This window comes from Salvelinus namaycush, chromosome 5 (assembly GCF_016432855.1).
Source record: "Salvelinus namaycush isolate Seneca chromosome 5, SaNama_1.0, whole genome shotgun sequence".
Taxonomy (NCBI): Eukaryota; Metazoa; Chordata; class Actinopteri; order Salmoniformes; family Salmonidae; genus Salvelinus; species Salvelinus namaycush.
This window is the reverse complement of record NC_052311.1, coordinates 26,258,656-26,328,559: the sequence shown is the minus strand read 5'-3', so window position 1 is coordinate 26,328,559 and position 69,904 is coordinate 26,258,656. Positions and strand designations below refer to the sequence as shown.

Here is a 69,904-nt window from a genome sequence, read left to right as displayed (position 1 = left end):
TGAACTCACTCATAAAAACAGCATCTCTTTGCTCTATTTGTTGACAGTCTCTCTCTAGTCTTGGTTTTAAACGTTTTGAAATCTCACAGTATCAACTTTGCTGTAGCTTTCTTTTATGCCTGCTTCGTTACTGCAGACAGACATAGTCATCTGAGCCATCCGATTGGCCAGAGGTACAGTGCCTTGCAAAAGTAGTCATCCCCTTTGCCGTTTTTCCTATTTTGTTGCATTCACCCTGTAATTTAAATAGATTTTTATTTGGAATTCATATAATGGACATACACAAAATAGTCCAAATTGGTGAAGTGAAATGAAAAAAATAACTTGTTAAAAAAAAAAAAAGGTATTCACCCACTTTGCTATGAAGCCCCTAAATAAGATCTGGTGCAACCAATTACCTTCAGAAGTCACATAATTAGTTAAATAAAGTCCACCTGTGTGCAATCTAAGTGTCACATGATCTCAGTACATATACACCTGTTCTGAAAGGCCCTAGAGTCTGCAACACCACTAAGCAAGGGGCACCACCAAGCAAGCGGCACCATGAAGACCAAGGAGCTCTCCAAGTCAGGGACAAAGTTGTGTTGAAGTACAGATCAGGGTTGGGTTATAAAAAAATATCAGAAACTTTGAACATCCCACAGAGCACCATTAAAACCATTATTAAAAAATGGAAAGAATATGGTACCACAACAAACCTGCCAAGAGAGGGCCGCCCACCAAAACCAGGCAAGGAGGGCATTAATCAGAGAGGCAACAAAGAGACCAAAGATAACCCTGAAGGAGCTGCAAAGCTCCACAGCGGAGATTGGAGTATCTGTCCATAAGACCACTTTAAGCCGTACACTCCACCGAGCTGGGTTTTGGCCAGAGAAAAGCCATTGCTTAAAGAAAAAAATAAGCAAACACATTTGGTGTTCGCCAAAAGGCATGTGGAAGACTCCCCAAATATATGGAAGAAGGTACGCTGGTCAGATGAGACTAAAATTGAGCTCTTTGGCCATCAAGGAAAATGCTATGTCTGGAGCAAACCCAACACCTCTCATCAACCCGAGAACCTTATCCCTGTGGGGATGTTTTTCATCAGCATGGACTGGGAAACTGGTCAGAATTGAAGGAATGATGGATGGCGCTAAATACAGGGAAATTCTTGAGGAAAACCTGCTTCAGTCTTCCAAAGATTTGAGACTGGGATGGAGGTTCACCTTCCATCAGAACAATAACCCTAAGCATACTGCTAAAGCAACACTCAAGTGGTTTAAGGGGAAACATTTAAATGTCTTGGAATGGCCTAGTCAAAGACCAGACCTCAATCCAGTTGAGAATCTGTGGTATGACTTAAAGAGTGCTGTACACCAGCGGAACCCATCCAACTTGAAGGAGCTGGAGCAGTTTTGCCTTGAAGAATGGGCAAAAATCCCAGTGGCTGGATTTGCCAAGCTAATAAAGACATACCCCAAGAGACTTGCAGCTGTAAATGCAGCAAACGGTGTCTCTACAAAGTATTGACTTTTGGGGGGGTGAATAGTAATGCACGCTCAATTTTTCATTTTTTTTGTCTTATTTCTTGTTTGTTTCACAATAAAAAATATTTTTCATCTTCAAAGTGTTGTGTTGTTGTGGAAATCAAATGATACAACCCCCCCCCCCCCCCCCAAAAATGATTTTAATTCCAGGTTGTAAGGCAACAAAATAGGAAAAATGCCAAGGGGGTGAATACTTTTGCAAGCCACTCTAACTCAATAGTGCACTTGATTTGCTCTCTGGGCCCACCGGGAAGGCAGAGTTCAGACACATGAAATAGTTCAAAATGGAAACAGTTTGCCTACCTGGTGCGCAGGGCAGCTAAATCGGGTGCACCTATCACCAACAGCCCGAGACGAATAAAAACAAAATAAGAACATAAGGCTTTATCGTTGGGTTTTTTACAGAATTGTTTGGCGATCGACCGGTTGGTGACCACTGCTCTTTAAAGTTGAGTGAAGTTCAATCTCGTGCTTCTCTCTGTGGGCTGATAGTCCCGGGGGAGCTGTGCAGCAACCTCTGGGCTACTGCAAGCATGCGCAGTTTAGAGGGAACATTTATTATAACATGGTGTAACGTGTGTTTTTCCTCTCCAGAGCTCAGTGAGAGACAGACTGGTGGGTGGCCAGTCTCCTCAATACAAAGGATCTTATGGAGGCTTCATAGTGATTGGTACATGAGTTTCAATATTCTATATCATTACTAGGACAGGAGTTTTTACTGAACATATGACATGACCAGGAAAAACTATTTAGGGCCCAGAGTAAGGGGAGAAACTCCCATCTCATATTATTACCCAAACACTTGTCAGAGGCAGACACAGCTCCATCAAAGTGTTGTTCTGTGTATCAGGATGATTCTGAATCATAGAAATACAATGACTAGAATGATCACTCCCCTTCAAGTCAAGGTACCATGATGTGTGGATCAGCAGCCATAATGAGTATACCAATGGGCTATGTCCCACTGTGGGCTGTTTTGTACATGACTGGTTGTACTGTTATAATATACTGTATATTCTGCCAGGTGTTCAGAATAATGCTACATTCAGGTAACTGATATGTTTTAAATGTTTGAGTCATGTTTGTAGGTTGCTTTGTGGATGGAGTGGCTGAGGGACAGATAGACGCACAGATGCAGCCCATCTCTGCATTACGTCTACTGGTACATAGCGACTCTGACATGTGGGTTCTGCTCAGCGAGGTGAGCTCTGTGTGTGTGTGTGTGGTGTGTATGAGGAAGTGACAGGAAATAGTTGTTTTATTAGTCAGTCTCAATGATTGAATAGATTTAAAGGTGTTTTGAAACCGCTTCTAGGTGCTCCACTGAAAGAGGAAGAGGACTTGTTTCACCAGAAAAACATGTCACATTCCTACCTAGTTCCCTCTCTAAACTTAGAGGGAACTTTGAACTTATTCACAATAACAATAAGTGTCCTTGGTACCTTCAGTAGCTCTGACGTCAACCTCTATCAACAGATATGAGAACAAACCATAACATTCAGTAACTAGTCTAGTGACAACCCGTACACAAATGAGTATCACAAGTAGAGCATGGGAAATCCTGTGTATTACAGAATGGGAAAACATAAATATGTTAAGCATTCATTATGTTAATTAGTAATAACTGTGGGGGGGGGGGGGGGGGGGGGGGGGGGGGGGGGGTTAGGGATGCGTACAAGAGTGTGTCTGTGTACTTATGTAATGAGTGATGACAGTTTGAATTGAACATACTGCAGGATTACATCAGCTAAGGTTTGGTTAACGCTCATGCTTCTCTCTGTCTGTCAGATATTTATTCAACTTTAATGGGAAGAGATAGGAGAAACCTTGGAGGGCATGCGCTGCTGGCCTGTAACTCCACACCTGGATAAACAGTGACCTCTATTGGACATAGACAGTCAACGCAGTTCCTCCAAGCGACTCACCTGCTACTGTATGGAAGCACATACACACACACACACACTCTGTGGATGTTCTCTTTATGCACAACGGAGAATTCTTCAACCTTTGACTATAATGTGAATCTGGAGGAGAAAGTGTGTTTTTCTGTTCCTAAATAAGTTTGTCAATCAACTTGAGCACTTCTACATTTGTGGAAGACTTTATACTGGGCACCAGCTTTCAGCTGTGGCTTTAGTCTTAGTTCTCTAGAGAAAAAACATGATTAACATGTACAGGGCTATCTATGATAGGTTCAGTGAGAGGTGAATGGATTGATACCCTCGGTGAGTAATGGATGCAATGTACTGTGTTGTGTGTGAGAAAAAATATACACTGGTGCAATTGTTTGTATTAGTGTATTATTGACACTGTTTACACAAGTGTGTGTGAGTTCATGTCTCTGGCCAAAATGCTGTAGATCAGGTTCAATTCCTCAAGGAGCTTTTTTGCCATAGGTGGATTTCTATGTAAATCTTCTGTTGTTTCTGGTACTGAACTGCTAGTTTCAATGGGGATCACTGGAGAGCAGCCACTCCACATGTATATACAGTACATATGTGTTACTATGTGCTGTAAATAAAGAACAAACATGAAAGCATTCTTGAATGTGTATAACAATTTAACTGCTTGGCAAATTCTATTTTTTTCCCAAAACACAGGTTACCTCTACTCTCTACAAACAAGAACATTGTCTGACATTACAGTACTTACTTATATTCACAGATGTGACCAAGTTGATGAGTAGCATTTGCTCAGTCAGGTCACAGCTAATGTTCCCCAGCAGGGGGCACAAGTATAGCAGCTGGGTCAACTCAACAATCACTTCTATGGAGAATATATGGGGAGATTCTTAATTGGTAATCCTCTCCTCCGGATTTGAAAACACTTCCTCGTTAGCCGGTGGGAGAATACATCCGTGTATCATCGGCTGGAGGAGGCAATCAAGGAGAAGGGCAAACTCCTCTTTTCGCCTTATAACGAAGACACTCCTACATACGGCGACCACTAATCAGTTTCCAGCTCACGGAGGACTGATGATTCGAGGAGAGGACAGACTTTTTCCATATTGAGAATCTCCCAGAGAAATTCCGCTTATCCAATTCAATGGATTGACTTTAAAAAGGGAATGACCTTCAATCTAGGGATTTGTTTGTCAACTGAATATCAGGCTACAACAGGCCCCAGCAGTGTGCCAGAATTTGAAATATAATGTTAACTATAAGAACATGTTCCAGATTGTTGTGAGATACTGAGTCTTGTTAGCTGCTGACATACAATACCTTTCAATTTCAACAGATACATTTACAGCATGACCTCACAATGAGATGCAGAATGTCAAAACTCAAAAGGTGTCTGTGCCTCATTTGTCCTTCCGGGCACCCTTAGAGCCCCTGTGGAAGGGTGGAAGATGGAGATATAGTTTAGTGAGAGAGGACTATGAAGAGACTACACCAGGGGAGAGGAATACCAACACAGACACTCAATCAAAAAGGTAAATAAAACTGTTTTATTAAAACAAATGTATTTGAAAAAAGCAACATAACGATCAAATGTACACACCGGCGACGCAGTGCATACACAGCAGGTTTAGGGTGACTTCCTCGATCACAAATGCAATGAATTAACTTTATCCACCAGTGATGCATATTAGCAAGCCACAAATGATTAATTAAATGACAATACAAGGGCTGAGCTCTGCTTTAACAAATTGTTTGAGGAAAACTTTGGCATTGGAGAGAAGTAATCATCATTGCAATTGAGCCTAGATCTAAAACCATAGTCTAATAATATTGATGACTAACAATATTAAAACATGACACTCTAAATTAAGTGATTTAACCTTAGAGTTGCAACATTTCAGTAACTTTCCCCAAATTCCCTGGTTTTCCAGAAAAAGATTAAGCAGGAAATCCAGAATTTTGCAACCCAAACTACAAGGCAATCTGAAATGACACAGTTCCCTTGTCTCTTCCTCCAGGTGAGGTTATGTGTAGTAACAGATAATAAATGTATACACCACAAAATAACATAATGTCGGATACAACAACTGTGCAACAATGACAGCAATACTGTAACAAATACAAAAGGGAAAAAATAACCCAACGTAAAAATGGAAAATTGAGCTTCACTAAAAAAATCTTACAGGTGGTGAAGTAAGGGAAGGGTCTAGGGTTGTCATGATGACAAAGGCATAAACTCTACCAGCTGTAGTTCGGGGGCAGTTATGGAGTGGTATATGGGTTAAGAGGGATTTGGTTGAAGGTAGAGGGGGCCAGGGGGCCAGGGGAGGTGGGTTGGTTAAGGGGCGGGGGGTTCCTGGCTGGTCGCTTACTTTCGTTTGCTCTTGGTGTCAGTGGTCTGGAACACGCTGGAGGCAGACATGAGGTTCTCGATATACTGACCCAGAACCTGGTTCTCAGACTTCAACTTCAGGTTCTCCTCCTTCACTGCGTCCACACGCGACGACAGGTCTGACAATGACAACAATGATTTTCAAGGAACTGCAATAACTAACAATTTACTGCTGCTTTCGCCTCTCTGTCTGCACACATCCAGCTGTCTCACCTTCTAGAGTGTGCTGAAGTTCCAACACCTGGTTTATAAGCCTCGTCTTTTCTTCCAGCTCAGCCTGATTCTCCATGTCACCTACAAACACACACAGTGAATTTATTTGCAAACACGTCCACAGGAATCACATGCTGCTGGCATTGCACATTTCCCAGAAGTGTTTGTCTCTTACCGTCCCCATCGGAGCTCATGGCGAAGTACTCGTCTTCCTTTTTGGAATGCAGGGCTGCGACTTACAAGGACACTGGAAGTGGATAACAAAAAATGTGAAGAAATGGGACGCAAGGCAAGGGTCAATGACCCCATGACTGACCTCTTCAACTCTATTATGTAGTTCAGAAAAGTAGAGGTTTGTGACAACATGGCGCCTGCATGTGTGGATTGATTAATAACAGTTTTAGGGTTGATTGACTTGCTGTAAATGATTCAATACAATCAATGCAACGGTCTCTACTGGTAGGCCTACATTTGATGGCACTGTTCCCCCACTGCTCCGTTCAGTTTGCCAGCCAACTGGTACACTTCCACTTGTGATTAAGTTAGTTGTAGGCAACATTTCAACATTTCCCTTCAGCTGCTTTAAAGTAGCAATCCCAAGATTGCCCCATCAATTGTTGGATTTTAAAATGTAATGATATAGCTATATCCTTTAATTATTGGACGGTCGGTCCTTGCATTAAATTTACATTTTAGTAATTTAATTTATGCTCTTATCCAGAGTGAGTGCATACATTGATACTTGTTTCGTACTGGTCCCCATGAGAATCAAACCCTCAACCCCGGTGTTGCAAGAGCCATGCTCTACCAACTGTGCCAAGGATATCATGGATGGTCAGTCCTTGCATAGCTCCGTCTCTGAATATGAGAGTGGTTACATTTATCCAGCCCCATCCCTCAGCTGTTTGCCAAAATAGTGGCGGGGATTCGATTTGTTGTTGTTTGAACTGCAGATGTCCCCTTTAATTTCTTTACATAATATACACTTGCTGCCTACAAGACTATTAACGTTACCCTATTATTACCCTAACCCTAGCTTTGAACAGAGCGATAACGTTATCTAGGTAACGTTAACTTAGCGAGTATAGTAGCTAGCTAGCGTTAGCTAAATAATGGTTTTCGTCTGCCCGCAATCACAAAAAGCTCATTTAGAAACACTTGTCCACCCAAATGTGTTATGCTACTGGTAATGTTATAAATCATGTTTCTCTACCGGCGTCCAGGCTAAGCACCAAAGTTAGCCACGTTAGCAGGCTAGCTAGCCGGTTAGCTAATCTTGCTAGCTACGCCGACAGGGGCCAGCTGGCGAAACAATAACAAACCATGACAGACCTCTCTTATTTGCTACCCAGAACAATAGTTTCTACAAAACCATTAAAACAGCACAAGTCGACATTGACAGAAAATATGTAACTTACTTACCCTCAAAGACCAAGAAAATGATTGAATGTTGTGCTGAAATGGAAAATTACAAGAAAAATACAACAATCCTGTTCAATGTGTCTAGCGCCTCATTCGTGTGATGACGTGCCACGTGTGTCGGCTGGGGGATGACGTAAGACTGATTGTTAAAACCAGAGCATAATTGAGCTACCGTAGCTACTAATGTATTTGCATTTTGTTGTTACAAAGTTACGCTTCGAACACACCGACAGTGTTTTTGCGCACAATAGTATGCAGCATCATCTGGATGTGTATGCAACAAAAGTTCAATATTCACCTTCTGCTACCATTCTGTCAAGCGGTCTACGCATACAGTTTGAGCATACTTCGTTAGCATGTGGAACATTCAGGGCCTAAACTCATCAACCTTTGGACTGAAGAGTTTAGCACTGAGTTCAACAAAAATCTTAAAGATGTTGACGTCATCATTCTGGTAGCCCCCCCCCCCCCCCCCCCCCCCCCCCCCCCCCCCCCCCCCCCCCCCCCCCCCCCCCCAGAATCACCATATTACTCAGAGGAGATCTTCCCCACCTTTGAGGAAGAGACCTGCCATTTCCAGGCCCAGGGAAATGTGCTCATCTGTGGGGACACACATGCGCGCACAGGAACACTACCTGATCTAACGAGCACACGAGGGGACAGCTTAATTACAGGTCATACTGTTTCTAACTGTCTTAATCTCCCCATAGAAACAACAGTGACAGCACCGTCAACAAAAACGGAAGGGATCTGTTGCAGCTCTGTAGAAGCCTGGGTCTGTACTTTGTCAATGGTAGGTTACGGGGGACTCTTTGGGGAGATTCACCTACTGCTCACCTCTTGGCCACAGTACAGTAGACTGACTATATGATCACAGACATTGACCCCTTCTCTCTCAGCTCATTCACTGTCAAGCCACTAACACCTCTGTCTGATCACAGCCAAATTACGTTGTTCCTCAAAAGAACAGACTTGGAAACAACCAGACATTCACAGCCCAGTAAGCTGTACAACATCAGAAATTCATACAGATGGGCCCAAAACAGCACAGAAGAATACCAGAAAGCAACCTGGAACCAAAATATCCAAACACTCTTAGATAACTTTCTGGATACCACATTCACTCACAGTAAAGAAGGCATCAATCTAGCAGTACAAAACATAAACTATATATTCAGGCAAATGGCAAAAGAAGCACAATTTAAATTGATAAAAAACAAAACAAAAAAGATCACAGATGACAACTGGTTTGATGCAGATTGTAAAATTATTAGGAAAAAACTTAGAACACTATCCAACCAAAAGCACAGAGACCCAAATAATGGTGAATTACACCTTCATTACTGTGAGACTTTAAAACTCTATAAACGTACACTCAGAACCAAAAAAGAAGAGTTCAACAGCAAGCAGCTGACACTATAATTGAGGAGTCCATAAACACAAACAAATTCTGGCATAATTGGAAAAAACAAAAAAAATCTAAACAAGAGGAATTAGCGATACAAAATGGTGACATATGGACAACCCATTTTAAAAACACTCTTCAACACCGTTCAAATTGACACAAACGCAGAACAACACCAAATTCATGAAGTTGAATGGATTAGAAAAAGCTATAAAGGACAATCACAATCCATTGGACTCCCCAATTACTGACCAGGAGCTCTATAAGAAACTTCAGGCTCTCAAATTTAAAAAAGCATGCGGACCTGATGGCATCCTAAATGAGATGCTCAAACTCACTAGTGCAACATTTCAATTGGCTATATTAAAACTGTTTAATTTGATCCTGAGTGTAGGTTATTTCCCTGACATCTGGAATCAAGGACTCATAACCCCAATCTTTAAAAACGGAGACAAATTTGACCCTAACAATTAGAGGCATTTGTGTTTAGGTTTAAGTGAACAGTAACCTGGGGAATGTTTTCTGTAGTATTATAAATGTAAGAGTTCTAAACTTCCTTAATAAGCACAATGTCTTGAGTAAAAACCAAATTGGATTTATACCAAAACATCTCACAACTGATCATATTTACACCCTACACACCCTGATAGATAAACATGTCCACCAAAATAATACCAAAATATACGCTTGCTTTATCGACTTCCAAAAAGCATTTGATTCTATTTGGCATACAGGACTGTTCTACAAAGTTATTGAAAGTGGTGTAGGGGGTAAAACGTATGACATAATTAAATCAATGTATACTGGCAATACGTGCAGCATTAAAATTGGCAAGAAAATAACAGAATTCTTTAACCAGGGGCGGGGCCTTCGTCAGGGTTGCAATCTGAGCCCTGCACTCTTCAATATTTACATCAACAAATTGGCCACTATTCTAGAAAATCCTCAGCCCCTGGTGTTAGTCTCCACAATTCAGAAGTTAAATGCCTACTCTTCGCAGATGACCTATGCCTGCTGTTACCCACAGCACATGGCCTACAGCAGAGCCTGGACCTGCAAGAGCAGTACTGCCAGACCTGGGCCCTGGCAGTAAACCCCAAAAAGACTCAAATAATGATTTTCCAGAGAAGACCCAGATCTCAGGGAATTAGACCAAAGTTCTCAATTGGTACAAAATATATAGTACTGCACACACTACAATTACTTAGGTTTAAACATAAGCTCAACTGGACACCTTAATGAGGCAGTGAATGAACTGAGAGAGAAATCACACAGGGCATTCTACGCCATTAAAAAGCAAATTCAAATTGAAATGCCTAGTAAAATTTGGCTAAAACTAATTGAATATGTCATTGAACCAATTGCACTTTATGGCAGCGAGGTGTGGGGTCCACTTGCAAAACAAGATTTCATCAAATGGGACAAACACCCCATTAACCCTGCATGCAGAGTTCTGTAAGATTATCCTACATGTCCAGAGGAAAACTACAAACAATGCATGCAGGGAAGAATTAGGCCAATATCCACTAATAATAAAAACTCAAAGAGCAATTAAGTTTTTGAAACATCTAAAATACAGTGACCCCCCTCTCATATCACTACCAAGCCCTGCAATGCCAAGAGCCGAGCAAAGAAAAGAGTCCCCTCATCCAGCTGGTCTTGGTCCTGGGGCCTCAGGACCAGAACATCCAATCAATCAGGATAAACCAAATTACAACACAGTCAAAACAAAACTATATTGCTTATTGGGAAACACAAGCACAAACACAAAGCAAAATGCAGTGCTATCTGGCCCTAAATTGACAGTACACTGTGGCTAAATATTTGACCATGGTTACTGATCAAAACCTTAGAAAAACCTTGACAAAGTACAGGCTCAGTGAGCACAGCCTTGCCATTGAGAAGGGTAGACACAGGAAAACCTGGCTCCCTGTAGAGGAAAGGCTGTGCAACCACTGCAGAACCTGAGACGGAGCTGCATTTCCTGACAAAATGTCAAAAATATAAAACAATTAGTGTAATTTCCCCAAATTTGAAACCCTTATTCAAAGTTTCAAAGATCTCTCTGATGAGAGTAGGCTACCCGTCCTGTTGGGGGAGGACGCAGAGAGTTGTGGGTTGGCAGTGCACTACATTGCTGCCTGCCATAAGTTGAGGGACAGTGTCTGACAGACCAATCAACCTGCACATGTACTCTACTGTATGCTTATTGTTATTGTTGAATGTATGGTTATTTTGACACTTGCTCATTGTTGTTACTGTTTGTCTCGTTGACAATTTTGATTCTCATTTTTATATTGTAAATATCCAAAATAAGCTTTGGTAATATGTACATTGTTACGTCATGCCAATAAAGCAAATTGAATTGAAATTGAATTGAATTAAATCCAATGTATGCACCACACCGAATGCACTAAAACTGCCTCTGCAATGCAATGCTGCAAGGCAAACGCAGCGTTTCATTGGAAATTAATGTAATTCTGGTGTACCAAAATGACTCTGTCGGTGTGTTCGAAGCGTTACAATATTTGCTATTGCTTTGCTTTGACTAGAGTTTGACACAGACTGGAAAAAGCATGGTCAAACACTTAAAAACATTTTTTTATATTTTATTTAGTAGTTTCACAATTGTATAGCACAAAACAGAAATGTCACTACCATGGCATTTTCCCCATCCATTTGTTAATATTCATTGCTAATGTGTCACCATCATAGAAACTATTTTGTAAAAGTATTCAAGGAGAATGCCATGAAGAATACCAATGGTGCTCAGCACAGACAAGCAGAATAAGGCACCCAAAGTCAGGTAAAACCCAGGCAACCTAGAAATACAAAGAAAGCTGCATTAGAGTCCAGTTCACATATTCATTAACAGGGGAAGGCATGATTACAGATTAAGCCATGTTCACTTTTTCAAACAATCCTACCTTTTTTTAGTGGACATGACGTATCCATTGAAATACATGTGTCGAGCCACCATATACACAACACCTCCAAGAACAGCAAGCACTAGGAAGACACAAATGTACAGTATGTAAGGGTATTTTATGCAAAATGTAAGGAATGCTCTAAAACATTCTCAGACATGCAGAATTACCTTCACTGAAGAGCAGTCCAGAAGTCCACAGCACCACTAGGAAGACTGGGTACAACTCAACATTGTTCTGACTAGGGATGCAATAGGACACACACACATCAGCATTGAGTTATGCAGACACAACATTTCATCTAAAATCAATGAAGTTTAGAAATCTTACTGTGCCCGGAATGTTCTCTCAAACTCCGGTGGTCCAGTGACAGTGGGCGGTATGACCTTGTGTGTCATTCTCGCCAGCCCCACCCGTCTCGCCAGGTACCCTGAAGAAGATGCCCCAACAACACTTCAATCTTACAAACTCAAAATTATATTTACACAATGTAGGCCTTCATGGTTCTGTTCCCATAAGCAGGGTCATAGATATCTGTATAGTCAACCATATTACAATGGAAGGCCTGAAAGTTTAGTTTGCTTACCCATTTGAAGGGCAGAAAACAGAGACACGGCAGCCAGCAGAACGGGTATTTCTGTAGTCATGATTTTAGTATAGTTTTAGCCAAAGAGAGATACGGTTTGCCCACTGTTATAACTCCAGGTTGGTTTGCGTAACTTCCTTAGGGGAAGTCAAGTCACACCCATTGTCAACAAGTATGTTCTTGTATTATGAATGCCCCAGAGCTACATTTCTATAACCCGCCCATAATATTGAGGAGAGGTTGTTTTAGGAAGCTGGGTGAAAACAGGTGGAAGTCTACTTCTGATAGAAAAAATAAAAAAATAGTCAGGGCATTCATACTTCTTGCGCTTTGCAGAGCAGTGCAGAGCTGTGTGATGGAAGTTGTCAAGGAAGTGAGTTTGTGTTTATACAGGACCTCCCGCCCCCACCTACCATCAACCAATCATGTCAATGCCGCACTATAAAGCAGACCTCCGCATTGTTACAACATTTGAGAGGCGCACGGCGGTGCGGTACAGAGCTCAATTTGGCCTCTATGTGCATCAGGAGGCTCCACAATTGCATAACACCATCCATATGGCACCTCCGACCACATTTTCGGATAAAGCATAAATTAGCTCTTAGCTGATGAAAAGAGAGCTGGTTTTTGGGCGGGGAAACGGCGTAAGTGGATGTTCTGTTTGAATTGGATGACGTGTCGAGTGGAGATGAGAGTGAGAAGAATTTGATTACAGGGGCGAATGCAAAAAGAAAGAGGTAAAGTGGTACTAAATCCAAATCTAGTTCTGAGTCTATTGGTTGGAATAACGGTTTTGGATCAATTGTGTTACCTTGGAGATCCGTTTGAAGTCTCTATTCAAATTTTGGATGAGGTGGCGTCGATGACAATAACGAGACATGGGCTTTTTTTGTGTGTTTCTATGGAACAGAACGAGCGTGTTTTGCGCCTCAAGAAGATGTCAGATTGGAATGTGTAGTGTGTGGATCTTCGAAGCAGGGCGCCTATAAAGGGTGTTATCTCTGGGGTGGCGCTAGAAGAATGGCGCCGACAGATGGTCGCCTCGCTTCGCGTTCTTAGGAAACTATGCAGTATTTAGTTTTTTTTATGTATTATTTCTTACACTGTTACCCCAGGAAATCTTAAGTCTTATTACATACAGCCGGGAAGAACTATTGGATATAAGAGCAACGACAACTTACCAACATTACGACCAGGAATATGACTTTCCCAAAGCGGATCCTCTGTTTGGACCACCACCCAGGACAATGGATCGGATCACAGTAGGCGACCCAAAACAACGGCGCCGCAGAAGGGGCAAATGGAGTGGTCTTCTGGTCAGGCTCCGTAGACGGGCACATCGCTCACTGCTCCCGAGTATACTACTCGCTAATGTCCAGTCTCTTGACAACAAGGTAGATGAAATTCGAGCAAGGGTTGCCTTCCAAAGAGACATCAGAGATTGTAACATTCTCTGTTTCACTCTCTGTTTCACGGAAACATGGCTCACTCGGGATATGTTATCAGAGTCGGTACAGCCACCCGGTTTCTTCACGCATCGCGCTGACAGAAACAAATCTCTCTGGTAAGAAGAAGGGCTGGGGTGTATGCCTTATGATTAACGAGTTGTGGTGTGATCATAACAACATGCAGGAACTCAAGTCCTTTTGGTCATCTGACCTAGAATTCCTTACAATCAAATGTCGACCGCATTATCTACCAAGAGAATTCTCTTCGATTATAATCACAGCCGTGTATACCCCCCAAGCAGACACCTCGACGGCCCTGAAAGAACTTCATTGGACTCTATGTAAACTGGAAACCAGATATCCTGAGGCTGAATTTATTGTAGCTGGGGATTTTAACAAAGCTAATCTGAAAACAAGGCTCCCTAAATTTTATCAGCATATCGAATGCGTGACCCGGGCTGGAAGCATTCTGGATCAATCATTGCTACTCTAACTTCCGCGACGCATACAAAGCCCTCCCTCGCCCTCCTTTCGGCAAATCTGACCACGACTCCATTTTGTTGCTTCCAGCCTATAGACAGAAACTGAAACAGGAAACGCCCGTGCTCAGGTCTCTTCAACGCTGGTCCGACCAATCTGATTCCACGCTTCAAGATTGCGTCGATCACTTGGACTGGGATATGTTCCAGATAGCCTCAGACAACAACATTGATTTATACGCTGATTCGGTGAGTGATTTTATTAGCAAGTGCATCGGTGATGTTGTACCCACGGTGACTATTAAAACCTTCCCCAACCAGAAACTGTGGATTGATGGCAGCATTCACGCAAAACTGAAAGCGCTAACCACTGCTTTTAATCATGGCAAGGCGACCGGAAACATGACCAAATACAAACAGTGTAGCTATTCCCTCCGTAAGGCAATCAAACAAGCTAAGCGTCAGTACAGAGACAAAGGAGTCGCAATTCAACTGACCTCAGACACGAGACGTATGTGGCAGGGTCTACAGTCAATCACGGATTACAAAAAGAAAATCAGCCCCGTCGCGGACACCGACTTCTTTCGCCCAGACAAACTAAACAACTTATTTTCTCGCTTTAAGGACAATAGTGCCACTGACATGGCCCGCTACCAAAACCTGCGGGCTCTCCTTGATGAAGGTAGGAAAAAACACCTCCACTTCGCTGATACTCAACAATGGGGATGCATGCTCAGCCCTTCCTGTACTCCCTGTTTAGCCATGACTACGTGGCCTCGAAAGCCTCCAACTCAATCATTAAGTTTGCAGATGACACAACAGTAGTAGGCCTGATTACCAACAATGATGAGACAGCCTACAGGGAGGAGGTGAGGGCTCTGGGAGTGTGGTGCCAGGAAAATAACCTCTCACTCAACATCAACAAAACAAAGGAGTTGATCATGGACTTCAGGAAAAAGTAGCGGGAGCACCCCCCTATCCACATCGACAGGACCGTAGTGGAGAAGGTGGAAAGCTTCAAGTTCCTCGGCGTACATATCACTGACAAACTGAAATGATCCACCCACACAGATAGTGTGGTGAAGAAGGTGCAACAGTGCCTCTTCAATCTCAAGAGGCTGAATAAATTTGGCTTGGCACCTAAAACCCTCAAACTTTTACAGATTCACAATTGAGAGTATCCTGTCGGGCTGTATCACTGCCTGATATGGAAACTCCACAACCGCAGGGCTCTCCAGAGGGTGGTGCGGTCTGCCCAACGCATCACCGGTGGCAAACTACCTGCCTTCCAGGACACCTACAGCACCCGATGTCACAGGAAGGCCAAAAATATCAAGGACAACAACCACCCGAGCCACTGCCTGTTCACCCCGTTATCATCCAGAAGGCGAGGTCAGTACAGGTGCATCAAAGCTGGGACCGAGAGACTGAAAAACAGCTTCTATCTCAAGGCCATCAAATCAAATCAAGTTTATTTTATATAGCCCTTCGTACATCAGCTAATATCTCGAAGTGCTGTACAGAAACCCAGCCTAAAATCCCAAACAGCAAGCAATGCAGGTGTAGAAGCACGGTGGCTAGGAAAAACTCCCTAGAAAGGCCAAAACCTAGGAAGAAACCTAGAGAGGAACCAGGCTATGAGGGGTAGCCAGTCCTCTTCTGGCTGTGCCGGGTGGAGATTATAACAGAACTATGCCAAGATGTTCAAAATGTTCATAAGTGACAAGCATGGTCAAATAATAATCATGAATAATTTTCAGTTGGCTTTTCATAGACGATCATTAAGAGTTGAAAACAGCAGGTCTGGGACAGGTGGCGGTTCCATAACCGCAGGCAGAACAGTTGAAACTGGAATAGCAGCAAGGCCAGGTGGACTGGGGACAGCAAGGAGTCATCATGCCCGGTAGTCCTGACGTATGGTCCTAGGGCTCAGGTCCTCCGAGAGAGAGAAAGAAAGAGAGAAGGAGAGAATTAGAGAGAGCCAAGATTTTCAAAATGTTCATAAATGACAAGCATGGTCAAATAATAATCAGGAATAAATGTCAGTTGGCTTTTCATAGCCGATCATTAAGAGTTGAAAACAGCAGGTCTGGGACAGGTAGGGGTTCCGTAAATGCAGGCAGAACAGTTGAAACTGGAATAGCAGCAAGGCCAGGCGGACTGGGGACAGCAAGGAGTCATCATGCCCGGTAGTCCTGACGTATGGTCCTAGGGCTCAGGTCCTCCGAGAGAGAGAAAAAGAGAGAAGGAGAGAATTAGAGAGAGCCAAGATTTTCAAAATGTTCATAAATGACAAGCATGGTCAAATAATAATCAGGAATAAAAGTCAGTTGGCTTTTCATAGCCGATCATTAAGAGTTGAAAGCAGCAGGTCTGGGACAGGTAGGGGTTCCATAACCGCAGGCAGAGCAGTTGAAACTGGAACAGCAGCAAGGCCAGGTGGACTGGGGACAGCAAGGAGTCATCATGCCCGGTTTGCCGTGACGTATGGTCCTAGGGCTTAGGTTCTCAGAGAGAGAGAAAGAAAGAGAGAAGGAGAGAATTAGAGAGAGCATACTTAAATTCACACAGGACACTGAATAAGACAGGATAAGTACTCCAGGTATAACCAACTGACCCTAGCCCCTCGACGCATAAATACTGGAGGCTGAGACAGGAGGGGTCAGGAGACACTGTGGCCCCATCCGAAGATACCCCCGGACAGGGCCAAACAGGAAGGATATAACCCCACCCACTTTGCCAAAGCACAGCCCCCGCACCACTAGAGGGATAACTTCAACCACCAACTTACAATCCTGAGACAAGGCCGAGTATAGCCCACAAAGATCTCCACCACAGCACAAACCAAGGGGGGGCGCCAACCCAGACAGGAAGATCACGTCAGTAACTCAACCCACTCAAGTGACGCACCCCTCCTAGGGACGGCATGAAAGACTGTTAAATTATTTTTAATAGCCATTGCTAGCAGATTAGAGGCTGCTGCCCTATATACATAGACTTGGAATCACTGGCCACTTAAATAATGGAACACTAGTCACTTTAATAATGTTTACATGTTTTGCATTACTCATCTCATATGTATACACTGTCGTCTATCCTATTCTACTGTATCTAAGTCTATGCTGCTCTGACGTTGCTCGCCCAATATTTATATATTCTTAATTCCATTCCTTTACTTTAGATTTTTGTGTATTGTTGTGAAATTGTTAGATATCTGTTAGATATTACTGCACTGTTAGAGCTAGAAACACAAGCATTTCAAAACACCCGTAATAACTACTAACACGTATGTGACAAATACATTTTTATTTGGGTTTGATTTGAGTCTGAATACTAATGTAAATGTAATATTTCAGTTTTTGTATTTTTTTTATACATTTGCAAAAATGTCTAAACCTGTTTTTGCTTTGTCATTATGGGGTATTGTGTGTGTATATTGAGGGGGGGAAACGATGTCATCTATTTTAGAATAAGGCTGTAACAAAATGTGGAAAAAGTCAAGGGGTCAGAGGACAGTTGTGGCCAAAAGTTTTGAGAATGACACAAATATAAATTTTCAAAGTCTGCTGCCTCAGTTTGTATATACTCCAGAATGTTATGAAGAGTGATCAGATGAATTGCAATTAATTGCAAAGTCCCTCTTTGCCATGCAAATGAACTAAATCTCCAAAAAACATTTCCACTGCATTTCAGCCCTGCCACAAAAGGACCAGCTGACATGTCAGTGATTCTCTCGTTAATACAGGTGTAAGTGTTGACGAGGACAAGGCTGGAGATCACTCTGTGATGCTGATTGAGTTCGAATAACAGACTGGAAGCTTCAAAAGGAGGGTGGTGCTTGGAATCATTGTTCTTCCTCTGTCAACAATGGTTACCTGCAAGGAAACACGTGCCGTCATCATTGCTTTGCATAAAAAGGGCTTCACAGGCAAGGATATTGCTGCCAGTAAGATTGCACCTAAATCAACCATTTATCGGATCATCAAGAACTTCAAGGATAGCGGTTCAATTGTTGTGAAGAAGGCTTCAGAGCGCCCAAGAAAGTCCAGCAAGCGCCAGGACCGTCTCCTAAAGTTGATTCAGCTGTGGGATCGGGGCACCACCAGTACAGAGCTTGGTCAGGAATGGCAGCAGGCAGGTGTGAGTGCATCTGCACGCACAGTGAGGCGAAGACTTTTGGAGAGTGGAAGAAAGGCATGAAGTTGAAGAAGTAATGGTAGTAGGAGTAGAGACAAGATGATGTTCCTTGTCAACAGAGGGATCCTGACATGTTCCATGTTAAGAAGGTGAACTTTGTAGCGTTTTCTTTGGTTATCAACTGCACAGAGCAAATGGAGACAATCGGAGGAAATTGGCATGATTGTGAGTGCAATTGAGTGTTTTTTGGGACTTGGGAACTTTTCTGCAGAGGCATTACAAGGAATCTTGTTGATGAATGCTTCGCCCCCTCCCCCCAATGTAATATACACTGCTCAAAAAAATAAAGGGAACACTTAAACAACACAATGTAACTCCAAGTCAATCACACTTCTGTGAAATCAAACTGTCCACTTAGGAAGCAACACTGATTGACAATAAATTTCACATGCTGTTGTGCAAATGGAATAGACAAAAGGTGGAAATTATAGGCAATTAGCAAGACACCCCCAATAAAGGAGTGGTTCTGCAGGTGGTGACCACAGACCACTTCTCAGTTCCTATGCTTCCTGGCTGATGTTTTGGTCACTTTTGAATGCTGGCGGTGCTTTCACTCTAGTGGTAGCATGAGACGGAGTCTACAACCCACACAAGTGGCTCAGGTAGTGCAGCTCATCCAGGATGGCACATCAATGCGAGCTGTGGCAAGAAGGTTTGCTGTGTCTGTCAGCGTAGTGTCCAGAGCATGGAGGCGCTACCAGGAGACAGGCCAGTACATCAGGAGACGTGGAGGAGGCCGTAGGAGGGCAACAACCCAGCAGCAGGACCGCTACCTCCGCCTTTGTGCAAGGAGGAGCACTGCCAGAGCCCTGCAAAATGACCTCCAGCAGGCCACAAATGTGCATGTGTCAGCATATGGTCTCACAAGGGGTCTGAGGATCTCATCTCGGTACCTAATGGCAGTCAGGCTACCTCTGGCGAGCACATGGAGGGCTGTGCGGCCCCACAAAGAAATGCCACCCCACACCATGACTGACCCACCGCCAAACCGGTCATGCTGGAGGATGTTGCAGGCAGCAGAACGTTCTCCACGGCGTCTCCAGACTCTGTCACGTCTGTCACATGTGCTCATGTGCTCAGTGTGAACCTGCTTTCATCTGTGAAGAGCACAGGGCGCCAGTGGCGAATTTGCCAATCTTGGTGTTCTCTGGCAAATGCCAAACGTCCTGCACGGTGTTGGGCTGTAAGCACAACCCCCACCTGTGGACGTTGGGCCCTCATACCACCCTCATGGAGTCTGTTTCTGACCGTTTGAGCAGACACATTTGTGGCCTGCTGGAGGTCATTTTGCAGGGCTCTGGCAGTGCTCCTCCTTGCACAAAGGCGGAGGTAGCGGTCCTGCTGCTGGGTTGTTGCCCTCCTACGGCCTCCTCCACGTCTCCTGATGTACTGGCCTGTCTCCTGGTAGCGCCTCCATGCTCTGGACACTACGCTGACAGACACAGCAAACCTTCTTGCCACAGCTCGCATTGATGTGCCATCCTGGATGAGCTGCACTACCTGAGTCACTTGTGTGGGTTGTAGACTTCGTCTCATGCTACCACTAGAGTGAAAGCACCGCCAGCATTCAAAAGTGACCAAAACATCAGCCAGGAAGCATAGGAACTGAGAAGTGGTCTGTGGTCACCACCTGCAGAACCACTCTTTTATTGGGGGTGTCTTGCTAATTGCCTATAATTTCCACCTTTTGTCTATTCCATTTGCACAACAGCATGTGACATTTATTGTCAATCAGTGTTGCTTCCTAAGTGGACAGTTTGATTTCACAGAAGTGTGATTGACTTGGAGTTACATTGTGTTGTTTAAGTGTTCCCTTTATTTTTTTGAGCAGTGTATTATTTTTGTTTTCTTTCAATACCCGGTACAGTAGGTGGCGGCAATACACCTATAGGTGTATTCTGCCATAACACTTTAAAGAAGAAGAAGAAAAGAGCTGAGGGAAGCAGTGTAGTGGTAGATGAAGTGCAGAATATTACAAAACCGACCGCAACACGTCAATTCTCTGCGCGTGTCATCCACGGCAATGGCCACTATGGACAGCGATGATGATATGGAAGAAGTCGTTGAAGGTACGGAAAAGGCTGACAAACGCATATGCGTCGTTTTTTGTGTATTTGTTACATATTTTCCGGTAAACTCTCCGCATAATATACCGTGAACAAATTGATATTATGGTTTTTGACAGGGGTTGTGGGCCCGTCGCGCCCGGGACTTTATTTCCGATGGAAGCCCACTCTTCGGGCGAGCGAGGCAGCAGTAGCGACACAAAAATGGGCTGATGTGCTTTGACACTCTTGAGTTAAAATGCAGTTAGAAAAATGATTACATTGTATTGTAAACGATTTGCGTGCGCTCTGGACACGTAGGCTACGTCGATACGTGTGCCAAAATTGTAGACTTGACCTAAAGTGTGTCATATTAGGTGCTGTGCTAAATGCGTGACACTTTACTAACCGTAGGCCTACTTTATTTTACATCACACAATTGTTACTTTTAGAACATATTTTTGTTATTCACAGTCAACATGCTGACGCAGTATCATTGTTTTTAGGGAATATCAGGGGTAATTCGATATGCATAGGATCAGACGACCGCGTGCGTGCGAGTTCTTGTACATGTTGACAATTCCATATGTAGCTGCTGGCACCTGGTTACTTACATTTTGTTTAGGGTTGAGTTTAAACTAAAATAATTAAATACAGCAGACAACCATTCGTTTCGGCTGCAACACCCTCAGAACCAACTAGTCTTAAAGCTCCCACTCCATGGCCCAAATAGTAATTTATATCAGTTGATGTGGTCCTGATAGCTCGCATAAAAAGGGTTCGGGGGGCATAGGCTACTCATTCAGTTAAAATGATCACAAGAGCAGAGAAAGGCCAGTGCAGTTCGCAACCCACACATGATTTACTGCACGCACTATGTAATTGTTTGAAACCTGGACGTTTTACCAAATTAATAAGGCATGTCTTACCTTGCTTTATGGTAGCCTAGCCAAAATCTGACCATAGTAACGTTGAGGGAATTATTACTCATATGCCATTGAAACCAGCATTTCTCTTGTTTTACAAATCAACATTTCGTTCACCAGCCAGAGGCACAAACCTAGTCATATTATATGACTAGGATTGTGCCTTTGGTTGATGAAAGAAATGTTGCTTTGGAAACCAAGAGAAGCAAGGTATAGTATTACCAACCCTGAAGTGGTGCTGCCATGGCACACAAGTGGTCAGGTTGCCCGACTATTATCAGACTTTGATCTGGATCAGGACAGCAAGCACAGTGAAGGGTGCATTTATCATATGGACTCAGCTTTTCAAAAGCTATCTGATCATTTTCGCCTATTGGATAGGATTAAATGCATAGGAATAGAACAGGTGTCTCCATTTCAAGTCGATGAGTCGTCCATTCTATTAATTCGATGCATTTAATCCTAACTGATAACTTTTGAAAAACTGGGCCCAGATACAGTGAATTGGCAATAATGCAGACTCCTAAATGTGTGGTTCTTTTTCCGAGACGATTTGTTAGCAATGGAGGCTGTTGAACTCCAGTGTAAACTGTCTTGTGCCTCTGTACAATCCTGATGTGTGTGCGTATGCAGGCCCTCTGGATGAGGATGACCAGCCTCACGGGTTCTGTACAGTCACCTTCTCCTCCAGTGATCGCTTTGAAGGACATTTTACACATGGAGAAAAGAATGGGAAGGGCAAGTTCTTCTTTTTCGATGGCAGGTATGACAGAAAAGCATACACAGTCCATTCAAGTGTGACTGATCTCACTTGCTCGGTCAGGCTCTTATCAAGCTACGTTGCCTTGCCTTAATTAACCCTACCCTCTCCCTTCCTCCCCTCAACAGCACCTTGGAGGGGTTCTATGTGGACGATGCGTTACAGGGTCAGGGGGTATACTCGTACGAGGATGGAGGGGTCCTCCGTGGGACCTATATGGATGGGGACCTCAACGGCCCTGCACAGGAGTTTGACTCTGAGGGCCGGCTGATGTTTGAAGGCCAGTACAAAGACAACAGCCGCTGTGGGGAGTGTTGGATCTACTACCCTGTGAGTCATCATACTCACCTGTAACTTGTTGTTATGTTACACTACACAAGTTACATTGAGATGTCATAGGGAGGAGAACTTACCACTAAAGTTGGTTGCTTTTCCATATTCAATAATGAAGAATGAATTGATTGAACACTCAACTAATTGCTGTCTGTGTGTGTGTCCAGGACCGTGGCAGTGTATTTGGGCAGGTGAACGAGGATGGCGAGATGACCGGTAAAGCGGTGGCGTATGTTTACCCTGATGGCCAAACGGCTCTCTACGGGAGCTTCGTAGAAGGGGAGCTGATTGAGGCTCGACTCGCCGCCCGGGTTTCCATGGAGACCGACAGACCACACTTTGACGTTTCATCTGACAGTAAGTGACATGACACACAGCACAAGTAAACTGGTAATCAAATATAATGCTATATGGTTTCTAAAATTTCAGCATTTCCTGTTCTTTCTTAGGCCCTGTGTACTCCTATGATAAATCCACTTCCACCTGTATCGCTACCCACACTCTTCTTCCAGACCCCTATGAAAGCAAAAGGTAGGTACAGTGCATTCAGAAAGTATTTCGACCCCTTGACCTTTTCCACATTTTGTTGCGTTACAGCTTTATCTAAAATGTATTAAATAAATAAAAAGTCCTCAATCTACACAATACCCCACAATGACAAAGTGAAAACAGGTTGACATTTTTGCAAATCTATATAAATAAAACATACCTTATTTACATAGGTATTCAGACCCTTTGCTATGAGATTTGAAATTGAGCTCAGGTGCATCCTGTTTCCATTGATCATCCTTGATGTTTCTACAACTTGATTGGAGTCCACCTGTGGTAAATTCAATTAATTGGATATGATTTGGAAAGGCACACACCTGTCTATATAAGCTCCCACAGTTGACAGTGCATGTCAGCTCAAAAACCAAGCCATGCGGTCGAAGGAATTGTCCATAAAGCTCCGAGACCGGATCGTGTCGAGGCACAGATCTGGGGAAGGGAAGCAAAAAATGTCTGCAGCATTGAAGGTCCCCAAGAACACATTGGCCTCATCATTCTTAAATGAAAGAAGTTTGGAGCCACGAAGACTCTTCCTAGAGCTGTCCGCCTGGCCAAACTGCGCAATCGGGGGAGAAGAGCCTTGGTCAGGGAGGTGACCAAGAACCCGAAGGTCACTCTGACAGAGCTCCAGAGTTCCTCTTTGGAGATGGGAGAAGCTTCTAGAAGGACAACCATCTCTGCAGCACTCTACCAATCAGGCCTTTATGGTAGAGTGGCCAGACAGAAGCCACTCCTCAGTAAAAGGCACATGACAGCCCGCTTGGAGTTTGCCAAAAGGCACCTAAAGGACTCTCAGACCATGAGAAACAAGATTCTCTGGTCTGATGAAACCAAAATTGAAATCCTGGAGGAAACCTGGCACCATCCCTACGGTGAAGCGTAGCGGTGACAGCATCATGCTGTGGGGATGTTTTTCAATGCCAGGGACTGGGAGACTAGTCAGGCTCGAGGGAAAGATGAACAGAGAAAAGTACAGAGATCCTTGATAACCTGCTCAGGACCTCAGACTGGGCTGACGGTTCACCTTCCAACAGGATAACGATCTTAAGCAAAAAGCCAAGACAATGCAGGAGTGGCTTCAAGACAAGTCTCTGAATGTCCTTGAGGGGCCCAGCCAGAGCCTGGACTTTCTCTCATTCTTCTCTGGAGAGACCTGAAAATAGCTGTGCTGTGATGCTCCCCATACAACCTGACAGAGTTGAGAGGAACTGCGGAGAAGAATTGGAGAAACTCCCCAAATACAGGTGTGCCAAGCTTGTAGCATCATATCCAAGGAGACTCAAGGCTGTAAAAAATGCCAAAGGTGCTTCAACAAAGTACTGAGTAAAGGGTCTGAATACTTATGTAAATGTGATATTTATATTTTCCATTTTTAATACATTTGTTTTTGCATAGACATATCTTATGGGTTTACCTTCGGCTATCACATAAAAGGGAGAAGCTGATCTGAAGTCAGTTTTGCTGCTTCATTCCCTGTTGTGTCACAGGGTATTTGTGGCAGACTCACTGATCTCAGGAGCAGGAGAAGGCTTGTTTGCCAAGATGGATGTTGAGGCCAATGTTGTAATGGCCTTTTACAACGGAGTACGCATCACACACTCAGAGGTAAGAGGGAGACAGAGCTGTGTTTGTGTGTCAAATCAAATGTTACTTGTCACATGCTTTGTAAACAACAGGTGTAGACCAACAGTGAAATGCTTACTTACGGGCCCTTCCCAACAATGTAGAGGAGAGAAAAATAATAACGCAAGGAAATAATAGACAATGAGTAATGATAACTTGGCTATATACATGGGGTACCAGTACCAAGTCAATGTGCAGGGGTACAAGGTAATTGAGATAGAGATGTACATGTACAGTGGTTCCTCCTTTAAAAGTTGCGAGCGTACACTGTGGGACTTAGGTAATTTGTGCTTTAGTACGGTACTCTGCATCACCACTTCATTGCTCCAGACCAGCGCTAGGGGGAGTTAGAGCACTTATTATGCTTTTGGGTCATACGGTGTCTCTGACAATGAATGGGTGACGCAAACCTAAATAGAAACTGATAATTGTGCACGACTTCAGTATTACTTACTAAAACTGTTGTTCCACTAAGGTTTATATTCTTTTATTTTGTTAGAATTAGAATTATTTTGCTCTTACTCTAGGCCACTCTCGCCCGGTGACGTTGTATAGCGCCTGAGCGCTGGTTCAATACCCGTGCCGGCCTCGACTGGGAGACCCATGAGATGACTGTAGGTTTTTGGTTTCTCTCCCTCTAAAAACAGAAATAAATCATTCTAAATAACAAACTGGCTTTATTTACAAATTAGTAACAATGTCTCACCCCATGTCCAAGAATGGTCTTTCTCGCTCATTTTACGTTATTTGAAAATGAAATAATCTCAAATATTTAAGGGGCATTACACTAATAATGGCGCTGACTAGGGAAACGTTCCCGCTGTTCAGTTCTTAGTGCCAGTCTGCACGTTCAAACTAAAACAATGTAACTAATAATGGCATCTTTATGCTTTCATTAATAAAATAATGATAAAAATACTCTGGCATTTCGAAAATTTTATTTAGTTATGGATCCATAACGATTTACTATGAGAATAAATATCACTGAATTATAGAAATATCTTCATCCTCTATATGTAATTGTTGGCGGAGAGTCACATATTTTTAGATATACTGTAGACCTACCGTAGGCGACATGAGTCTCAGTGTTGAGTAATGTGCTGTTAAAAGTGGTGCAGGTCTTATTTATTTAAAGAGCATATTGATGTTAGAAGCAATAGCCTACAACAATTTTACTACCGTTTCGCACTGCTCTGAGACAAGCAATCAATGAGAATTATTTTCACTGAATCTCCGTTTGGGTGTTGGTTAGACAAGAATTAGAAAATTAGGGTGTAGAAATGTTATGCTCTTAGTGTAACATTTATTTAACTAGGCAAGTCAGTTAAGAACAAAATCTTATTTACAAGGACAGCCTACTCATTCCTCCCCGTCGGGGAATTGAACCCCGGTCTCAAACGCGTGTGCCCTACCCGCACGACACGGATTCTTTAGCTAAATAGCACAGTAAAGTTCTCCTGACCGTCACATTGTACAGCGCCATATTTTCCGTTCCATCCTAGAGGGTTTTTCTTGGAATAGAAACACCATAATATTAAGCAAGTACCAGTCAAACGTTTGGACACACCTACTCATTCCAGGGTTTTTCTTTATTTTTTACTATTTTCTACATTGTAGAATAATAGTGAAGACATCACAACTATGAAATAACATATGGCATCAGTTAAGAACAAATTCTTATTTACAAGGACAGCCTACTCCTTCCTCCCCATCGGGGAATTGAACGCCTGTCTCCCGTGTGTCCGCATTCTCTAGTACAGTCATTATTGAAGGCTATCAAATGCTTCTCAAAGATGCCTTCTGGTGGTCAAACTAGCACCAACTAGCATTAATGGTACCAGTGGTTCACACTTAAATAACGTGCCATAGAATTCTGCAGCAGCATGCAAGCTGCGCCGCAGCACGCTGCAACTTTTAAAGGAGGAACCACTGTAGGTAGGGGTAAAGTGACTAGGCAACAGAATAGAGAATAAACAATAGCAGCAGTATATGTGATGAGTCAAAATAGTTCATGCAAATATGGTCAATGCAGATTGTCTGGCTAGCTATTTGGTTAACTATTTACGTGTGTGTGTTCATGCAAAACCAGCTTAAGCTCTAGGCGATGTGTTATGTAAAGTTTTCACAAAGACAAGGTATGAGCAATAATCATTCACATGGCAAACCATATACTGTGTATATAGATGTCTGTGCTAAACATAACTCAATTTTCAAATTAAATACTTGTTGTTTTTTTTGTTGTTGTTTGTGGCGTTGCCAACGGTGCTTCCCAGGTAGACACTAGGGATTGGTCCCTGAACGGGAATACCATCTCCCTGGATGAGGACACGGTGATCGACGTTCCCCAGCCCTTCCACCAGATGGACAGATACTGTGCCTCGCTGGGACACAAGGCCAACCACTCCTTCACCCCAAACTGCAAATACGACCCGTGAGAATAATCCAAGCATAGCAGGAACAAATATGATCCAACTTGAGAGCAACATGATGTTCAGTAGGGTACAATGTTCTGAAGAGTAAAGATAGAAATGTAATGTATTCTAGGGTTGGACGGTATGCAGATCTTCATACCATTTCTGTACCACACCGGGGTATACGGTGTCACAGAAAGTGCACACAAGGTGTGCTATTAATGATAAAAAATAATAATAATTAAACGCACAACAATTTAGGCAACAGGGATCTTGAGATTGAATGTCTGCTGTAACCATGAAGCTTGATCTTTACAGCTAACCACTTAGCTAGTAAGGTAGCAAACCAAATTCATAGCTGGAGCCCTGTGCTGGATATAATTTATTTCTTAGATATAATTATAAGCAGAGGCGTGGGTGCCCCAAACCCGCAAAAAATAACACTTTTTTTTTTTTACAGTATTGAAAATCATACCGTTGGTATAAACGGTATATATTGTCTGAGCCTAATGTATTCTATCATGTTCTATTCCAGTATACGTTCCATTATTAAAAACGCGTCTGTCCATTTGGTTTCTCAGATTCGTCCACCCTCGTTTTGGACCCATCAAGTGCGTCCGCACCCTGCGGGCGGTGCAGAGGGTTGAGGAGCTGACTGTTGCCTATGGTTACGACCACGAGCCATCGGGGAAGAGCGGTCCGGAAGCACCAGACTGGTACAAACAGGAACTGCAGGCCTTCCAGCAAAGACAGGCTACCAACGGGCAGTAAAAAAAAAACGCACTACTACTCCACTCAATCTACCCAAACAACTACTACAATTAAGCATCTACTACTCCAGTCGTATAACTGCTACCCACCTCCCTGCCCTTTGCACAGGAGCAATAAGTCCCAAAATGTAAAAAATTTAATAAATTCAAAATACTGACCCAGTTGGGGGAACTTTCCGACCTGAACTAATGTTACCCTTACACCCAAACACCCTCTACCTTAACAGTGCTCTCAATGAAGCCCTGCTTCAACCTCCACCTACTCATTAATAACTGCCCTCCTCTAGACTGAACCCCTCTGCCTGAGCCCCCAGTCTTGCTACGGCTGCTCCTTGAGGACAAATGGCACAGACTCTTTCCAAACATTGAAGGATTGTTCCAGAGCTTGGCATCACAGGTGGAAGGTGTGATATGTCGCTTTGTACGGTATAGGAATGGGACACTGCTGTACGTGGGTGAGGATGTTATGGTGCTATGGAGATCAGCACAAACCCGGCCACACTTGCACTTAAACACAGGAACCTATAATTCACGTCAAGAGACCAATCAGATGTAATGTACAAGGTTTACTGCTGTATTTGCTGCTTTGTGAGTCTTGTTCTCCCCAGCCTGTCTTTTATACAACCTATGGACATGAACTGTGTGGCGTGTCCTTGATATTAGTTTGGTAATTGTGATGAAGTTAGACCCCTATTCCTTTTACTCTGCTGTGACAGGGTGTGTACTGGCTGTTTAAATCTTGTTCCTGTGTGAATCTGAATAGGTTTCAAGACATTGGCGTAGCCAAATAATTTCCCCAACATCACCTGAGTATAGTATAAATCGGGATCTAAATGGACTCTTGTGCCACTTACAGTAAGTTGACATGGTTGGCCTTCTAACCTTTTTTTGACATGCATTAAATACTAACCAATGATGTCTATAGTTCATTAGTTACATTTATTTATCAACACTTTTCTCACCTTTTGGTTTGTGTTATTGTCAACTCTGCACATGATTCAGACCAATAAGTGAGCTCAACTTTGGAGACTGCTTCTCTTTTGGATAAAAAGGTAAACTGTGATGGATATAGCAACGGTAAACTCGTAAGTAGCCCAGACTAAACACAAATAAAGACATGAACCACCACTGTGACTTGCAAAGACTTCTTTATTCTAACGTGCTAGTTTTAACAAAGAGTATGTGTAAATGATTCATGTATTGATTAATCTCTATTGGCAATAGTTAAGTAGTATTCAAAACCAGATTTGTGCTAGCTCATGAAACGCAACCTCCTACTTACCAGAATGACGGCAGAGAAGGGGTTAAATATTTGCATTCTATTTATTTGCTGTGCACCTGCGCGTGGGCGGGTTAATGGTTAACGCGCTGAAGTTCACCTGTCGCGCGTGAGTCAACAGAAACCAACACAACAGCCCGGAAGAAAGTCAATGAGCGGGCAGGTTGAAAGGACATTTGACCTATTTAACAAAAGTATAATAAATTCTAAACATGTTGCAGTGAGAGAACGTATTGTGGAAGTCGGACTGGGTGTTTTTCTGTGAACTCGATAGGACAAAGGACTTTGGAAGCGCCAAAGTGAAAGTGCGTCGTGAGATGGACCGCTACCGGTATTTCATCTTTAACCAGCGCAGTGTCGTCGTTCTGGGCATTCTGCAGGTAGCATGTGCGGCGCTGTGCTTGGTGTGCGGATTCATTGATGCGTTTTTTCGGAAAAACACCACACTCAGTGAAACTAGGGCACCTGTGTGGGCGGGTTTGGTGAGTATGAGTGTACTTTCATCTAAACAGATTTAATGATTCATCAAAATATAGAGGATGACACTTGACTATACTGATTTTGTGGTGACACATTGGACTGTGCCTGTTTGTCGTCATTCATAATGACTTCCTCCTATAGATTATGGCCTGCCCAGGTGCGCTGGCGCTCTTTGCTTCCCAAAGGAAAAGCCCAGTATTGGTAAGTGTGATAAAGGTAGCCTTGGCTTGATGCTACGTTCCTCCTATTGCATTTTAATTAAAGCACACCAAACATGACTGTTAATTTTGTCTGACTGAATGCCACAAAGGTGACAAATAATGTTAAATCCTCTAATAGCGTGGTTTGACCCTGTTCAGGTGAATGTAATGATCGCTGTCTCAGTGTGCTCCTGTGTTTCCGTGGTGATGGTGTCAGGTTACGCCTGCCTAACTTTGACCTATGGCGAGAATGACAACGAGGTGTTCCACCATCACACCAACCTTGAAGTGGTAATACCCGACCCTACCACAAACGATCAACACAACGATCTCTTTCACACACAGCCCCTAGTCTGGTCTGTGTGTCAGTTAGTTTCTGTCACAAAGGATTTAGTCTGGTATATCCAACCTGGTCTCACAGCATTTTGTATAATTCTGTATGTAAATCTGAGGCAATCTATTTTAGCCAAACTCAACGGCAGAAAGAAACAAAGATTTGACCGCAGGTCAACTGTAAATATCACAGATAGGAGCTTAGTTATCAGAATCTTTGTTAATATGGCTTGTTCAAAAAATAAATAATTGAAAACAGTATTTTCAAAGACGAGTGGACGGAACAGTATTTATTTATTTTCCACGCAACTAGCACAAAACCAATGTGCCTGATATGCAGTGAGTCCGTAGCTCTTGTGAAAAGTGCCAATGTTAAGCGCCATTATGACACCAGGCATAGTAAATTCTATCAGACGTATCCCCTGAACACAGAGGTGAGAACAAAACAAGATTAACCGACTCAAATCCCAATATGAGAGGTCCACCAAAGTCCTTGTCAATTTCCTGACAGCACAACAATGTGCAATAGTGTTCACTGAGGATAGCTTGAGTTTTGGGAAAACACAAAAAACAATTTCAGATGCTGAGATGGTAAAAGAATGCATGTGTGAAGTGGCTGACACCATGCTTGAAGGTAAACGAAAAGATGAGCTCAGGGAAAAGATCAACCATATCCCACTGCCAGATTCCACAGCAATGAGGAGAACTGGAATATTAGCTGAAGATTTAACTTCACAAATTGATGAGGCCATTCAGAATGCACCATGCATTTCATTAGCTGTGGATGAATCAACAGATAACACTGATAATACCCAGCTTCTGGTGTTTGTCAGATTTTATAACGAAACAAAGAAGGAATTCTGTGAGAAGCTGTTGGGCTTAACAAACCTAGAAGCACACACACACACACACACACACACAGGGAGAGGATATCCATGAGGCTATCAAAGGGATGCCAGTGTGAAATGGCTAGCTAGTTAGCGGGGTGCGTGCTAATAGCGTTTCAATCGGTGACGTCACTCGCTCTGAGACCTTTAAGTATTTGTTTCCCTTGCTCTGCAAGGGCCGCGGCTTTTGTGGAGCGATGGGTAACGGTGCTTCGAGGGTGACTGTTGTCGATGTGTGCAGAGGGTCCCTGGTTCGAGGAGAGGGACGGAAGCAATACTGTTACATTTAGAAGTTAGGTTAAAGGGTTAGAGGAAGGGTTAGCTAACATGCTAGGTAGTTGCAAAGTAACAAAGTAGTAAGTAGTTGAAAAGTTGCTGAAGTTGGATTGCTAGACGTTCGCGTTGTACATTTGCCTTAAGTAACCATCTAAAAATCAAGAATGTCAGATTTACGTACAGAATAATACGAAATGCTCTGAGACCAGGTTGGTATATCTGACACTTCCTCCCTGATAGCCTGGGGATGAGGTTACAAAGGATTTGACTAAAGCAGAAAGTACTCTCTCTAAATCCTAAGGAGGTACCTAAATACCCGTCTTACACCCCAAACACATCTTGGATGGTTCATCAATAATAATGTGTGTTTCTCTGACTGCTCTACAGAGGTTTATGCTGAGCCGGATGGTGAAAGGAGCCAATGCCACCATACTGTTGGTCTGTATCGTCAGCCTGGTCCTCTCCTCTCTCATCGCCTTTGTAGGCTGTCGCAGTCTGCCCCTCTGTGGCTGCTACGATGGCCTCACTGGCCTGGTAAGAACATGTAGTAGTGCTAAACTACACTAAACCATTTCACAGCACTAGATAATCATACCTGCTAATCATATACAGTTAGTTGTCTGCCTAATCCTCCCATGTTTTCAGACTGTGTATGTGTGTGTTTCAGGAGATACTGGTCCCTCAGAATGACCCCAGCCCACAGACCGAGCTTGTGTGTACATGGCAAGGTAAGTTATCTAGGTGAGTGAGGAAGAGGGAAAGCTAGGTGGTCGAGCTCTGGCCAGTCTTAGGCTGAGTTTGCTACTGTATGTTGAGACACTTGTTTGGTATTGACGGTAGTGATACAGTTGCTCTCTCCCCCAGCAGGTGGCGAAGACAGTGTGTTAAACTCTCCAGTGAACTTCAGCGACAGATGTCCTGAGGAAGAGGAGGAACCCTCCAAACTCCCCCCCTACAGTAGACTCACCTGAGAGAAATCCTCTAGGCCAGTGGTTACCTAACCTAACCTTGTGAAAGGGGACTTCAAGGTTATGATGAAAACCAGCAGACCCAGCTATAGAGGATTGTTATGTTGTAGTGAGTAGCTAGCTATATTATTGTCCACTAGCATTTCACCAAACAGAGAACCAAGAGGCAGAATAACAGATGCAATATACCAAACATTTCAACCTGCCATTTCCAAATAGACTTTTCTTTTTTACCACTTATTACCCATCTACTTGTATGGGTAAATCCCAGTGTAATATACACATACTTAGTGTAAATATGCCTTTTTTAATGAATTTGCCAAAGTATCAGCTTGGAAGTGCCTTGTGGTATCCCGTGACTGTTGAAATGTACATAGTCCTTCTGTGAGGCTGCTCACGTTTGGATTGTTGCCCTGTTTTATAGGTGATTTTATATGCCATGTTATATTCAACTAAATAAATATTCTGTAATGTTTTATTTGATCGTTCTTTTACCACCCCGTACCACAGACATGTTTTCATGAAATAACAATGCCTTGAAATGTACAGAATGCTTTATTGTAAGGCTACACAACATTTGTAATGTAATCCATAAATCATTACAAAGCTTCACTCCCTTTTTTTGTTCCCAAAAGTTCAGACCTGATGTGTTCAGTCTCTCGATGCAATAAATGGCGCCTTTCTCAAACATACTTATCGGGGCACTTGAAAAGAGCTATCACGCAGTACACATACCTCTGTATCAAAAAGCCCAAATAAAATGAACTTAAATGTATGAACTGCAGCGAGCACCAACACATTACAAAATAACACTAAAGACCATATGAAAGTAAAACAAGAGTGCAAGGCAATTGATAAAGCCTACCATTTTCTGTGTCTAGTGTTGTTGACAAATCTAAGCGCAACAGGTCAGTGAATATTAATCTTGTAGTTAATTTCTAACTGTATCCTGAGAAAAGGCCATCTATCTTAGCCCACAGTACTTTAGAGCAGCTGATTAATGTGATGTGGCATCTGTGTTCTACTGGCTACAGTCATTTTATGACAAGACTTAATGGTAATCTGACATACAGTACATAAACACAGTCACAAGTCTTCATTAGAGGGTCATTTCACTGGTGGGTTTTCATTGCAACTGTCCCATGTTCAAACAAGCAGAGGGGTGTATTACAAAGCAGGATCAAGGAGTTAGCTAGCTAACTTGCCTAGATATCCTGAAATAATATGTTAGAAAGATAATCTTGAAATGTGCCTGGTCTAAATGACTCAAACAAAACTATCTTAGTTTAGCTTAATTAACAAAAAGCAAATTGAAAAAAAAAAAAATCAAAGTTAGCTGGCTAATTCATTGATCCTGATTCGTAATATACCCCTCAGGTGCGTTAGCTAAGCTTAATAGGCAATAACACAGGTACTGTTCTTTATACTCTTTTTGACACATTTTACAGACTTGTAAAGATAAAGATGCATTGATAGCAGTCATCCAATTGTGCACTCCGTCATCCATTTAGTATGATGTAACATCCTGCAAAAAAAATGTATCTACACATTTTGGGGGGTTCCAATTCGTACGATATGTTACAAATCCAATTCGTACAATATGATACAAATTTGTTGTGCTTAAGATCCCGGACTGCATCTTTAACCAAAGCACATTATGAAGAGGTAATAATGACAAGTTTTGCCCCACATCAACAATGATCTCATCAGGAAGAGTGGTAAGTGCAGCATCACGTTGTGTTTCACTCACAGTACTTTACTGCACATTTCTCTGATGTTATGCCACACATCTTTCTCACAGTCACACACGTAAAGCTGAAATTCACACACTTGCGATGGACCACAGGACCGGCTGTGATCCAAACACACACAAAGCAATGATGACGATAGTAAAGGCATTTGGGATGACAACACACTAGGGTAGAGTGGATTGGATACGTGTGTGGTTACTTAGAAATGTATTTTTTGTATTTTGTAATAGTTGTTTTATAGATGTGACATATGTAAGACATGCTGCATAATATAACTTTGCTTAGGAAACCATTTTATAGTTGTCTGCTTTATGCAGGGGCACAATTATAAACCCTATGGATGGGAATTTTGGTACAGAAACGCCTGAGTGATGTGCACTGATATGGCCTGCTGTAAACTATGAGAGGTATGTGTGCATTATTCCTACATGTAAATCGAGTATGTTGTACATCAATCAGGCAAACTCACAGTATTCTAGCTCAAACACAGTTCAGTGGAACCAGTCAACAAGATTAATTTCAAACAAGTTCCCTTTAGATCTTTTTCTTTCCCATATCACTGAGATGTTTACGTTATATGATAATAGTCCTTCCTTTATCTCCCCCTAACCTCCCTCTCTTGCTTCCCCCAATGCTTTCTCTCACCCCTCCTCTCTCAGCAGCTGCAGGTCCAGCTCACCTTCTCCTCGCCCTCGTCCCTCCCCCTTATCAGGGTTACTGTGTCCCCCCCTAACACCCCCCTGGGCAGCTGGCTAAGTATCAGAGGCTTCTGGGACTTCAGCTTGTGGGCCACCGTCATGAAGATGGCCTCCACATGATCGCTGCTCCCCCGGATACTGTCACCGCTACCGTCGCTGCTGGGGTTCTTGGCGGACGTCTCGAACAGGGGCATAGAGTGGGCGTCGGCAAACTGCTGGGCCAAGTCCGTGCCCACCTGGACAGAGTTCTGCAGGTCACACTTGTTCCCCACCAGGATCCTCGGGACCTCCTGGCCCAGGGCGTGCTGCTTACACTCCTCGATCCAGGTCGGGAGGCTGCGGAAGCTGGCGGCGCTGGTCACGTCGTACACAAACACCACAGCGTGCACGTTGCGGTAGTAGTGCTGTACCATGCTCTTACGAAAACGCTCCTGGCCCGCCGTGTCCCATAGCTGGACCTGGAGAGGTAAAGAGAGAGAGAGGGAGGAGAAAGAGTAAAAAATATAATGACACTTAACAGCTTCTTGGATGTATTGAAAGTCCTCAAAAACTGAAACACAGTAGCTAAACCTAATGTCCAATGTGAAGGTGCTAGAGGATTAACTCAACTGTAATATGTGTATGATTCTACAGAGAGCAGTCGGTGCATCAGACAGATAGCTAGTTCTCTCTGCTGCCACTGCCCTTGAGATCAAAGATATAGACGTATGAAATTGATGCCACAACAACCCCCCCCCCCCCCCCCATCCCCCATGTGTATGAGGTAGCCTGCCTGCGTTCATGCCCATGGTGTTAAATATTGTGCGGTTTTAGAATAATCCAAACAAAAATGTTGCATGTTTTATGTCAACTAACAATTCACCTTGATTGTCTCTCCGTCAATCTCGATAAGTTTCTCCCGAAAGTCCACCCCGATCGTGGCCTCGGTTTTCTCCGGAAACTTGCCCGCACAGAATCGGTAGGTGAGGCAGGTCTTGCCCACCCCGGAGTCCCCAATCACTATGATCTTGAAAATCCGTGTCCGTGGGGGCGGAAGATGAGACGAGACAGTCAGCGAACTGGTGAATTCCATCGACGACTCCACACTTGCCATATTGATTAGTTATTAATTATCGAGGGTATACTAGCTAGCTAGCTAGCTGCCTAGCTAACCAACAGAGCTGTTGTGGCTTGCAAAACTGCCCCTCCAAATGCTAGCTGGATGGGCTGTTAAAATTAGACAAGGAATCTCGGCCAATACAAATGCAACTGGACATTCGTGACAAATCTGTGAGCTCCAAATATAAATGTATGACCATGCATTAGTTTTGTACTGACAATTTCACGTTGCTAGCTAACGCAATCTTCTAACTCCCTCCCTGCCCTATGTTAGATATAGAGTCTCGTACAATGTTGACAGAAAACAAGACTCTCGCGAGAGGGAACCAAGAAAGTGAAAGCCTTTCTTCATTGGATCAGATTCGACACAATGGGCGTTGCTTACAACACCAGCCCGCCTCCCACCTCCCTACCAAGCCCAGTCAAACACTGAGAATAAATAAATTAACTACAGTACTAAATATTTATACAATTAGCATGAAATAATAATAGTTATTCAGATGTTTACAAATGAATAAAAGTGTGAAATCCTGTTAATGTTTCAGAAAGTGTCTTTAAACCTCAATTTCAAACAAACAGTGTGTCTGGCCAAACAGTGGTCAGTGCTCCTTACCAAAGTCAGCTCCTGTAGTGAAAAAGGCATCAACATGTCCATGAGTACTCATTCTCTCCTATTAGTTTGAATTTGTTTAATAAATGACAACATTATCTTTATTATTATGACTGGTGAAAGTTAACTAATTTCCACTCTGTCCTTGTTTTTATTGATGTTGAGTTGCAGCGACTTTTGATATATGTAAACTTGTGTTTGTAACATTATTATCTACAGACAGACAGTAACCAACTAGACATATTCAAGTACAGAGTACAGTACTTCATATACACACTATCATATCCCAGTTGAGTGATTTCTTTGCATAGACCCATGAGTTGAGGCATGTTATTACACAAGTAATAACTCTATAGCCGACAGGCCCCTATAAGCATGGTGCTGGTGCCCCCCAAGGTTGAAGGCTGAGTATCTCCCTACAGGAACTGGTCTCAAGATTTTATGAAGAGGTCAACAAGGCAGGATACAAAGCACTAATACATATTCCAAAGTAATATTTGTATTCGCTAGGCCCACTTGTCGACCAACTAAGTGACCACAAAAAATATACAGTATGTCAACCTATTCTGACACGGTGTCTTTCTGTCATGTCTTCAGAAAGTATTCATCCCCTTTGACTTATTCCACATGTTGTTGTGTTACAGCCTGAATTCAACATGTAATAAATAAAACCATTTCTCACCCATCTACACACAATACCCCATAATGACAACGTGAAAACATGTTTTTAGAAATGTTTGCAAATGAATTAAAATTTAAATACAGAAATATCTCATTAACATAAGTATAAGCAACTGCAGTGTAGATTTGGCCTTGTGTTTTAGGTTATTGTCCTGCTGAAAGGTGAATTCATCTTCGAGTGTCTAGTGGAAAGCAGACTGAACCAGGCTTTCCTCTAGGATTTTGCCTTTGCTTTGCTCCATTACGTTTAATGTTTTTTTGTGTGTGTCATCTACCAATAGGTGCCCTTCTTTGCTAGGCATTGGAAAACCTCCCTGGTCTTCGTGGTTGAATTTGTGTTTGAAATTCACTGCTCGACTGAGGGACCTTACAGATAATTGTATGTGTGGGGTACAGAAATGAGGTAGTCATTCAAAAATCATGTTAATTAAACACTATTATTGCACACAGAGTGAGTCAATGCAACGTATAATGTGACTTGTTAAGCACATTTTTACTCCTAACCTTATTTAGCCTTGCCATAACAAAGGGGTTGAATACTTATTGACTCAAAAATATGTCAACTTTGACATTATGGGGTTTTGTGTGTAGGTCAATGACAAAATATCTCAATTTAATCCATTTTAAATTCAAGCTCTAACAAAACAAAATGTGTAAAAAGTCAAGGGGTGTAATTACTTTCTGAAGGCACTGTATGAGATCATGGATCACTCGCTGGACTCAACTGTGGGATCTGGGATTACTCAGCCTCCTTTGTCAACAAGTTCGGTAAGTAACTTTGATCACTCAGTCAGATCAAACACACTGAGTGTACAAAATATTAGGAACACCTTCCTAATATTGAGTTGCACACCCTTTTGCCCTCTGAACAGCCTCAATTCTTCAGGGCATGGACTCTACAAGGTGTCGAAAGCGTTCCACAGGGATGCTGGCCCATGTTGACTCCAATTCTTCCCACAGTTGTGTAAAATTGGCTGGATGTCCTTTGGGTGGTCGACCATTCTTGATACACACAGGAAACTGTTGAGCGTGAAAACCCCAGCAGTGTTGCAGTTCTTGACACACTAAAACCGGTGCCCCTGGCACCTTCTACCATACCACTTTCAAAGGCACTTAAATCTTTTGTCTTTCCCATTCACCCTCTGAATGGCACATATACATGTCTCAAGGCTTAAAAATCCTTCTTTAACCTGTCTCCTCCCCTTCATCTACCCTGATTGAAGTGGATTTAACAAGTGCCATGAATAAGGGATCATAGCTTTCACCTGGATGCAACTGGTCAGTTTATGTCATGGAAAGAGCAGGTGTTCCTAATGTTTTGTACACTCAGTGTACACTATATATACAAAAGTATGTGGACACCACTTAAAATGAGTGGATTCGGCTATTTCAGTCACAGCCGTTGCTGACAGGTGCATAAAATCAAGCACACAGCCATGCAATCTCCATAGACAAACAGTATAATGGCCTTACTGAAGAGCTCAGTGACTTTCAACATGGCACCGTCATAGGATGCCATCTTTCCAACAAGTCACTTTGTCAAATTTCTGCCCTGGTCAACTGTAAGTGATGTTCTTGTGAAGTGGGAAAATCGTCTGTCCTCGGTTGCAACACTCCCTACTGAACACTACCTGCCCAAATGCATAGTGACAACTGTAACGTTTGGTGGAGGATAAATAATGGTCTGGGGCTGTTTTTCATGGTTCAGGCTAGGCCCTTTAGTTCCAGTGAAGGGAAATCTTAACTACTGCATACAATGACATTCTAGACCATTCTGTGCATCCTACTTTGTGGCAACAGTTTGGGGAAAACCCTTTCCTGTTTCAGTATGACAATGCCCCAGTGCACAAAGCGAGGTCCACACATAATTGGTTTCTCGAGATTGGTGTGGAAGAACTTGACTGGCCTCCACAGAGCCCTGACCTCAACCCTATCGAACACCTTTGGAATGAATTGAAACGCCAACTGTGAGCCAGGCCTAATCGTCCAACATCAGTGCCCGACCTCACTAATGCTCTTGAATGGAAGCAAGTCCACGCAGCAATGTTCCAACATCTAGTGGAAAGCCTTCCCAGAAGAGTGGAGGCTGTTGTAACAGCAAAGGGGGGACCAACTCCATATTAATGCCCATGTTTTTGGAATTAGATCTTTGACGAGCAGGTGTCCACATACTTTTTGTCATGTAGTGTATTTTCCATGGAAACTAAGGGACTACAAAATGTATCTATTCTGGCAATGTTAGAGCAGACAACTTTCAGATTTCAATCTTTCAACCAAAAGTGTTGTTTTTTTAGATTGTGACCATTCTGTTCCAAACTGCTCAGTTTAGCCTTCTTATTATAAAACTGAATGCACCAATTGTTTTAACATGGGTAATCTCTTTGGGTATATCGTGCTCCATCACTAAACTACTAGTTTACAAAAAGCCGTATGATTCTCTCCTGGGTGACCGCAGTAAGTACGTCAACACGGAGAAGCTATTCCAGCCCTGCTGCTGCCTCAGGACAAGGACCCCAATAGAGAAGCATTGGTAAACATCACCAGGCAAGGACCTATTCTACACAGTCATTTCAGACTGAAGTTACTGGAGATCAAAGCTGGTGTTGATGGCTTCATGGCTTGATAGAGCCCATGCAGAAAGTAAGTCCTTGATGTTGGACTTATTGAGCTGTTGTGCACAAGCTATACCTTTCAAGGAACTGTTGTCCTTCTCACTTGTCAGTCTCACTCTATCACTCCCCAGTCTCTACCTATCTGTATCCCCACTCTTTCTCTCCCACTTCCTCCTCAGCTCTTCCAGCTGCATACTCAGGGTGACAACCAGATGCACCTGCTTAGAGATGACCTCCTGGTTACCCCTGATGAGCTGCTCTGTATTTCAGCGGTTAGTTACTCAATAACACTGTGCTACTGTATATTTGTACTACACAATGCTATACATTTCTCTGGAACACAATTCCACATCTCACGTACTGTACTGCTCAAAACATTCTTCTGGGTGGAGTAACCCTGACCGGCTTGAAGTATATCGCTGTAGGAATCCTGTTCATAGTTGCTTGGCTCACAGGTGAGAATTCAAGGTATGTGATTGAGTAATGTTGATGTAATGTTCCATGGCTCTCCCCTAGGCAGAGGTCACTTATTCTACAGGGGACAGGTGGAGGATTCTGCCATTGCAGAGTCCATGGTCCATTTCATCAAAGATGTCTGTGTAGTGTTTTGTGTCCAGGTGTGGCAGTGGATCTGCCATCAAACACAGCTGGAGGATGATTGGAGGGTGGTGACCTGGGATCTGGTGACAAAGCTGACCCAGGAGGTCATGGGGAAGCTGAGGGGTGTCACACACTGTCAGGTAGGAGGAGTAGGACAAGCGCTTGAGGTTTCCAAAATAACTTCGAACTCCTTTAACGTTCCACCATCCTAGAAATTTATTCTGCCATTCTCTCCACTCTTCCCCCTCCTCCTCTAGGGCAGGACAGTGGTTGTTGACGGCTGCAGCCATGTTCCTAGAGGTGGTCGGGAAGAGAGGTTTCCCAGAGTTCCTCACCACAGACCTCAACCTGGACACCATCCTCACCTCACAAGCCAAAAGGCAGGAGGGTGGGGCAGTAGGGGACGTGCCCAGGCCGAAACTTCGAAGACCCCGTCCAACCTAGCATGGTATTTACACCCCTCAGCTCCCCCATGACCTCCTGGGTCAGCTGTCACCAGACCCCAGGTCACCACCCTCCCATCATCCTCCAGCGGGGTTTGTAGGCAGTCATTGTAGATAAGAATTGTTCTTAACGGACTTGTCTGAGAAAAACAAAGGTTCAATTAAAATACACCCCTCATAGTTCGTACACCTACATGCATATAAGTGTTCCTCTTGAAGATCACTCAAATTATTTTGTCTTTCTTGGCAATTGGAATGCTGATCCTGAATCCTACAATAAAATACAAACTTCTGCAGGAAAAACAATCAGGAAATATATTTTTTATTTAACTTTAGTTTTATTGAGAACTCCTTGGTGTTAGATTGGCATGGTCTATGTGCAGAATTCAGTATGATTGGGAAAAAGGCTCCCCCCCAAATAAAGGGGATAACTTGGATTAAGCCTTTTTTCAACATATGACCAACAGAAATAAAATCCCCAAACAAACATTTGTTTTTATCATGAAGTGGTTTTACGGGACTTTCACATGGGTACAACTAGAAAGGAAAATACTGAGCGGAAAATAAAAACCGATAAATCTGCACGTCAGTCATACAGCAGTCCAGGTGAGCTTTGAGTTCTGTGTCCCTGCATTCAGATCAACTGTGTCCTGTCCCCTCCTGGAGGCCACGCCGGGAACTACCACTGCGCCCCCTTGTGGCCAAGCAGAGGACTGCTTGAGCTCAGTAACTGAGTGCATCGCCCCTACGCCTCCCCCAGGAAATAAGTGATGTCTCCTTTTAAAAGTTCCACCTTTCTTTATTGGCACACGCCAGCCCACAAGTACAACCACAATCCTCCATCACCACCACTACAATTGATATCTTTCAACTTTTGCAAACTTTTTTATTCTTTGTCATTTTTTATATATAAATTACCATTAAAAACGTGAGAAGCAGATGCACATACAGGAGAAATACAGGCGTGAAAACACAGGAGTAAAAACCTGACTTAACGGCAGCCACCCTAACCACTTTCCACTCTTCTCATACTGTTTAATTTGTTTCAGTTAAAGAATAGAGTTGTCAACAGGGTTAAAAAAAAAAAGTAAAATAGGCATTCGTTTTTTTCCTCCTCTTCCCTCTGCGGCTCTCAGTCCAGGTCAGTGCACTGCAGGGGGCATTCACAAACAAACAACCGTAGCTGGGGTGTTGTCAGACTGCCGACTGGCAGCGTGTGTGCTCCTCTACTCTCACATGTCATTTGCCATGTCGTCGTGTTCTCCGGCTGACAGGTCTCCGTTGGCGTTGATGGTGGAGGCGTTGTCCTCGTAACCAGGGGGCATGAAGGCCAGGGTGTGGGGGTACAGCTTGTTACATGCGGCCCGGTACACCTCCGCTGCCTTTTGCTGCCCGTCGCCCAGATTTCCATCACGCAGCGCCTCCAGCACCTCTGTGCAGATCTGACAGGAAAGACAAGATAGGGTGTCTGCTTAGACTTGGGTCACACCACATTCACAATTGTTCCTTGCCTTTGTTTTTCCGAATACTTTTTTGGGCATAGATGTGGTAAAGAGGTCAATGGAACTCAACCAAAACAATGGAAAATGCCATGGAAACGTTTGGGGTAAAGATCCCAAATCTTCATTGCTCCCCAGCAAAATTTGCCTATGTTGACGTAAAAATCTGAGTAAAATGCTTGTACGGATGTCAACCGCAATACATGTTCATGTCATCGTAACCAATAAACTGCATTACAGTTAAAAACAACAACTGACTACCGCCACTGATTTCTGTATGCTAGCTATTCAACCAGTTTATACGAACGGGAGCTAGCATTTAGCAGTCACTTCTTGTAAACCTAAAAAGTGACAACTTATAAATGTTATGCAGCAAAAACAGCCAAATTATACTTCAGTAACCACATTGTGGGTCTGTCAGTCATGACAGATTTGACGAATATCCACTATGTTAGATCAGATTTGTTGAATGTGCACCAATCCGGCGCCCTATCCCCCCCGGTCTACGTTCCATTGACCTCTTTACCGCATCTATGGGACTACCATGCCAAAAGGTACTTGTTAAAATAAAAGCTCAGTGAGTAAGCGCTCACCGTGATGCTTCTTTCATTGAGGGACTCATCCAGCGCTGTAGCCAGCTCAGAGGCCATCTTGTCCGAGGACGGGTCCAGATAGAACATCATCTTTGCAGCTGCAGGGGGACAACATGGTGCTGATCAGTCACAAGTTCACACTGTGTGTCTGAGTGGTAATGGTACAGTCTCATGTGGGCTTGGCTGGGAGTGTTGGCTCAGGTAGTGTGTGTACGTACCAGCCACACGGTGTGGTATAGTGTTGGAGTGTTGGCTCAGGTAGTGTGTGTACGTACCAGCCACACGATGTGGTACAGAGTTGGAGTGTTGGCTCAGGTAGTGTGTGTACGTACCAGCCACACGATGTGGTATAGAGTTGGAGTGTTGGCTCAGGTAGTGTGTGTACGTACCAGCCACACAGTGTGGTATAGTGTTGGCTCAGGTAGTGTGTGTACGTACCAGCCACACGATGTGGTATAGTGTTGGGGAGTGTTGGCTCAGGTAGTGTGTGTACGTACCAGCCACACAGTGTGGTATAGTGTTGGCTCAGGTAGTGTGTGTACGTACCAGCCACACGATGTGGTATAGAGTTGGAGTGTTGGCTCAGGTAGTGTGTGTACGTACCAGCCACACGGTGTGGTATAGTGTTGGAGTGTTGGCTCAGGTAGTGTGTGTACGTACCAGCCACACGATGTGGTATAGAGTTGGAGTGTTGGCTCAGGTAGTGTGTGTACGTACCAGCCACACGGTGTGGTATAGTGTTGGAGTGTTGGCTCAGGTAGTTCTTGTTGAAGCTCTGTGGGTTGCTCTCCCCAAACAGCCGCGATATCTCCTGCTTCAAAACAGTCCGCACAGCCTCTGGTAGGTCCTTACTGTCTGACACTGAGGAACACACCCATTACAGTGGTCACCAATCGGAGTCAAGATCACTTTCGCATTCAAAAAGCAAGCTGAGATCTACCGCTCAGAATTAAAAAAAAATATTCTTTAAAACAACTTATATTTTTTTTTAAACATTAACCTAATAAAAAAAAATCTTTAACAATGAGGTTTGTACAGTAGGCCTAATACATTATCACAGCATATTGGCTATATGCCTGGTCTATTGTTGTTCTCAGACCAGATTATATTTCATAACAAGAAAATAGATTAATTTAACTTTTATTTAACTAGGCAAGTCAGTTAAGAACAAATTCTTATTTAGAATGACGGCCTACACTGGCCAAACCCGGAAGACACCGGGCCAATTGTGCGCCACCCTATGGGACTCCCAATCACAGCCAATTGTGATACAGCCTGGAATCTAACCAGGGTGTCTGTAGTGACGCCTCAAGCACTGAGTTGCAGTGCCTTAGACCGCTGCGCCACTCGGGAGATCAGTTAGTTTAGCACTTGCGAGGCACAGCTGAGCATAAATTGAAATTTGATTTTAATGTACTGATGGTACCTGCATCTGAGGTGCATGGTGCTTTCAAGACAACAGGGAACTTGGGGAAAAAACAATGTCAAATTATGACGTCAATAGTCTTCAGGTCGGAGGTCTAGAAAGATGCCAGTTTCCGAGTTGGATAACCGTTCAAAACTATATTTCCCCAGTCGGACCTCACCCCCCCCAGGTAGTTGAGGAGTTCGTCTTTTCCGAAAAATGAAATGGTTCCAAATGGGAACCCTTTGCTTACCTGGTGCGCAGGGCTCCTGAATCAAGTGCACCTACCTCCAACAGCGCAACACAAATAAATGCCTCGATCACACCGACAGCGTTGTTGCGCAAATTGCTACGCGGCATCATTTGGATGTGTGCAACAAAAGTTCAACATTCACCTTCTGCTACCATTTCTGTCAAGCCGTGTACACATACAGTCTGAGGCATACGTTCAATAAATCCAACGTATGCACCACCCAGAACGCACTGCAACTAGCTCTTCTAGCAACGCTGCAAGGCAAACGCAGCGTTCCATTGGAAATTAATGTACCTCGGGTGAACAAGGAGTAAAAAAAAAATACATCAAGAGCGCAAGCCGTTATCGTTGGCTTTTCTACAAAAATGTTTTGTAATCCACTAGGAATGCCTCGCGACCGACCGGTTGGTGACCACTGCATTACAGCATAGAATCAGAACGTGGTAGAGATCTTTGTAGCAGAACACAGACAACTATTCCAGTAACAATTCAACAAAAGGGTTCAGAGACAGATGGAGTTGTGGGCAATGACAAGGCCCCTCAGCCTGGCCATGTGACAGGTGGCAGAAGCCCTACTCTACTGTACCTCCTTTGAAGAAGCGCACTAGACACTGGTGCAGCCAAGGGTGGGAGGGCTCCATGGAGAACGCTCTCTTCACTGACTGCAACATCAGCAGGTACTTCTCTACGAGAGGGAAAGAGACTTTGTTTTCACTGACAAAAGGTACCGGATACTTTGTGTGTCAGAATGTCAATCAGCATCTTGTTCCTTTACCTTTCCTGAAGTAGATCTCGAAGGCTAGGAGGTGGGTCTCAATCTTGTTCTTCACCAGGTTTTTCAGGGGTGTTAAAAACTTCACTGCCTCCTCGAGTGGGTTCTCCACCTACAGGGGGAAGAAAACAAATGGGTCTTATTCCAAAAACACCACTCAGTCTCCTAATTGGTGTAATATCACCATGTTCTGCAGTGATATCCCACAAGGCTAATGGTAGTAGCCATGCGGCTAAAGCGTTAAACCACAGGTTTGTTCTTTGAGACATTTCCAACGACTAGGGCTCACTGTGAGGAGTCTGCCGGGATAGGCCTCAGTCATTCCTTCATCTTCTACAGGCTACACACACGCACCTTGGCTAGTTTGTCTGGTATGAGCTCCTCCTTGGGTCCTCCGATCTCCTCGTCGTCGTCCTCTTTCTTCTTCTTCTGGTTCTTCAGCTGTTTCTCCTTCTCGGCGTTCTTCTTCTCCTCCTCTAGTTGGGCTTTCTTCTGGGCTCGTCTCTGTTTGTTCCTCAGCTTCTTCAGCTCTTTGTCATTCAGGTTCTCTGTGGGACACAGGTTCACTCAGAGATCACGACTACACCAAACCAAAAAAAATAAAACATTGTAGGAAACATCAAATTAGTGATAATCAAACAAGCGGCGGTTTGGGGTCTCGCAGACAGACTCCCTCTCTCTCGCACAGACTGGCGCTCACACACACACGTACCGGCGTCGGCCTGGTGTTCCTTGTTGTCGTCGGTGAGGGGGTTGTCGTGCAGGCCGAGGTAGATCTGGATGGCGGTGCGGGCTGCTTTGTAGTAGAAGGGGTGCATGCGCAGCACGTCCTCCAGCTTGAGCAGGTCCACGTAGGATCGCAGCGTCATCTTCCTCATGCAGTACGTGTGGAAGTCAAACTGGTCGTCCGTGATCTCCACAAAATGCTGATGGGACACAGAACAGAGATGGTTTATGATGAAATCCAAACAGAGCAGACCTGCACTATCACTGAGCCATCTATACAGGTTTAACCCTCAGTGAATCTGCATGATGATCTCTAAAAACAGAGACCACATTGCTCTTTTTCATTTCTGACTTCTCATTTCAGCACATTTTAAGGGGGAGGAAATCTAACTTACTAACCACCTTCACCATAAAAAAATAATAAGTGCCTGCTTCCCCCCAGGTTAGAAAACGTACCCTCTCGATCTCATGGCACTTCTTGAGAGCGTCTCCAAACTTGTTCATGGACTTGTAGGCCAAAGCACATTCTGTCTGGTACCACATGCACTGCATCTCATTGAGATTCTCTACCGCCGACGCACCCTCCTGAAACAGACAGATAGCACCACACACACAGAGACAGACACACAAAGGGTTTTAAGGCAACAAGCATCATGTGGAGTCTACACAGACAGCTTAACACACACTGACTGACCCGTGTGAACTTTGAGCACATCTCCTCAGCCTCTTTGACCAGGCCGGCCTTCAACATGTACTTGGCACATTTTGAGTTGATGAAGCGGTCAGCAGTGTCCAGAGCCTGGGCCTCGTCCATCCACCTGGCTGCTTCCTTTATGTTACCTGCATGCTAGAGACACAAAGATGGAGAGTAATAGTAAAAATCAACAGAGATACCTTAGCAGAGAAGAAGAGCGCTATAAATCACATTGAGCCACACTAAATGTCCACCATGATGGCAGCTCTAGAAAGTGTGTGTTACCTTGTATATCTTGGCCTTGATGAGGAACAGTTCTATGAGCGTGGGTGTGCTCTCGATGGCTGTGTTGATGTAGTCCAGGGCTAGCGTCTGCTGGCCCACGTGGTCAAAGTGCTGCGCCAGGAAGTACTGGACCCACAGTAGAGTGGTGGGGGGCTCCTCCTTACCACCATCTACACATAGACATAATGACATTCTAATACTACTCCGATTAGATTTCATAACACATGAAAATCTGATGGCACTCACCATTTTGATTGAACATTCGACAGCTTTTCAAACACGTCTCGTATCCAACCACTAATTCTTCAACGATTGACACCTACATGGATGGGAACAAGGATACGCAGGATTACCCAGACTTCTCAGCCCAGGGCAGGCATGTTATTTCAGTGACTTGCTGGGGCCAATGGAATGGCAGTGGTTCTCCCTCACCTTTTCCTTGTCGTGATACAGGGACTTCAGAGTGGTGAAGACAGGCGGACAGCCTTTACTGAAGTTGGTCCTCAGATAGCAGTCCAGACATTCACGGAACTTCTCACCTGAAAAGAATAGAGCTCAGACACCCCATTCTCTAGCGTTCCACACACCACACGTTTCAACATGCTTGTGTCTACCCACCGTCGTCTTGAAAGGTCCTCATTCCAGGGATAATTACACAGTAATGATAATGGCAGGCTTATGTACCTGTGAGGAAGGTGAGAGGCAGCCTCCGGGGAACCAGTCCTTTGGGATACTTCACCCATGCCTCCTCATAGAGCTTCTGCCTCTCCTCTATGCTAGCTGGGGACACAGAACAAGCCAACAGTCAGAGCATGGCATTCATACACAGATTCAATTCTGGTCACAAAATCTACCAAACACATTCGTCAATGTAATGAGGTGACTCATGCTACAGAGGGGACTGGTGAGAGGGTCCAGTGGGAATGGGGTGGGTAGCAGTGGGGGTTCAAAGGTTACCTGGTTTCAGTGCTTTCTCCAGACCCTGGTAGTAGGCCCAGTTCTCAGGGTTCCTTTCCTGGAGTTGTCGGTAGACTTCTGTGGCCTCCTCCGAGCGATCTAGCTGCAGCAGCAGCTCTCCTGCAGGGATGGACAGAATCACATGAATCATGTTAGATCTACACATCTCTTCCCCCCCAGATGCAAATACTCAACACACACACACACACCTCTGGTCTCCTCCACAGCAAGCTTGTCACAGATCTGTTTCTCGTAGGTTGTGAGGTGCTCCAGTGCTTCCTTGAACAGCCCCGCCTCCCTGAGCACCTGGTTCTGGTACAGCAGCAGCTCACTGTACTCGTAGTCCACTTTGTCCGGCGATGTCTGAAACACAGCACCACCAATCACATTTACTGAAACAGGCAGAGTGACCAATCACATTTGCTGATACAGGCAGGGGGACGAATGAGATTCACTAATACATAACCAACAAATAAATTACTGACAGACAAGTTAATCAGGTGTACTGATCCAGGCAGGGTGACCAATCAGTATAATTGACAGACAGGTGATACAGGAACACCACAGAGTAATCAATGAGACTTCTTAAGACTCAAAAACAGAGGTCAGAGAGAGGTCAAGCCCAGCTCACCTGTTGTGTTTTGCGGAATTCTTCGACGATCTTGGCGGCCATCTCAAAGTCTTCCAACAGGTGGTAGGCCACGGCGTAGCCGATCCATGAGGCCCTCTGCGCTGGACGCAGCTGCAGGAGCTGATAGCGGGTCTCCTGCAAAGAGAGCGAGACACAAAATGATACACAAAGCAAGAGAGAATACTTGAGAGGAGACAGACTCTCTCCCGGTCCTCACCCTGTAGCCCTCCAGGTCTCTCATCTGGATTTGGAGCAGTGAAAGGTCCCTGAGGATCTGCAGGTTGTCTTTGTCCCACTTCAGAGCGTTGCGATAGCACTTGATGGCCTCGTCGTACTTCTTATCCGACCGCTGCAGCAGACCGTACACATGCCAGCCTGGGAGAGGAAGGGTTAAGGAGGCAAAACAGACATACCCCCAAAGAAAAAAAATCCCTCGCAAAAAAAAACATTTGGAGAACTGAAAGGGCATGGGAACAGAGAGAACGTAATACTCATGGTGACAAATCAAAACAGTGGACCCTGTATTAATGCAACCAGGCCTAGACTATTAGCCTTAACAGTAACAATCAGAGCTAATCTAGCTCTCTCCCATTCCCTGTCTGGATTACGTGGGGTAGACATGGCGCAGTAAGGGCATGTGGGATGGAGTAGAAAGTTTGGGCTTATTATGAGCCTTTGATGAAAGTCCTCACACCTGAGTAGGAACTTCATACAAAACCTCACCTCATTAGCCCTAGTATAGAAGGATACAGACATGGCTCTTGAGGTCGTTGCGCAGGCCTCGTCTCACCAGCTCATACGCATCCTCCTTCTTCCCCAAACAGTTCAGGGTCAGGCCTTTCATCGCCAGTGTCTCTGAGGGACAGATGATTGAGAGAGGAATTAGTGTTAGTCACAGCCTAAACACTACACCAGAAGAGGATTTACCATCACTCATGTTCTAAACTGAGTAAAGGATATGAAAAATGTCCATGGTCACCCAGTTCGGATATCAAACCTGGACCAGACGGTTGTTGAGTCATTTCGTTCTTTCCGACTACTGAAAAGACAAGTGAGAGTAGCAGCTGTTGAAGCGGGCCTCACCTCCATGCTCTGTGAACTTTGGGTTGGAGAGGATCTGTTTGCAGAACTTGAGTCCATTTCTGTACTGCTTGTGCTCGTAGCATCTCTGCAACAGGGGAGAGGTGTTGTCATCAAGGTTTTTGTAAAGCTTGTTCTTAGAGTTCTGATCTGAGGAACCCCCCAAATATATGGTTACAAAAAATGTACGCAAATATTCTAGAGGGGTTGACAGTATACCGTATTTTACGATATACCGATATTTATGCACAGACCGGTCTATAACGGTATTTGAATGTTTGGTTTGTTAAATGTGATACGCCGTGTGTAATGTCAATTTTTACAGTTTACTCCACTACCCGAGTCAACTCTCTCCCCACAGACATAGTCCCACCCACTGTCACACAAGGAGCACATTTGTTGTTGCTTGACCACAAGACACTTTCGTTCAGTTTGCAGGGTCAATGCAGCACATGCAACAATGTTGATGACAACGCTGTTGTTTCCACTGATCTTAATATAAACCCACAAGCATTCTATAATTACAATATTAGTTTGTGTTTCTTACATCTGCAAACAGCTAGTTTGTATTTTCTTAGCAAGTTAAGCTAAATCGTGTTAGCCACTAAAGCTAATCGCTAGTTAGCTGGCTAGCGAACAAGCTTAATAAAAGTACTGAGTCAGAGCAAACGTAGCTAGCTAATACAGCCAGATAGCAGTACTGGTGGAGGCTTAAAATCAGCATGTTGTTTGTGCAACAGTATCTTCTAAATCAAAGAGGAATAAACAAAGCATGAATATGTTGCCTATATGAATAAAGATTTAATGTAGGCAAAGATCAGGGTCACCGAGGAAACACTGATCACTTTGGTTCCTACCCTGTCACAATAACTCGTCCATGGCATTTTTCATTCGTTATCATGTCAAACACTATTGAAAGTGCCCACTATTATTTATATACTAACTATAAAATTATCATAAACATTCTATTGCCATGATCTCAAAAGTTCACCCAAGTGTTTTGATCTAAATCGCAACATTTTATTAAAAATAAGGCCTAGTATTTTTGCCCATATCGTGGCAGTGTGGAAATAATCTTAAGAGTGCAGGAAATGCAGAAATTTATGGAAATGCAGGAAATTATTTTAGGTTGAAATTGAATTGAACAGTATAAAACAATCAGAATGGAGAAAGACCCATTGAAATAATTTATAATATATGTGTCGCCACCCTAGGTTCACACAATACTCAAAAAGCAAATTTAGAACTTTTATTAATCAAAAACCTGTCAATTTTGAAAAATACCATATAAGATATGATATTTTGGCCATATCGCCCAGTCCTAGTTGACTGTCTATATAGGGTTGTGCATGAACACTTGCAGGTAGGTTGTCTGGTGATAATATCCAGCAAGCAAGCACAGTAGCACGTCATAACCCCAATACAGTAAGACTTGATTGAGTCGGGGTGAAAAAAATCAGCTAGCCTTCTTTGTGGGAATGTATGGTCAGATGGGTGTTGATATGCAGTGATTAGAGAATCGGTCAAAGATTCCTATCTGCCTGGGTCAGCGGTGGCCTATCACCCCCGTAACCAGCCTGCCAGCTCCCCACACAAAGCTAATGCCCGGGAATCCCCACTGGCATAGGGAGAGGGCAGTGGCTCCGATAGAACTGGGGAGTGCTCAACACAGCAACTAAAACAAAAGTTTTTATAATGTTACACAGAAAGAGTGACAACAGAAATCACATCTACGCAAAACATTACACTTGTGGTGAGCATTTAACAGGGAAACTAGTCCCGCCCACCATCACCTTACACGCTTCCTCAAACAGCAGAGGCTATTCCCATATGCAGAGTAAAATTATGCAAGGATCTAGCCGACTAGTGTGGACGGACTAACACTGACTCGATTTTTGGCTGAAATAGCCAAATCCACAAATTTGAAGGGGTGTCCACATACTTATGTGTATATATAGATCTACTGGATATATTTAATCAGTGTTTGCTCTGTTAAAAAAAGACCACTAATGCAAATCAAACGTCTCTTTACCATATGATCTTTGCTAGACGATTTAACTCAACCCGCGATTTATGATGGAGTTGAGCGGCGACTAATGTGGGCGGACTCGAACGCCGAGTTCACATAAAATTGTGTTTTGTAATTTATTTATTTTTTAAAGACTGATTTCAGCACCCCAAGAATAGGCCGCAATTACACAGAACAATGTAGTTTGTAATTGCGGGCTATTCTTGGGGTGCTGAAACCAGTTGTTTTTTGACAAAAACTTGATTTTATGTGAAATTCAAGATCGAGTCCGCCCACACTAGTCGCCGCTCAACTCCATCATAAATCGCGGGTTGAGTTTAATCGTCTAGCAAAGATCATATGGTAAAGACACGTTTGCTTTGCAGCAGAGTGGTCTTTTTTTGTTACAGAGCAAACCCTGAAGAAATATCTTCAGTAGGCCTATACACACGGTAGTATGTGGACACTAGAGGTCGACCGATTAATCGGAATGGACGATTAATTAGGGCCGATTTCAAGTTTTCATAACAATTGGAAATCGGTATTTTTGGACACCGATTTGGACGTTTTTTTGTTGTTGTTTGTTTGAGTTTTTTTACACCTTTATTTAACTAGGCAAGTCAGTTAAGAACACATTCTTATTTTCAATGACGGCCTAGGAACGGTGGGTTAACTGCCTTGTTCAGGGGCAGAACGACAGATTTTTACCTTGTCAGCTCGGGGATTCAATCTTGCAACCTTACAGTTAACTAGTCCAACGCTCTAACCACCTGCCTTACATTGCACTCCACGAGGAGCCTGCCTGTTATGCAAATGCAGTTAGAAGCCAAGGTAAGTTGCTAGCTAGCATTAAACTTATCTTATAAAAAACAATCAATCATAATCACTAGTTAACTACACATGGTTGATGATATTACTAGTTTATCTAGCGTGTCCTACGTTGAATATAATCGATGCGTTGCGCATTCGCGAAACAGGACTGTCGTTGCTCAAACGTGTACCTAACCATAAACATCAATGCCTTTCTTAAAATCAATACACAAGTATATCTTTTTTAAACCTGCATATTTAGTTAATATTGCCTGCTAAAATGAATTTCTTTTAACTAGGTAAATTGTGTCACTTCTCTTGCAACAGAGTCAGGGTATATGCAGCAGTTTGGGCCGCCTGGCTCGTTGCAAACTGTGTGAAGACTATTTCTTCCTAACAAAGACAGCCAACTACGCCAAACGGGGGATGATTTAACAAAAGCGCATTTGCGAAAAAAGCACAATCGTTGCATGACTGTACCTAACCATAAACATCAATGCCTTTCTTAAAATCAATACACAGAAGTATATATTTTTAAACCTGCATATTTAGCTAAAAGAAATCCAGGTTAGCAGGCAATATTAACCAGGTGAAATTGTGTCACTTCTCTTGCGTTCATTGCACGCAGAGTCAGGGTATATGCAACAGTTTGGGCCGCCTGGCTCGTTGCGAACTAATTTGCCAGAATTTTACGTAATTATGACATAACATTGAAGGTTGTGCAATGTAACAGGAATATTTAGACTTATGGATGCCACCCGTTAGATAAAATACCGTATTTCACTGAAAGAATAAACGTTTTGTTTTCGAATTGATAGTTTCCGGATTCGACCATATTAATGACCAAAGGCTCGTATTTCTGTGTATTATGTTATAATTAAGTCTATGATTTGATAGAGCAGTCTGACTGAGCGATGGTAGGCACCAGCAGGCTAGTAAGCATTCTTTCAAACAGCACTTTAGTGCGTTTTGCCAGCAGCTCGTCGCTGTGCTTCAAGCATTGCGCTGTTTGTGACTTCAAGCCTATCAACTCCCGAGATTAGACTGGTGTAACCGATGTGAAATGGCTAGCTAGTTAGCGGGGTGCGTGCTAATAGCGTTTCAAACGCCACTTGCTCTGAGACTTGGAGTAGTTGTTCCCCTTGCTCTGCATGGGTAACGCTGCTTCGAGCCCAGGTAGGAGCGAGGAGAGGGATGGAAGCTATACTGTTACACTGGCAATACTAAAGTGCCTATAAGAACATCCAATAGTCAAAGGTATATGAAATACAAATCGTATAGGAGAGAAATAGTCCTATAATAACTACAAACTAAAACTTCTTACCTGGGAATATTGAAGACTCATGTTAAAAGGAACCACCAGCTTTCATATGTTCTGAGCAAGGAACTTAAACGTTAGCTTTCTTACATGGCACATATTGCACTTTTACTTTCTTCTCCAACACTTTGTTTTTGCATTATTTAAACCAAATTGAACATGTTTCATTATTTATTTGAGGCTAAATTGATTTTATTTATGTATTAAGTTAAAATAAGTGTTCATTCAGTATTGTTGTAATTGTCATTATTACAAATAAATTATTTTTATTTTTATAAAAAAAAAATATATATATATATTTAAAAAAATCATCCGATTGATCGGTATCGGCTTTTTTGGGTCATCCAAAAATTGGTATTGAAAAATCATAATCGGTCGACCTCTAGTGGACACCCCTCCATTTCAACCAAAAATTGAGCACACAGCCATGCAATCGCCACAGACAAACAATGGCAGTAGAATGGTCTTACTGAAAAGCTCAGTGACTTTCAACATGGCACCATCATAGGATGCCACTTTTCCAACCAGTCAGTTAGTCAAATTTCTGCCCTGGTCAACTGTAAGTGCTGTTATTGTGAAGTGGAAACATCTAGGAGCAACAACAGCTCAGCGTCGAACGGGACCGCTGAGTGCTTAAGTGCGTAAAAAATTGTCTGTCCTCGGTTGCAACACTCACTACCAAGTTCCAAACTGCCTCTGGAAGCAACGTCAGCACAAGAACTGGTCGTCGGGAGCTTCATGAAATGGGTTTCCATGGCCAAGCAGCCGCAGACAAGCCTAAAATCACCATGCACAATGCCAAGTGTGCCTAGAGTGGTGTAAAGCTTGCCATCATTGGACTCTAGAGAAGTGGAAACGCATTCTCTAGAGTGAAGAATCACACTTTCCCATCTGGCAGTCTGACAGACGAATCTGGGTTTGGCAGATGCCAGGAGAACGCTACCTGCCCGAATGCATAGTGACAACTGTAAAGTTTGGTGGAGGAGGAATAATGGTCTGGGGTTGCTTTTCATGGTTTGAGCTAGGCCCCTTAATCCAGGGAAGGGAAATCTTAATGCTACAGCATACAATTACATTATTTTACCCCTTTTTCCTCCCTAAATTTGGTGATATCCAATTGTGATCCAATAACAATCATCTCATCACTGCAACTCCCCAACTGGCTCGGGAGAGGCAAAGGTCGAGTCATGCGTCCTCCGAAACCTGACCCGCCAAACAGAGCTTCTTAACACCCGCATGCTTAACCCGGATGACAGCTGCACCAATGTGTCGGCGGAAACACTGTTCAACTGACAACAGAGGTCAGCCTGCAGGGACCTGGCCTGCGACAAAGAGTCACTAGAGCGCAATAAGCCAAGCAAAGGCCCAAACCACCTAACCGGACGACGCTAGGCCAATTGTGCGCCGCCCTATGGGACTCCCGGTCGCGGCTGGTTGTGGGATCGAACCCGGGTCTGTAGTGATGCCTCAAGCACTGCGATTCAGTGCCTTAGACCTCTGTGCCACACGGGAGGCATACAATGACATTCTAGATGATTCTGTGCTTCCTACTTTGTGGCAACAGTTTGGGGAAGGCCTTTTCCTGTTTCAGCATGACAATGCCCCCGTGCACAAAGCGAGGTCCATAAAGAAATGGTTTGTCGAGATCGGTGTGGAAGAACTTGACTGGCCTGCACAGAACCCTGACCTCAACCCCATCTCACACTTTTGGGATGAATTGGGACGCCAACTGCAAGCCAGGCTTAAAATCGCCCAAGATCAGTGCCCGACCTCACCAATGCTCTTGAATGGAAGCAAGTCCCTGCAGCAATGTTCCAACATCTAGTGGAAAGCCTTCCCAGAAGAGTGGAGGCTGTTGTAACAGCAAAGGGGGAGCAACTCCATATTAATGCCCATGATTTTGGAATGAGATGTTCGACATGTAGGTGGCCACATACTTTTAGTAATGTAGTGTACTTTTCTGAAATAAATATTATATAAGTCGTATGAAAACAAGATGATGTTTGTAACCAACAGGTTGTAGTTCACACTGTAGGAGTGGGTTATTTGAATTTGCAGGCCCTAAGTGATGGCGAGCTAATTACACCACCTAACTGGATAATAATAACTACAACAATTGTTCAACACCATGCCCAGAAATAGGACAAACGTGTGAATGGTACTCAATATTCAGCAGAGAAAGTCGACTAAATGTGTGCAGTTCGTTGGCATCATAGGACGCAAACTGTATAATTAGTCCCCATCTGATCTGTGGTTCAGCAAAGCGTGAGTGACAGCTAGTTGGCTGGCTAGCTAGCAAGGTTTTGTTAGCTAGCTAACTCGTAGTTGTACAATCAGTGGCAAATGATTGCATTAGCTAACACACCCAAGTTTGCAGTAATATAATTGGTGACATCATGCAAATACGTTGTGCATGTGAAATGTAACGCGTACATGGTTACAGATAATCGTGTTGCTAAAATGCTGAGTAATGACGAAACACCTGTGCTTTTGGACGTAGAATGAGTTTGCAGATAGCTAGTTCGCATAGCTAGCTAACTTATCTAGCCGTAGCTAGCAAGCTAGCTAAGCATATGCCATCCGTGTTTGAGACATGCATTTATTTTAAACTATCACCCTATAACAAACTGGGACTACACATACACCAAAGTTACCTAGCTATAAGCCATGTTGCATGTTACCTAACGTTACCGGTTGCAAACAAACTGCTAACTAGCAGGCTAATGACAACCTGGCAGGCCATTTCGAGTGCCTCGAAACATGTTAGTCCACGAGTTAGCTAAAGTTAACGTTCGTTGAGCAGGCGATGGAAGGAACAGCAGATGTCAGCTAACAAGACGACATGATTGCATGCTGTTTTATTACAAGCAACGCTACTCGAATCAAACCTTTAACGTTATAGTTACTTGAAATGGATTTAGCTAGCGACAGCTAAGCACTTAACCTTACCAATATTCTCTTGAAGAGAGCATTCTCCTTCGGCGGTAGAGTAATTGAGGGCATTCTGTAAACTGGCTACTCTTCTGTAGCTTCAAGCATGAATCAACGTTTCCTCTCTCTCCCCTCTCGGTCTTTTTGAGGCAAAGTTCCCGGAGTTGTCTTGCTCTATTTCGGGCTCTTCTTCCTCACGTGGTGACAGCCAAGGCCCCCTTTAGACCAAAATGGCCGAATACCTTCTCCCCCGGGTCAAGCTGTTCTCCGCGTCTGCGTGCATGCTGTGCAAAATGATCGAAATGAAAAGTTGCAAATGTAACCAATCAATCAAAAGACAGTTACAGAAGGGGGACGTGTTATAAAGTATAGTGCATCGCTTCGGCAATAGACGTGATGTAAAATTGATTCTTTACTGATAAGGCTGCATTGCACTTTCAGACCTTTTCTTAACTCCAGCCTTGGATTCTGGAATGGTACCTTCATATATAGTCAGTCAATGAGAGGTATATTGCACTTAGCCAAAGGAAACCGACTCTCCTTAATTTATCTATCCAGAGTCGGAACGGTGCTGGGAAAGGTGGTCAGCCAGAGCCCAGCGCGATATATGGCTGGGGAAACGTACCTCAATCCAGGGATGGAATACATAGTTGTACTCATAATCATCCCGAAATGATTAAAGGTAAATCTAGAAGATTGAAATAATGCTGTTTTTATTTTATTAAACTGACTATTTCGCTAGCATAGCCGCGGGAGGTAGGGGTGGTGAGGGTGCAGCAGCACCCCCTGAAAAATCTGAATAGAAAATATATATACTAAACAAAAGTAGTGCATTAGGCCTTTACTAGTATTAGTAGACTGATATATATGTATGTATTGTGGGAAACAACAACAAAAATCAGCATCTCTGCTTTGTCTAACAGGGTAGTTGTATAATTAAGTATCTTGCCGGATTGGAATTGTAAGAGTTGTTGCCCTGTCCCTTTCTCTGGGATTGTTATTCTAATGAAATCCAGAAAGAACAAAACCCTGTCCTTAAACAGGTGCAAAGTTATGAGCAAAAAGCATCCACAAAACATAACATTTTATATTTTTCTTGATCAAATAACATGGAAAACAACCACTTTTTGTGCAGTATTCATTTACCATCCTTACAAACCCCTTCATATAAAATGTACATGGCTGTATTGTACACAACATAACCAAAAGTATATGGACACCTGCTCGTCGACATCTCATTTCAAAATCATGGGCATTAATATGGAGTTGGTCCCCCCTTTGCTGCTATAACAGCCTCCAATCTTATGGGAAGGCTTTCCACTAGATGTTGGAACATTGCTGCGGGGACTTGCTTCTATTCAACCACAAGAGAATTAGTGTGGTCAGGCACTGATGTTGGGCGATTAGGCCTGGCTCGCAGTCGCCATTCCAATTCATCCCAAAGGTGTTCGATGGGGTTGAGGTCAGGGCACTGTGCAGGCTAGTCAAGTTCTTCCACACCGATCTCGACAAACCATTCCTGTATTGACCTCGCTTTGTGGACAGGGACATTGGCATGCTGAAACAGGAAAGGTCCTTCCACTGCTCCAGAGTCCAATGGCGGTGAGCTTTACAGCACTTCAGCCGACACTTGGCATTGCGCATGGTGATCTTACACGGTGCCTAAACCGGACGCGTCGCAAAATAAATGTACACATACATGTTATTCAATCATTGCACCTAAACTGCTCGCACACGCCAACGAGCGTCTGCGTTGTCAGGCGCTAAAATAGAAGTTGCTTCTATTTGTGACGCAGAACGTGATCCTCTCCCATCTCCTCATTGGCTTTTAGAAGCATATACCCACGTGCCATCTCCTCATTGGTTATACCAACGTGAGGGATTGAAAGATGAACTGAGGTCGGTTGTGGTAATACACCTTTTTATGAAAGTTAGTTGCCAATTACCATATAAAGTCCAAAGAAGAAAAAGCCTGTAAGGAGGACAGATGACTAGAAACGATTTGGTTGACCGTTTTATGTGTCGATTAATTGTCGGAGTAGAGGACCTTGTGCATTTCAGGTAAAATAACAACTCAATGTTTATATCCCAGGACAAATTAGCTAGAAACTGCAAGCTAGCTAGCTAAATTGCCATAAATGTTTAATGCTTTTCGACCTGTCCCCAAATTAATATAATTGGTGCCGAGTTTGTTTTGATATATCAACCTGCGTGTCGTGATCGTGTTTGGTGTGGGGGGGACAAAATCTATTTGAGGACGCACGCGCATGGAAACCAATTTTATGAGGACAATTTGTACGGACATTGCTTCCAGAGGCATTTTGGAACTCGTGAGTGTGTTGCAACTGAGGACAGACGATTTTTACGCGCTTCAGCAGTCCCATTCTGTGAGCTTGTGTGGCCTACCACTTTGAGGCTGAGCCGTTGTTCCTAGACCTTTCCATTTCACAATAACAGCATTTACAGTTCACCGGGGCAGCTCTAGCAGTGCAGAAATCTGACTGACTTCTTGGGAAGGTGGCATCCTATGACGGTGTCACGTTGAAAGTCACTGAGCTCATCAGTAAGGCCATTCTACTGCCAATGTTTGTCTATGGAGATTGCATGGCTGTGTGCTCGATTTTATACATCTGTCAGCAACAGGTGTGGCTGAAATAGCCGATTCCACTACACTGAACAAAAATAAACGCAACATGCAATAATTTCAAAGATTTTCATGAGTTACATTTCATGTAAGGAAATCAGTCAATTAAAATAAATAAATTAGGTCCTAATCTATGACTGGGAAGAAATGCATCTGTTGGTCACAGATACCTTAAAATAAATGGTAGGGTTGTGGATCAGAAAACCAGTCAGTATCTCATGCCTCATGCAACACGACACATCTCCTTCGCATAGAGTTGTTCTGTGGAATGTTGTCCCACTCCTCTTCAATAGCTGTGCGAAGTTGCTGGATATTGGCAGGACCTGGAACACTGTCGTACACGTCGATCCAGAGCATCCCAAACATGCTCAATGGGTGACATGTCTGGTGTGTATACAGGCCATGGAAGAACTGAGACATTTTCAGCTTCCAGGAATTGTGTACAGATCCTTGCGACATGGGGTCGTGCATTATCATGCTGAAACATGAGGTGATGGTAGCGGAGAAATGGCACGATAATGGGCCTCAGGATCTCATCACGGTATCTCTTTGCATTTAAATTGCCATCGATAAAATGCAATTGTATTCGTTGTCCGTAGCTTATGCCTGCCCATACCATAACCCCACCGCCACCATGGGGCACTCTGCTTACAACTTTGACATTAGCAAACCGCTCACCCACATGACGCCATACATGTGGTCTGTGGTTGTGAGGCCGGTTGGACGTACTGCCAAATTCTCTAAAACAACTTTGGAGGCAGCTTATGGTAGAGACATTAACAGTAAATTCTCTGACAACAGCTCTGGTGGACATTCCTGCAGTCAGCTTGCCAATTGCACGCTCCCACAAAACTTGAGACATCTGTGACATTGTGTTATGTGACAAAACTGCACATTTTAGAATGGCCTTTTACTGTCCCCAGCGCAAGGTGCACCTGTGTAATGATTATACAGTTTAATCAGCTTCTTGATATGACACACTTGTCAGGTGGATATATTATATTGGCAAAGGAGAAATGCTCACTAACAGGGATGTAAACAAATTTGTGCACAAAAATTTTGAAAAATAAGCTTTTTGTGCGTATGGAAAATGTCTGGGATCTTTTATTTCAACTCATGAAACATGGACCAACATGTTGCATTTATATTTTTGTTCAGTATAATTTGAAGGGGTGTCAACATACTTTTGTATAAATAGTGTACATAGGCTGGTCATCTAGGTTTGCACCTGTAGACTTTCCATCACCATGAAAAAAAAACATGCACAACACAGTAATTGAGTACATTGAGACATCAAGTGGTTTGTGATGAAGTGGCTCAGTTGGTAGAGCATGGTGCTTGCAATGCTAGGGTTGTGGTTTCGATTCCCATGGGGGACCAGACCAGTATGAAAATGTATGCAATCACTAAGTTACTCTGGATAAGAGTGTCTACTAAAATGGGAAAGGAATGCATAGACCATTTAAGTTCACACATAAGTTGCATTTGCAAAGTATTTCAAGAAACTAGAAAATATATCAATCAAGTATTTTTATATTCCACAAGTATTATAAGATTAACTGTTTCCCCTTTACATCTGTAAGAACATTTCACGGCCCCTTGACCAATTAAAATAATTCAAAATATCTTGTCATCAAAACTCAAGTCCACTGGCTCTCAAAGTTTTCCGTTGCTCCATGCGACGCAACTTGGGTCAAACTCTGTTTCTTGCTTTGCTCTTAGGAATAGGACACCATTGAAAGGAGTGATTTCTGGGGTAGTGATAAGTGTGGAGGTGGAGCAATTGAAGTTGAAAATTCCTGGTGTTTGTGACGCCCGCGTTTTGGTGCGATGATGAGCGTGGTGAAACAGAGGAGTCACTGTCAGTCCTTTTGAGTTTTGAGTCAGAGTCTTTACTCAACATGCTCATGTTAGGATATATCATTTATCCTTTGAGCGTTTGTGGCGAATCCACTGTGCTGTTTCAGGTGCAACGTTTATGGTCATGTCACAGCAGTGTGTAGGACGAAGATTCCAAGATGTGGGAAGAGTGCAGGAGGGCATGGGATAGAGGATTGTGTAGTTTCGGTGGATAAAGTTGTGTAAACTGTAGGGGTGCACATGTTGCTTGGGAGAATTCGTCGGCAGGTAGGTAACCCACCTCTACCATCCGTTCTATTGGCCAACGTAAAATCACTGGAGAATAAACCGGATGAGCTCCGTTGGCAGGACAGAACAGCTACGTTCGGCAAGATAAGGGGTGGTGGTGTATATCTGTTTGTCAATAACAGCTAGTCTGCAATGTCTAATATTAAGGAAGTCTTGAGGTATTGCTTGCCTGAGGTTCAGTACCTCATGATAAGCTGTAGACCACACTATCTACCAAGAGAGTTTATCTATATCTTTCTTAGCCATCTATTTACCACCATAAACCGATGCTGGCACTAAGACTGCTTACCTGATTTCTATCAGCATGTCACGTGCAACCAGAGGGGAAAAAACTCGAAACCACCTTTACTCCACACACAGAGACGCATACAAAGCTCTCACTCGCCCTCCATTTGGCAAATCTGACCGTAATTATATCCTCCTGATTCCTGCTTACAAGCAAAAACTAAAGCAGGAAGTACCAGTGACTTGCTTAATACGGAAGTGGTCAGGTGACGTGGATGCTACGCTACAGGACTGTTTTGCTAGCACAGAATGGAATATGTTCCGGGATTCATCCAATGGCATTGAGGAGTATACCACCTCAGTCACCGGCTTCATCAATAAGTGCAACAACAAAGTTGTCCCCACAGTGACCGTACGTACATATCCCAACCAGAAGTCATGGATTACAGGCAACATCCGCACAGAGCTAAATGCTAGAGCTGCCGCTTTCAAGGAGCGGGACACTAATCCGGACGCTTATAAGAAAGCCTACCAGACGAACTAAGCGAAGGTAACCTGCCTAAATGACTACCGCTCCGTAGCACTCACGTCGGTAGCCATGAAGTGCTTTGAAAGGCTGGTCATGGCTCACATCAACTCCAACAACACGGAAACCCTAGATCCACTCCAATTTGCATACCGCCCCAACAGATCCACAGATGACGCAATCTCAATCGCACTCCACACTGCCCTTTCCCACCTGGACAAAAGGAACACCTATGTGAGAATGCTGTTCATTGACTACAGCTCAACACCATAGTGCCCACAAAGCTCATCACTAAGCTAAGGATCCTGAGACTGGGACAACACATCTGCCACGCTGATACTCAACACTGGGGCCCCTCAGGGGTGCGTGCTTAGTCTCCTCCTGTACTTCCTGTTCACCCACGACTGCGTGGCCAAGCACAACTCTAACACCATCATTAAGTTTGCTGACGACAAAGGTGGTACAGTAGGCCTGATCACTGACAATGATGAGACAGCCTATAGGGAGGAGGTCAGAGACCTGGCAGTGTGGTGCCAGGACAACAACCTCTCCCTCAACGTGAGCAAGAAAAAGGAGATGATCGTGGACTACAGGAAAAGGAGGGCCGAACATACCCCCATTCACATCGACAGGGCTGTAGTGGAGCGGGTCGTGAGTTTCAAGTTCCTTGGTGTCCACATTACCAACAAACTTTCATGCTCCAAACACACCAAGAATGTCGTGAAGAGGGCACGACAATGCCTTTTCCCCCTCAGGAGGCTGAAAAGATTTGGCATGGGTCCCCAGATCCTCAAAGAGTTCTACAGGTGCACCATCGAGAGCATCCTGACCGGTAGCATCACCGCCTGGTATGGCAACTGCTCGGCATCCGACCGTAAGGCGCTACAGAGGGTAGTGTGTACGGCCCAGTACATCACTTGGGCCAAGCGTCCTGCCATCCAGGACATATATATTGGGCGGTGTCAGAGGAAGGCCCAAAAAATTGTCAAAGACCCCAGTCACCCAAGTCATAGACGGTTCTCTCTGCTACCGCACGGCAAGCGGTACCAGAGCGCCAAGTCTAGGTCCAAAAGGCTCCTTAACAGCTTCTATCCCCAAGCCATAAGACTACTGGCCACCCGGACTATTTACATTGACACCCCCCCACCCCTTTGTTTTTACACTGCTGCTACTCGCTGTTTATTATCAATGCCTAGTCACTTTACCCCTACCTACATGTACAAATTACCTCGACTAACCTGTACCCCCGCACATTGCCTCGGTACCAGTACCCCCTGTATATAGCCTCGTTATTGTTTTTCATTGTTACTTTTTATTACACTTTTTACTTAAGTTTATTTAGTAAATATTTTCTTAACTCTATTTCTTGAACTGCATTGTTGGTTAAGGGCTTGTAAGTAAGCATTTCATGGTAAGGTCTACACCTGTTGTATTCGGCGCCAGTGACAAATACAATTTGATTTGTTTGCTGTCACTCACAATTTACCATAAGGTGTAAAAAAAATTACCAAACTAAATTTGTAACTAGTAGTTAAGTAGTTTTCTAACCGGATACTTATTTACTCTTACCTGACTCGTTTCTTAAGAGGGGTACTTTTACATTTTACAAATTACAATCTATGTAACAGTACTTTTTCTTAAGTACATATTTTTGGTATTCTACAATTTTTTGGTGAACTACAATTCCGACACTGTATTTGAACATTTTAGAAATGTCAATCATCGCCTGCGAAACGGATTTCCAAACATATGCTGATATTCCCCTTATCTTTCATATCAGCGAGAAAGAATCTTTCAAATAAAGATACACTTACTGTAGCAGTTTTGCGCAGATCCATACGCTGTATGCCTCCAGTTGACAAACTACATTTCCTCCCCAGTTACGATTGCACACGTGTTCGGCATGCTAGACAGCTAATTAGCACAGGTGGCTGCCTATGTCTTCCGTAAACAAGCGCTGTTCAGTGGCGACCCGTTTAGTGCAGGTGGGACATTCAGTGCAGGTGGGGCATTTAGCAAAAATAAATAAATACAAAATAAAAATACATTCTTTGGGGGGGGCTTGCCTGTTTTGCTTGTTATTTTGGCATTAATACGTGTCACATATCAGTTTGCAAACAATGTAAAAAATATATATATATATCATTGAGTTAATAAAGCCACATACAAACATGGTCTCTTTTTTGTTTTCTTGAGTGAGGGAGCTCCAAAATGCAGGTGTTTCAGCCTAACTCAGTGCTTTCTGTGGTGGTGGGGCAAGCCAGCAGAAAATACGGAGCATTAATCCGTGATTGGATCAGTGTTCTGTCACTTAGGGGGACACTACTTCACCGCCAAGTTTAAGGGTAGAGCTCGAAAATTCAAGCCTCTTGGTTGCTGCCATAGAGTTAGAAGTGCCCATCCAAGAAGGCTCAAGGTCATTGGCCACAGATAAAATTACATCAAATCACGTTATATCTACAGTAGCGTTGATTGGACTGATCATGTCAACATCATATTTTCCAAATCATAGCTAGCAGTCATCATCATGAATCAAGTCGACAATCTACTGGAAAATCCTTTTTAATCCCTGTCATATGAAGAGAAATTATAGATAAAATGTATCGGTGCTCATCGGCTATTGGACATAAACATTACACAACAAGTTGGAATTCGCAAATTCAGCAATGAGTGGTTTGGAAGGAATCAGTGGCTAACTGTAAGCATTGCACATTGCAAAGCAATCATTAGCCTGCTATTCATTGTAGTGGCTGTGTAGTCCCAAATCTAAGATTAAGGGTCTCTTTTCCTAGTTTAAAATGATAAACATTCAACATTGGCCATGCTGTCAATGAAGCATGATTTCTGCCGTGCTCAAAACAACTTTACTCGGAACTGCAAAATCTGACTTTAGTGAGTTCAAGACAACTGGGAACTCGGGAAAAACGAGCTACGACTGAGAAAATACATTTTGAACTTTCATCTAACTCGGAATTGTTAACCGGGAGCTCGGGCCTCTTTCTAGAGCTACGACCTGAAGATCATTGACGTCATCATGATTCAACCTTTTTCAAGTTCCCATTTGTCTTGAAAGCACCATAAATCCAGAGAATGCCAGACTTTGATGACCAAATTTGCCCACGAAGGACTGCTGCTCCACCTTCCTGTTCAAGTGAGTCCAAAAATGTCTTGTATGCTGTTGCATAAATTATGTAATATGCCAGGGAGATATGTATACTGTAGCTAAGAAATTAATACTAAGTGTATGTAGTGTAGTAAGCTGTTAGTAGCCCATGTGCCTTACCCTAATAATTTGGTCTATTTACCCAGCTTAATTTCACCTATTGTTCTGACTTGGTGGTGAACATGTAGCCTATAACCTGTTTTTGAGAAATGTAATAATCTAATATTGTAAGAGCTTTCATTATCTGCTTATATGCCCCCTTTATTTATCCTACGGTTCTGAATTGGTGTACAGGGAGAACACTGTAAGAACAGTCCATGTTCTGAATTTTGTCGCTGTACATTTCAAAAGTGCTGAACAAATAGTTATATTGACTACGTCCATCCTAGCTCGCTCATTAATGTCTTAAACGAAATTACTGATTGCCTGTTATCCACTTGTCGTCCCCTTATGCCATAGTTTGTACATCACAATTGTCAGTAGAAACCACATTTGTTTAAGCATGTCAGCCACATCAGCTATGTTTTTTTTTAAAGGCAATAAATGAGGCTGAATGAATTGTTTCACTGCCAGACAAGGCTCATCTGATAGCCAGGTGTAGCAGTGGTAAGGTGTTGGGACAGCTTTATGTAGGCCCTAACAGTTTGTGGGCAACGTTTGTCACCGTTATAGTGCAATTAATGTATTGTTTAGTGTTGTGTTGTGTAGTGGCTTTGCTGGCATGCATCCCACATGTTTTGATTTTTGCATCACCAAGATTTACATGCTAAATTCGCCACTGGTGCTGTTACATGGCGATATGGCTGTGTGGGAACACTACACAGAACCCTATAAAGGTGTGTAGTAATTTAACGCCTAGTGTAGGGTTGAGAAGCTACTGGAAGTGTTGTTGAATCCAATGGGTTGCTTTACCATTAGCTAGCTTAGCATGCTGACAAAAACAGCAGTTTAATTAAAAACTTGCAGGTATTTCAATCTTTTCGTTTCACCTTTCATCCTTACTGGATGATTAGCAGTACAACAACATATTCCATCCCAGAATTAAGGTACATTTTCCCAGCCATATACCATGCCGGGGTCTGGCTGACCAAAACTTGCAGGTATTTCAATCTTTTCGTTTCACCTTTCATCCTTACTGGATGATTAGCAGTACAACAACATATTCCATCCCAGAATTAAGGTACATTTTCCCAGCCATATACCATGCCGTGGTCTGGATGACCACATACCGGTATAGCACCGTTCCGACTCGAGATAAATGAACGAGAGTCTAATCGTTTTGGCTACATTGCACCGCACCCAGACAGAAAGAGTTCACAGAGAAAGGCTTCTAGTGGCCAAAAGGCTGTATTAGAACAGGTAGCGCCATTGAGGCCCAACATCATTGGCTTATCCCTCCTGGTGACCCTGTTGGAGTCATGTCCAACCGTGTCATCAGGAGGGTTCAGCCAATTGTGAATAAGACAATTAACTACTTTAAAATGGAGACCATTTCGAATCCCACCGTACCTTCTCCACTATGCAATCTGGTTTCCGAGCTAGTCATGGGTGCACCTCAGCCACACTCAAGGTCCTAAACGATATCATAACTGCCATCGATAAAAGACAGTACTGTGCAGCCGTCTTCATCGACCTGGCCAAGGCTTTTGACTCTGTCAATCACCGCATTCTTATCGGCAGACTCCATAGCCTTGGTTTCTCAAATAACTTCCTCGCCTGGTTCACCAAGTACTTCTCAGATAGAGTTCAGTGTGTCAAATCGGAGGGCCTGTTGTCCGGACCTCTGGCAGTCTCTATGGGGGTGCCACAGGGTTCAATTCTCGGGCCGACTCTTTTCTCTGTATATATCAATGATGTCGCTCTTGCTGCTGGTGATTCTCAGATCCACCTCTACGCAGACGACACCATTCTGTATACTTCTGGCCCTTCTTTGGACACTGTGTTAACAAACCTCCAAACTAGCTTCAATGTCATACAACTCTCCTTCCGTGGCCTCCAACTGCTTTTAAATGCTAGTAAAACGAAATGCATGCTCTTCAACTGATTGCTGCCCGCACCCGCCGCCCGCCTAGCATCACTACTCTGGACAGTTCTGACTTAGAATATGTGGACAACTACAAATACCTAGGTGTCTGGTTAGACTGTAAACTCTCCTTCCAGACTCACATTAACCTCTCTTAGGGGGCAGTATTTTCACGTCCGGATGAAAAGCGTGCCCAAAGTAAACTGCCTGTTACTCAGGCCCAGAAGCTAGGATATGCATATAATAGAAAGATAGAAAACACTCTAAAGTTTCTAAAACGGTTAAAATTATGTCTGTGAGTATAACATAACTGATATGGCAGGCGAAACCCCAAGGACAAACCATCACAAAAAGAAAAATCAGCCTACCACTGTTTTCAATGGCTGTCACTTTTATTATAAGGTGAAATCCTCCCAGATTGCAGTTCCTAGAGCTTCCACTATATGTCAACAGTCTTTAGAAAGAGTTTCATGCTGGTTTTTGGAAAAATGAGCCAGAATTTGTAGTTTTTCTAGGTGGCTCCCATTTTGTCTGTAGTGTTTCCAAGCGCGTGGAAGAGAGCGTGTTCTTTGGTATTTTTCTCCAGGAAAGACAATAACGATTCTCCGTCTTAAATTTGATCGTTTATTTACGTATTAGGGTACCTAAGGTTTGATTATAAACGTTGTTTGACTTTTTGTATGCATTTTGATGGAGGGAAACTGGGTGGATTATTGACTGAAGCGCGCCAGGTAAACTGAGTTTTTATGGATATAAAGAAGGACATTATCGAAAAAAAGGACCATTTGTGATGTATCTGGGACCTTTTGGAGTGCCAACAGAAGAAGATCATCAAAGGTAAGACATTTATTATATCGCTATTTCTGACTTTCGTGGCGCACCTGCCTGGTTGAAATATGTTTTTCATGCTTTTGTATGCGGGGCGCTGTCCTCAGATAATCGCATGGTGTGCTTTCGCCGTAAAGCCTTTTTGAAATCTGACACAGCAGCTGGATTAACAAGAGGTTAAGCTTTATTTTGATGTATTACACCTGTGTTTTTAAGAAAGTAAAATATTTATATTTCTGTAGTTTGAATTTCGCGCTCGGCAATTTCACCGGATGTTGGCCAGTAAGAAGTTTAAGCATCTCCAATCCAAAATTAAATCTAGAATTGGCGTCCTATTTCGCAACAAAGCCTCCTTCACTCATGCTGCCAAACACCCTCGAAATCTGACTATCCTACCGATCCTTGACTTCGGCAATATCATTTACAAAATAGCCTCCAACACTCTACTCAGCAAATTGGATGTAGTCTATCACAGTGCCATCCGTTTTGTCACCAAAGCCCCATATACTACCCACCACTGCGACCTGTATGCTCTCGTTGGCTGCCCTCGCTACATATTCGTCGACAAACCCACCGGCTCCAGGTCATCTATAAGTCTTTGCTAGGTAAAGCCCCGCCTTATCTCAGCTCACTGGTAACCATAGCATCACCCACCCGTAGCACACGCTCCAGCAGGTATATTTCACTGGTCATCCCCAAAGCCAACACCTCCTTTGGCCACCTTTCCTTCCAGTTCTCTGCTGCCAATGACTGGAACGAATTGAAAAAATCCCTGAAGCTGGAGTCTTATCTCCCTCCCTAACTTTAAGCACCAGCTGTACACAGCCCATCTGTAAATAGCACACCCAACTACCTCATCCCCATATATATTTTTTTGTTGCTCTCTTGCACCCCAGTATCTCTACTTGCACATCTATCACGCCAGTGTTAATGCTAAATTTGAATTATTTCACCACTATGGCCTATTTATTGTCATGTATAACTGTTGTTTTTGTCGCACTGCTTTGCTTTATCTTGGCCAGGTTTGCAGTTGTAAATGAGAACTTGTTCTCAACTGGCCTACCTGGTTAAATAAAGGTGAAATAAAAAAATAAATAGCATCTAATGTATTAACATGCAAAAATATGTAACACTCATTCAATACTCTGACACAACTAGACCTTCATAAACGTTTTTATTTTATTGCAAAACGTTACAGTAACTGGTTTAAAGTTGTACTTTATTTGAAGAGCGCAGCCTTATGTCGCTAAATAAAATCATACCTTTTTGCAATCGATTATTCTGTGTTCAATACAATTCTACTAGGCGCTAGTGAGCCGGCTCTTTTTGCTTCCAAACGGCTCTTTAAAAAAAATATGTTTTGTCTTTTTTCAAGTCAGAAAGTTTGCGTTAGTTTGACTATGATTGGTGTTAAAACAATTCTAATTAAATTATTAAATGAAATCATGCTCTACCTTAACCACAATGTATTTAAAAATGCATTGGTTTGTTATGAAAAAGAATGCTATTAAACATTTGCATTTAAAGTACTTTTGAGTGTATATATTTTGAATGTA

The 69,904-nt window shown here is 43.3% G+C and overlaps 7 protein-coding genes and 1 non-coding gene across 9 annotated transcripts in view; 3 read left to right on the top strand and 5 right to left on the bottom strand.

The window, feature by feature from the left end:
* LOC120046988 (alpha-1,3-mannosyl-glycoprotein 4-beta-N-acetylglucosaminyltransferase B-like) overlaps positions 1-3,332 on the top strand; it is an 18,477-nt gene extending 15,145 nt beyond the window's left edge. Inside the window, exons 13-16 of the mRNA XM_038992535.1 lie at positions 430-436; positions 2,123-2,196; positions 2,615-2,727; positions 3,315-3,332. Coding sequence (XP_038848463.1) covers positions 430-436; positions 2,123-2,196; positions 2,615-2,727; positions 3,315-3,332 — 212 coding nt within the window. The remainder of the gene's footprint in view (positions 1-429; positions 437-2,122; positions 2,197-2,614; positions 2,728-3,314) is intronic.
* A 1,619-nt stretch (positions 3,333-4,951) lies between these two features.
* On the bottom strand, positions 4,952-7,564 carry LOC120047455 (short coiled-coil protein B-like). Its single transcript, XM_038992983.1, has 4 exons — positions 7,455-7,564; positions 6,208-6,279; positions 6,033-6,113; positions 4,952-5,938 (listed from the first exon to the last, which is right to left on the bottom strand). Exons 2-4 carry the CDS (start codon positions 6,224-6,226, stop codon positions 5,796-5,798), a joined length of 243 nt encoding a protein of 80 aa, XP_038848911.1. The 5' UTR covers positions 6,227-6,279; positions 7,455-7,564; the 3' UTR covers positions 4,952-5,795.
* Positions 7,565-11,450: 3,886 nt separating this feature from the next.
* Positions 11,451-12,484, bottom strand: mgst2 (microsomal glutathione S-transferase 2). The gene is made up of 5 exons (XM_038992982.1): positions 12,373-12,484; positions 12,117-12,216; positions 11,957-12,027; positions 11,787-11,868; positions 11,451-11,681 (listed from the first exon to the last, which is right to left on the bottom strand). Exons 1-5 carry the CDS (start codon positions 12,431-12,433, stop codon positions 11,555-11,557), a joined length of 441 nt encoding a protein of 146 aa, XP_038848910.1. The 5' UTR covers positions 12,434-12,484; the 3' UTR covers positions 11,451-11,554.
* Positions 12,485-20,430: 7,946 nt separating this feature from the next.
* Positions 20,431-29,041, top strand: setd7 (SET domain containing 7, histone lysine methyltransferase). The gene is made up of 8 exons (XM_038993828.1): positions 20,431-20,565; positions 22,101-22,230; positions 22,356-22,557; positions 22,728-22,917; positions 23,010-23,091; positions 24,597-24,714; positions 27,006-27,163; positions 27,725-29,041. Exons 1-8 carry the CDS (start codon positions 20,454-20,456, stop codon positions 27,912-27,914), a joined length of 1,182 nt encoding a protein of 393 aa, XP_038849756.1. The 5' UTR covers positions 20,431-20,453; the 3' UTR covers positions 27,915-29,041.
* Positions 29,042-29,268: 227 nt separating this feature from the next.
* zgc:113425 (uncharacterized protein LOC541425 homolog) lies at positions 29,269-32,814 on the top strand. Of its 2 annotated transcripts, none has more exons than XM_038993827.1 (6): positions 29,269-29,674; positions 29,814-29,873; positions 30,032-30,163; positions 31,756-31,902; positions 32,036-32,096; positions 32,236-32,814. In XM_038993827.1, exons 1-6 carry the CDS (start codon positions 29,510-29,512, stop codon positions 32,337-32,339), a joined length of 669 nt encoding a protein of 222 aa, XP_038849755.1. In that variant the 5' UTR covers positions 29,269-29,509; the 3' UTR covers positions 32,340-32,814. The 2 variants fall into 2 exon arrangements, with proteins under 2 accessions (XP_038849755.1, XP_038849754.1); XM_038993826.1 differs by having other exon boundaries at positions 32,233-32,814.
* A 58-nt stretch (positions 32,815-32,872) lies between these two features.
* On the bottom strand, positions 32,873-36,158 carry LOC120048111 (ras-related protein Rab-33B-like). Its single transcript, XM_038993825.1, has 2 exons — positions 35,648-36,158; positions 32,873-35,243 (listed from the first exon to the last, which is right to left on the bottom strand). The coding sequence occupies exons 1-2, from the start codon at positions 35,876-35,878 to the stop codon at positions 34,743-34,745; spliced, it is 732 nt and encodes a 243-aa protein (XP_038849753.1). The 5' UTR covers positions 35,879-36,158; the 3' UTR covers positions 32,873-34,742.
* A 4,977-nt stretch (positions 36,159-41,135) lies between these two features.
* Positions 41,136-56,863, bottom strand: LOC120048110 (N-alpha-acetyltransferase 15, NatA auxiliary subunit-like). Its single transcript, XM_038993823.1, has 20 exons — positions 56,810-56,863; positions 49,728-49,812; positions 49,395-49,499; positions 48,862-49,019; positions 48,645-48,779; positions 48,223-48,376; positions 48,014-48,133; positions 47,741-47,836; positions 47,489-47,595; positions 47,303-47,375; positions 47,057-47,226; positions 46,772-46,924; positions 46,534-46,662; positions 46,064-46,277; positions 45,706-45,899; positions 45,355-45,463; positions 45,166-45,264; positions 43,639-43,782; positions 42,922-43,019; positions 41,136-42,271 (listed from the first exon to the last, which is right to left on the bottom strand). The coding sequence occupies exons 1-20, from the start codon at positions 56,861-56,863 to the stop codon at positions 42,062-42,064; spliced, it is 2,607 nt and encodes an 868-aa protein (XP_038849751.1). The 3' UTR covers positions 41,136-42,061.
* LOC120048927 lies at positions 45,535-45,670 on the bottom strand. The gene has a single exon (XR_005477076.1). It is a non-coding gene; the product is annotated as a small nucleolar RNA SNORA18 (small nucleolar RNA).
* Positions 56,864-69,904: the final 13,041 nt, after the last annotated feature.

Excerpts from the sequence above, each read along its gene's own strand:
- LOC120047455 (XM_038992983.1), bottom strand. Across the intron at positions 5,939-6,032 it reads ACTTCAGCACACTCTAGAAG|ACCTGTCGTCGCGTGTGGAC; the intron begins GTGAGACAGCTG and ends TGTCATTGTCAG.
- mgst2 (XM_038992982.1), bottom strand. The coding sequence starts at position 12,433 with ATGACTACAGAAATACCCGTTCTGCTGGCTGCCGTGTCTCTGTTTTCT. Across the intron at positions 12,217-12,372 it reads GTTTTCTGCCCTTCAAATGG|GGTACCTGGCGAGACGGGTG; the intron begins GTAAGCAAACTA and ends CATCTTCTTCAG. Across the intron at positions 11,682-11,786 it reads GTCATGTCCACTAAAAAAAG|GTTGCCTGGGTTTTACCTGA; the intron begins GTAGGATTGTTT and ends TTGTATTTCTAG.
- setd7 (XM_038993828.1), top strand. The coding sequence starts at position 20,454 with ATGAAGTGCAGAATATTACAAAACCGACCGCAACACGTCAATTCTCTG. Across the intron at positions 20,566-22,100 it reads TATGGAAGAAGTCGTTGAAG|GCCCTCTGGATGAGGATGAC; the intron begins GTACGGAAAAGG and ends GTGCGTATGCAG. Across the intron at positions 22,558-22,727 it reads AGTGTTGGATCTACTACCCT|GACCGTGGCAGTGTATTTGG; the intron begins GTGAGTCATCAT and ends GTGTGTGTCCAG.
- zgc:113425 (XM_038993826.1), top strand. The coding sequence starts at position 29,510 with ATGGACCGCTACCGGTATTTCATCTTTAACCAGCGCAGTGTCGTCGTT. Across the intron at positions 30,164-31,755 it reads ATCACACCAACCTTGAAGTG|AGGTTTATGCTGAGCCGGAT; the intron begins GTAATACCCGAC and ends ACTGCTCTACAG. Across the intron at positions 32,097-32,232 it reads GCTTGTGTGTACATGGCAAG|CAGGTGGCGAAGACAGTGTG; the intron begins GTAAGTTATCTA and ends TCTCTCCCCCAG.
- LOC120048111 (XM_038993825.1), bottom strand. The coding sequence starts at position 35,878 with ATGGCAAGTGTGGAGTCGTCGATGGAATTCACCAGTTCGCTGACTGTC. Across the intron at positions 35,244-35,647 it reads TTGACGGAGAGACAATCAAG|GTCCAGCTATGGGACACGGC; the intron begins GTGAATTGTTAG and ends TTACCTCTCCAG.
- LOC120048110 (XM_038993823.1), bottom strand. The coding sequence starts at position 56,863 with ATGCCCTCAATTACTCTACCGCCGAAGGAGAATGCTCTCTTCAAGAGA. Across the intron at positions 45,464-45,705 it reads TACCAGACAAACTAGCCAAG|GTGGAGAACCCACTCGAGGA; the intron begins GTGCGTGTGTGT and ends TTCCCCCTGTAG. Across the intron at positions 45,265-45,354 it reads CGAGATCTACTTCAGGAAAG|AGAAGTACCTGCTGATGTTG; the intron begins GTAAAGGAACAA and ends TCCCTCTCGTAG.